The 72089-nt window shown below is 41.5% G+C and overlaps 1 protein-coding gene and 1 pseudogene across 3 annotated transcripts; both read left to right on the top strand.

The window, feature by feature from the left end:
- Positions 1-35339: 35339 nt before the first annotated feature.
- On the top strand, positions 35340-35458 carry LOC122903663 (annotated as a pseudogene).
- Positions 35459-40047: 4589 nt separating this feature from the next.
- Positions 40048-71593, top strand: ZSWIM2 (zinc finger SWIM-type containing 2). Of its 3 annotated transcripts, XM_044241118.1 has the most exons (9): positions 40048-40213; positions 41444-41520; positions 43462-43502; positions 48954-49164; positions 55531-55782; positions 58368-58452; positions 59135-59247; positions 69060-69213; positions 70155-71593. In XM_044241118.1, exons 1-9 carry the CDS (start codon positions 40055-40057, stop codon positions 70965-70967), a joined length of 1905 nt encoding a protein of 634 aa, XP_044097053.1. In that variant the 5' UTR covers positions 40048-40054; the 3' UTR covers positions 70968-71593. The 3 variants fall into 3 exon arrangements, with proteins under 3 accessions (XP_044097053.1, XP_044097055.1, XP_044097054.1); XM_044241120.1 differs by lacking the exon at positions 55531-55782; XM_044241119.1 differs by lacking the exons at positions 58368-58452; positions 59135-59247.
- Positions 71594-72089: the final 496 nt, after the last annotated feature.

Genomic DNA, 72089 nt, shown 5'->3' with positions numbered 1-72089 from the left:
ACATGAAATCTTATATAGCCATTAAAACTGAAGGTTATAAAAAATATAAGAATATATGAAAATGGATGATATAATACTGATTTTTAAGAAAAAAGTTATATTTATAATTATAAATACATATATACATTTCTGTGTGTATACACATTTGACTGCAGACTTGAAAATGCATTGAAAAATACACATGAACAGAAAATGAATCAAAATACTGATAGTGGCTATGTCAAAGTTTAAAACTATATATTATTATTTTTGTTTTATCTTCAGAAGTTTTATAATTCATTTTGTTTGTAAGCTTTTTTAAAAGAAGGGATTTAGAAATCACTTTGCAAAATGCTTGAGGTCATTTTCTTTTTTTTTTTCAAAGATTCCATTTATTGATTTGACAGACAGAGATCACAAGCAGGCAGAGAGACAGGCAGAGAGAGGAGGAAGCAGGCTCCCCGCTGAGCAGAGAGTCTGATGTGGGGCTCGATCCCAGGACCCCGGGATCACGACCTGAGCCAAAGGCAGAGGCTTTAACCCATGAGCCACCCAGAAGCCCCTTGAGATCATTTTCTTAACAAACCCAATATGGTACGTAAAACTACATTGGTAGATATTATGCAGACATACCCACCATTAGCAAATGCAGTATGATACACAGCACTACATTGGTAGATACAACTGGAATACATCCACCATGACTGCTTAAAACCAGACACACACCGCAATTAAAACCCACAACATAAAATCCCTGAATGAAACAAGCTCTTTAGTTTCCAAAAGGCAAGCATTCTTTATCTATGACAAAATTTTTGCCACAAAATGGAAATCCCCTTTTCTTTTGAAATAAGAAAATATAATTAGATTTTTTTATCACACAAAGCAGAGGGGAACAATTTTTAAATTATTAAGAAATTGTTTAATTGTATGTTTGAGAAATTGTGTCATTTCCTGACTTAACTTTTTTTAAATTAACTGTTATTTTTCTATCTTTACAAAATGGGGTCATAATTCCAAAGCGAGGAAAGTACAATGACTACTCTCAATCTGGTCTTACATGTTTAAGTATTTCTGAGTACTTTACACTGGAATCTAATATATATCTGCCTGAAATGATATTAGCATAATATTCTCTTAGCAGAGCTCTACCAGCTTTTAACCTGTCTGACACTTTTCCTGTATTTGTGCTCTGCTTAACACAAGCTAGTCCACAGCTTCCTGTGGGATGGTGATAACATATGCCTGACTTTGTTGTTGGCTGCTGGAGTGAAAGGGAAGACAATGCCCTTTAACCTGTGTAAAGTAGAATAAAGCTTATCAGATCCTCTCCAGATATCATTAAAGGAAATGGGCTGAGAAGCCTACCTCTGGTAGGAAACATATATTTTAGAAACTGTCACTGCTAATCTTTTTTGTTATGGCACTAGAATATCACTTCTACAAATTTCAGGCCTTCTAGACAATGAAACCCTACCAAGATAAACTGAAGAAAGTACCAAGAAAAGCATAACAGGCAATAAATTACCTTCTTGTACCACTATGACAAATGCTCTTTACCTAAAGAATTAACTTGCTGTCAGTATTGGAAATTGAGTCTGAAATCCATTAAATGTTTAAAAGGTTAAAACTAATGCAAAATTTTATTAATCTTGCTTATAAACTACAAATGTATGATATTACTTATATTTAAATTGCAACAGATTTATTCCCAACTAAGTTTATTCAGTCTCTCAGGAAGTTCTATCAGGCAGCATACTGATGGTTGTACATTCAAATCTCCTGGCTACCTCCCCATCTCCACATTCATATACATAAGAAAACTGTTAGACCTAATAAACAAATGCAATATAGTTGCAAGATACAAAATCAGTGTACAAAAATTACTTGTGTTTCTATAGCCTGATAATAAGCAATCTGAAAGAAAATTAAGAAAACAATTCTGTTTACAATAGTACCAAAAAGAATAATATATTTAAGAATAAACTTAACCAAGGAAGTGAAAGACTTGTATACTGAAAACTACAAAGCATTGATGAAGAAGTTAAAGGAGACATAAGTAAATAGAGATCCCATGTTCATGGATTGGAAGACATAACAATGTTAAAATGACTACACTACCCAAAGCAATATACAGAATCAGTGCAGTCCCTTTAAAAACTCCAATGACGTTTTTATAGAAATAGAAAAAACAATCCTAAAATCATATGGGACCCCAAAAGACTCCAAAAAACCAGAATCTTGAGAAAGAATAAAGTTGGAAGTCTCATACATCATTATTTCAAAACATACTACGAAGTTACAATAATCAAAACAGCATGGGACTAGTATAAAGATAGAGACCAACGAAACACAAAAAGAGCCTAGAAATAAATCCACGCATCAAGTGATCTTTAACAAGGGTGCCAAGAATACACAATGGGGACAGGGTAGAGTCTTCAACAAATGGTATTAGGAAAAGTGGATATCCACAGGCAAAAGAATGAAATTGGACTCTTCTCTTACTCCATACACAAAAATTGACTCCAAGTGGGTTAAAGACAAACATGAGACATGAAAGTGTAAAACCCAGGAAACAGAAAACAACATTTGTTGATAAGGATGTGGAGAGATTAGAACCCCTATGTACCTTTGCTGGGAGTGTAAAACGGTGCAGCCACAATGCAGGACAATATGGAAGTTCCTCAAAAAGTCAAAATGGGCTTCCTATATAACCCACAAACCCTACTTCTCAGTACTTATCCAAAAGAATTGAAACCAGGATCAGAAAGAGGCGTCTGCACTTCCATGTTCAGTGCCCCTTTGTTCACAATAGCTCAGAGGTAGAAGCAACCTAAATATCTACCGACAGATGAATGGATGAATAAGATGTGGTTTATACATGGCGTGGAACATTACTTACCCATAAAAAATTCCATCACGTGCTACAACATGGATTAACCTTGAGGCCATAATGAGAAGTGAAATAAATCAGTCACAGAAGAACAAATACTGCATCATTCTGCTCACATGAGGTCTCTCAAACGGGGGAACTCCTCAGAGCAGGGAGCAGAATGGCAGTTGTCGGCGCTGAGGGAAGGAGAAATGTGGATATCCAACGGGTCTGAAGTTGTCACATGAGGCGAAAGAGTTCTAGAGGCTTTTTGTACAACATTGTGCTTATAGTTAGCAAGACTGTACTGTACACTTAAAAATTTTAAGGAGTGAAAAGTGTATAATACTTGCATAGCACACAAATCACTTTGCCTAATGTGGCTGCGATCTAAGGAGGTGATTCAAAGAATAGTCAGTACAACAGCCCTTGTCTCCATGTGTCGTGTTCTTCAGAGTTACCCAGTAAAATGTAAGTCTGTGTTACGTGATGTCTACAACAAGGTTTGTCCATCTCACAAGTATCAAATTGTGCATCCCCTTTTTATTAAAAACCCCATACAACTGACATATCACTCCACTCCCGGCTCTTAGATTCCAGAATAGTTTAAAATTCTGAGCCATAATCTAGCACACATCCATTCTCAGAATTTCTAGATTTTCAACATGATCAGGTAGTTTAAGGATCCTCATTCTTTACTTCTCTGCATTGTTCTGTAATCTTTATTGCTCAAGTAGAGAGGGAAAGAGTATTCCAAGGAGAGATGGCTTTGTTAAACACCGACCGTGTCTGCTACGTTAACACTGTGTAAGTAGCTCCAGTACCTGTGGGCAAGCGTCTACGCAGTCCTTACTCTCAGCAACTAAGTTCTCAACAACTAGTAAAAGCTTTTTTGTTATTGTTTAAGGAGCACATGGCTCATGTAAAACATAGAGAAGGGGATATACAAAGAATCTCACAGGATCCCAAAGCATGAATAAAACCAGACCTAGAATCCAGAAGTTTATTAATATCAGGTCACTCTTCCCATCTTTGCTTCTCTCACTGCTTAGGAGTGTGTGTCCTGAGTCAGACTACCTAAGCCTAAAATCTTGTTCCACCATTTGCTATCTACACCACTATGAATAAACCATTTACTATATTTACATATTATTTTCTCTGTCTAAAAAATGGGAAGAAGTACCTCTGTCTAAAAAATGGGAAGAAGTAAAGATACAGGACCGTAGAGATACTAATATTTGTAGTGTGTAGTATGTAGTACATAGTACGTAGTATGTACTATGTAGTAAGCAATAAGTGCCCTATAGTTGTCAGATTTGGTCTGTGCTTCTTTGTCTACAGTGAATCACTTGGACTCAACCTGGTTGCTGCCCAGACCCTATAATCACCACCACTAGGTCCTTCTCCGCACCTAGTTCGTCATTCTAGTTGAGAGTGCAACATGGTGATATGGCTATTATTGGGTCAGCTCTCTTCTGTGGCTTAAATAATATTTGCCCATGCCAGGATTTTGAGACCCGAAGGGTAGCAGTGTCTGAGAGTTGTGAATACACTACGTCACACAGGCAATAGCTCTGTCTTGGCACCGTGTCCTGAATCTATAAATTGTGTACTCTTGGTAAGTTACTGCTTACGGTTACAGTCCTCTTTTTGCTGCTGTTTCCAACAAATTCGTGGCACATATAGGGCTAGACCAAAGAGGACTGCTTTCTACTTGAGGACTTTTCCTCTATCTTATGCCTCTAAGTAGCTGTTTTAAGCCACACAATTTATTTCACCTCTCCGATCACTGGTTTCCTCAACGGTGTAATCTACAGAGCAATGTTTCTCAAACTGTCCCCATGCAGCTGTGGCCAACGGCCACTCAGGCACAACACCTCTCTGTAGACTATATCACAAGTGAGATGGACAGTAGAGAATGAGAAATTCTTAGACCTTTCTTTGTAATTTCACTCCTTTTCATCCAACTCAAAAAACATATATATCTATCAGTGAGTAAATCAGGGCACTTGAAACAACATAAACAGATGATCTCTAAAGTGTTTTCTCTATAATTTATAACTTGAAGAAATCTCAAGACATGTTCAAAGAAGATCCTTTAGATAATCTAAAGTAACATAAATTTGCTACATTTCTCAAGTAATTCTATGGTCTTATATTAAATGAACAAAAACTATGGTCTTATATTAAATTGGGTAAACATTCTCAAGAAAATGTGTTCCATATGCATTGGGGAATAAAGAAAAGTGGTCGCACCTCAGACTCATTGAAAAGCTAATAAAATTACAAAATCATTCCTTATCTATTAACATTTGCAGAATTATTTTATGAAATATTGATGAAGGCATATGGAGTTTATTATTCAGTTCCAAGCACAGCCTACTTCCTTATTCTTAACACTAATTCAAGAAATAATTCATGAAATATCTTATATAAGAAGAATAATTCTAACATTGTTCGAGTTTATTTTGGGGCCCATAGATAAATACGGATACTTCCTTCAGTTGAAAACTTTGGCCATCTTTGCAAAAGTATTTGACATAAAATAGGCTTTAGTCCGAAATTTTCTTCAAATAATTAGGGTAAAAATGTTTTATTAGGGGTGCCTGGGTGGCTCAGTGGGTTAAAGCCTCTGCCTTCGGCTCAGGTCATGATCTCAGGGTCCTGGGATCGAGTCCTGCATCGGGCTCTCTGCTTAGCGGGGAGCCTGCTTCCTCCTCTCTCTCTGCCTACTTGTGATCTGTCTCTGTCAAATAAATAAATAAAATCTTATAAAATGTTTTATTAACAAAATATTTCCAAATTTTATATTACCTTATTCCAATATTTCTGCAGGACCCCTTGCCCTCTCGGGCTATTCCCAGTGAGCACATCCCTTCAGTAACAGCCGAGATAACAATTCTTTCAGGACAGGATTTCCTGTTAGTGACTGTAAAACTAAAACAATGTTAGTTTGGAATAACTTTGATATAAGTACTTAATAATAAGTAATAATAGCATATATTTGACAGACCCCAGATTAATATGTGGGCCTACACAGAGAAGTAATTTTCATTCATTTTCTGTTTTGTTTTAAAGATATCAACTTGTGTTCCTTTAATTCCCAAAAGTAATGGTATGTTCTGTTGTTTTGAAATTAACCTAATATAGTCAAACGTGCCCGTTGAGCAGCTCCACGTCTGCTGTTGTGAGCCTGCCATGACGGGGTCGTGAACAATACGCTCCTATCAAGACTCATTAGATTTTCTGGTTAATCCTCTTTTCTAGAGAATCATCTGAAATAATGCATACATTTCACTCTAGAAGAGAGTGGCAATAGCATAATCAGTGAACAATGTCCTTTTCACAGTTCTTCAGCCAGTCCAGAAAACACTGGAGCAAACCTAGTAAGTGAATTAAGGCAGATCATAATGGTATAAAATTATCATTGTTTAAGTGAACTGAAAGGTTGCAATTCTCCAGCAAAATGTTTAGGTGGCAACCCATTTCATGTACAAGGAGTTTATGATAGAAAGAGTAGTGAACATTTTCTGACCATAATAATCAGAATTACACTATCCTAAAACTGAGCCCCAAAGTCAACCCAAACTTCCTCTGGATGGCAGTTTCTCAGCGAGGAATGTCATTGACTGCAAATAACGTAGTAAAATGGCACAAATAACAAGCACAGTTAACCATCATACACACTAAGAAATCTGAAGTTGGGCAGTGTAAAGGTTTCTTGATAAGCTAAAAAGGACAAGGTTCTGGGATTTTTTGTCTACAGTTCTTTTGGCTTTTCCTTCAGGCTTGCGAACGGGTCCCCTAGTTTAGACATCATATGCCTAAAGGAATCTGGGAGGAGGGGAAGCAAGCAGTGGACTAGAGTATGATAAATTTTATTTTTATAAATGAGGGTTAAATATTTCCCAAATGTTCTCCAACAACTTTCTCCTTTCTTCTCAATTGGTTAAACAGTGTCATATGACCATCCCTGAGTGCACAGGATGATGGAAAAGGGACCACTTGGCTAAGGAAAATGTGAATGGCAGACCACAAATGATTGGTTCAGGCCACTTTCAAGTGATTCCATTAGCATTAAAAGGCTAATCTCAAAAGGGGGAAAAAAGGAATAAACTGATATGGGCAATATAATGTGGACATATCTGAAAAATGTTACGCTGAATGAAAGCATTACACCAGAATCAAAAGGCCACGGACTGTATGATTTGATTTATCACATTCTAAGAAAGATAGTACTATAGGGACAGAAATCAGACCAATGGCTTCCAGACGTAGGAAGGGGCGTTGCTCACAAAAACACCTGAAAAAAAATTTCAGATATGGAAATCTTTTCTATCTTGACTGTGATGTTAAACTACTATATAATTTTGTCAAAATCAATAGAACTGTATACCCAACAAGGATTGTTTTTTATTAAGTATAAATTATGTTTGAATAAACCACAAAAAAGAGATTTCTCATGCCAAGGCAGTTATCACTGTATATTACAACTCCATTATTACTTCTTCCCGAGATGCTCAGCCTATTCTGAAACTCCTCACAGAGCTAGAATTAAGTAATTCATTTTAAAACTGTACCCCAAATTAGCCAAGGCTAGAAAATAATTTCGGTAGAGACTGGGTAATTAAGAAAAAAGCTCTAGGTGTGCCAGAAAGTTCCTGGAATAATCTTAGCATTTATTTTGGCCAAAATCTGTTTCCCATGGTCAGCAACAACATGTGGAACCGGACTTTGCCAGAAAGTATTCCTCTGGCAGCTCTCTCTTTGCACAGCAGTCAGAACTTCGTGTGCCTTCAGAGGATGGCTAGTCAACATAAAAATGTGATCCATTACACGTAATAGTTATATTTTAGTGTGAAAACCTCTAGAAAATGTTACTCTTAAAAAATCTCTTTACATAGAAATTTCTTACATAGGAAACCTTATTTTAGCCTCTTTATACTTCTTTGAGTATAGCAATAATCTATGGAAGAAAGTAAAATATAAAACATTAAAGGTTTTTTTTAAAGATTTCTTTGTTTATTTGGGGGGAGGGGCAAGAGAGAGAAGGAGAGAGTCTTGAACAGTCTCTGCTGAGCGCAGAGCCCAGTGCAGGGCTCCACATCACCGGCCCGAGATCACAACCTGAGCGGAAACCAAGAGTTGGTGCTTAAACAACTGCACCCCCCCAGTTGCTCCCTGAATATTTTTTTGAGGTACTAAGCCTGTTTCTTAATGTTGTTAAAAGAGACACTTTAGCTTCCCATTTTTGGTTTAGATGATGCCTCTGAATTAACAACCAAAATAGAATTAGATAAATATATTTCTGAATGTGTATTACCCATTGGTCTAAGGCTTAAATGAAATAGTATTGGCACAATGAAAATTGAGCAGAACAGTCACTAAAATTAGGCAAGAGGCCTAAAATGCTTGCAAATGACTTTCCTACAACATTACCCCTTTTGGCCTTGTTCACATGGTAGTGGTTCTCTAAAAAGTTTTAACATATTAAATATACATAATAGTGGTTATGAATAAAATCCGAGAAATTCAATCTTTTCTATGATTTTAAAAATCTAGATGTTTAAAATCACATAGAGCAAGCATTTAAACATTTGACTATTCCTTCATTTTATCCAAATGTTTTTGACATTTTAGAGCAGAAAAATTAGGCGTAAGAAATACTGGGACTAAAATGAACCAACCAGGATTTTTATTTTGAGTAGATTTTGAGTAGATTTTGAGGAATAGCCTATAGGCGTTTGAATGAATATTGGTGCTTTTTAAAAGCAGTGGGCAGTCTCCAATATCTATTTTAAAATTCGTTCCTACAACCTTGCCTCCAATCTTCTAATGTGGTTAATCTTGAGAGGTCATTTAGAAATCAGGAGTATTGTTGGTTTAGCTGTGAAATGTACTGAAACTCCCACCAAATTTCCCAAGCTTGCCTTCAGTGGGCTCTGTGTTCCCTAGTTGCAGAATCAGACATAATACCCTTAGGAACACAGCAGTTCTGCTGAGTAACCAAACTTAACCTCTTAAAACAAAGCATTTCTATTAAAATAACTTGTTTGGCATATTAGTAGGGTTGTCCTATTATTAGTTCCAGGCAAACAGATGTCTTCCTGGATGAAATCCAAGCCTCCAAGCCAGGCATCTTTTTCTTTTTTTTTTTTTTTGGTTTGGCAAGTTGGTGATATGCTAAATTATACTTTTTCCAGCTCAGTAATGTTTTAGCTTTAGAAAGAGATACAATCTTGCAATTCCATTTAACTTGAAATTTTAATCTACTCTCTTATAGCACATATTACAATGATTTGATTCTTTACAAAAACAAGATAGTGAATTCCGTGTTTTCTAAAAATGTAGATATACTAGTCAACGACATAAAAGTTCAAAACCAAAATGTTTATGATTTTAAGACGATCAATATGCATAATTTTAAAGATTTTATTTATTTACTTGTCAGAGAAAGAGAGAGCACGCACAAGTAGGCAGAGCAGCAGGCAGAGAGAGGGAGAAACAGGCTCCCACCGAGCAAGGAGCCCGACATGGGGCCCGATCCCAGGACTCCGGGATCATGACCTGAGTGGAAAGCAGCCGCTCAACCAACTGAGCCACCCAGGCGTCCCTCCATTCTTTTGTAAATGAAAAACATGTGCTAATATTATCTCTAAAATATCCATAGTAATGTCAAAAATTAAAGCATCCTTCAATAGTACCACCATCTGTAAGAGACTTTAAAATATACTAAACGCTTATACTGAAACTTTCTCTTCTATTATAAAAGTAAAAATTCCCTTTACTCTTTTCCCATATAAATACATGTTTTTTAGCAATGGTTTCCATAGTGAAAGTAATTTAAAAAATTTTCCCGATTTAAGTTTGTAAAGGTTAAAAGAAGAACCATTGAAGAAATGATTACTTTTCCCATTATACATTTTTACCTTCTTCCTTTTAGTAACAGAGCCCCCGAACACGCTGGCACACAGCAGATGCTTCCCTTGCCATCACAAATGGTCATATGACCATGTTCTGACCAATGGGATATAACCAGAAGTCGTGTGTGCTACCTCTGGTTCATCTCCTTAAACAGAAGTTGCTTTCTCTTTCTTTGTCTCCTTCTATATCCCCTTTCCTCCTTCTTAGGGACTGCTGCCAATGAGCTAGCTTTGGCAGTAGGAAACAAGAAACAACAAAATAGAAGGAGCCTCAAATTTCGATTAATCTTGAAAACCACTGTATATATAATTCTTTGTTATAGCTCTGTAGTCTATTTGATGCATCAATTTTACGCTGTGGTTAATTAATATAATGTAATGTGCAAAAAAAGATTTTAGATGTCATATTATTTTGTCTGGTAACAATGTGTTTGTGGGGATTTTCAATCCATGTGGTTCAGGCAGGGAAGCCTCATCACCAATGTTTTCTTCAGGGGTCCAAAAAATCCAGATCTGACCACTCAGGAGTATTGCATTGTGCTGACCATCCTGAACATTTCATGTCCAGATACATGGCCTGTGTCAGGCACATAAAAACTCTCCCAGCTTTTTTTGTTAAAACTATCAGCAAAAAGATTAATCTTCTCCTTCAGGGTTTAAAAGCACTAAGTACTAAGGAAGTTTGGATTATTGATGCTCTCTTGGCCACCCAAGTGGGGAAAATCTGCTTAGAAATAAATGCAACACTAAGAAAGCCAAGAGAGGAAGAAAGAGGGGGAACTTGATGACATTATTTAAGCTCCTGCGTCCAGCTGTGCTAAAGCTACATGCATTCTGGGCTTCCCACAGTGTAGGCCAAAAAATTCCCACTTATCATTAAAACTAATTAAAGCTGGATTTTTATAAATTGCAATTAAATAACTCTAGTCATAGTTGTTAATTATAGTCATTTTAATCGACAGAAAATATCAAGTCTTTTAATCTAAAAACAGTTCTTATCTTCAAAGCCATCCCCATCTTCCCAAGAACATCAGTAGGAGATTGTTGCTAGTTGTTTTATTTTACACGATCATTCTGGCTTATGAAAAGCTAAAACTGTGACATTTTCAACCTGATGACACCAAGTCCAGTTTGCAGTTTTAGCCTATTCTCTGCTGTCATCCAGACAAACAAATACTCCTTCCCACACAATGCCATAAACAGTTCATTATGGCAGGCAGAGTATAATTTAATAATATTAGCACTTGACTTATCCTTCTTTTGGTAGTACGTAGCACCTCTAGCCCTCATTTTAGGTAATGAAAGATATGAGATGTATTTGGAAGAGAGTCTTCAAACTGAATTATACAAACATCAATGTATAATTGGAACCTGTTTTGTGACAATCTATGTGGAGTGAACAAGAAATATACAAATTCAAGTAGGATTTCTTACAAATTGGCAACACAACTTAGTTCCTTAAGTTAAGACTTGGGAATCTTGGCTACCTTCAGTCACTGACAGGTCGTTCAACAGAAAGTATCTGAGCCACAGCAGGCAGTGTTCCAAGCACTCAGAACGCCGCGTTGAAGAAAATACTCAAGTTCCTACTTCTTAAGTGATGAATTGAGTTTTCTTACGTGTGCTGAATCTCCTTACCCGCCTGGTGAGAGGGCTCCCTTCAGGACTCGTTCAGGCACAGTCAACATTGACTTGAATGCCTCCCTGAACCACAAGTCCTGAGGAAGAATGGGCGCTTGTTGGGGCAACACTTGTACTACAATTGGAACGGTCGTGAGGAGGTACTGGAGTGACAGGTAGTTGGCCTCTCTGGGCTGGTCATATCCCCTGAGCCGTCAGTCCCAGGGTCACTGTCCATCCAGTAGAGCATCACACGCACCGACCTCATTGACCTTCCTTTCGTCTTCAGCGTGTCTTCAGTTTAACTGCCAGTGCCTTGCCTTCCCCAGCACTTTCCTTTATGCACTCTGGAATTCTCCTTTATTGTTTTGTGTTTTAGTTTATGTGACAATGAATATTATTAAGGTAGAAGGCAGTGTTAAGCCGGGATTTAATTCTTTGTTGTTTTACTGAGCAAAATTGTACGCCTAACAATGTGGTATGGGACAGATGGCAATGGAAGTTTTGATATTAGCAATGTAACTCAACTATCCGCACTCCTTTCAAGGGTATGCCAAAATCACATGGTGATCTATTGTAAAAAAGTATGTTTTAATGATCTATTAGTTTCTTCAATTGTTTTGAAAGCAAAGAATTAGAAATGCCTTGACTTTCAGAAGGATTTGTTTTGAGTCATAAGAAACATTAATTTTCTTACTATCAATATAAATTTTCCTTTTGTTTGTTGTGCCAGGGATTTTCACACCCTGGGGTGATGAATACCAGACTGGATGTAAGGTGATTTTGTTTTCTAAAATGAGAGAAGTATGGTTACAAAAGGAAAGTGGGAAAAAAAGACCAGCATGATGTTTTAACTGAAGCTCTTAGAAAACAGTAAGTCTGGGAGTTGAGTATGTGGACATTGAATCTCTGAAAATTCAAGCCCATGAACTTCGTAAAGTCTTTGTGGGCTTTGAGACTGCATATATCAGCTTGAAGACTGCTGATCCACGGCCCCATAAAGCCCCACCTCTAAGTCAGCGGACTTCAGCAAACATTGAGTAACATGTTCTCTTGCTCCCTTTTTTAAAATATCCATAGTGCAAAAAAAAAAAAAAATCCATAGTGCACCCAGATGTAGTGTAGTCTGTATTCTCTATCTTCACTTTCTTACCTCCTACTAATTCCGCAATCATACAGTAAGCATAGGCAGTAATTCCTTGATGAAACTCCACTGAAGTAGCTCATGTAAGAGTCACAGAAAATTTCGTAGTTTACGGGTCCTTCCACTTCCGCGATTGCTCACACGGCTGGACTGACCTGCAGAGTTTGACTTTAATAACCGTTCTGTTTTTCTTGAAATTCTCTAGTCTCTGAGTCTGCAGCTTTATTCCTGCTTTCCCAGCCTGTCTTCCAAGACCCTGTTATACTCTTGGTCCTGAAATACTGTTCTGCAAGGTTTCTGCTTCTTTTCTCATGGAACAGGTCCACCTGGATGATCTAGTCTATCTTCCTGACCCCTCCTACATCATAACGTGTGTATCTCCAGCTCAAACTTTTCCACCAAATGCATCTGTTTTACACCCAAACCTTGTCAGACAGCTTCACTTTGCTGTCTGCTACACTGCCTCAAAATTGTAAAATCTGAGCTCATTATATTTCCTGCTAAATTTGTCCCTCTCCCTGGAGTCTCACATTTTACGGACTACCACCACCAAGCCTTCTAAAACCTTAGGAAACCCTGAGAGTCCTCCATTCTTCATGCTTCCATGAGTGACCAAGTTTTATTGATCAAATCTCTTACACATGTATCTTCTCTAGTCACACCTATTAACGTGTCCCTTTAACAAGCATTTATTACACACCTATTATGTTCCAGGTGCTATTCTAAAGATAATGAACAGAATGTAATGTACATTCATTCTGTAATGTACAGAATGTTCCTTGTATTTTTTTTTAATTTTATTGTTTTATTTGACAGGGAGCACATAGCAGGGAGAGTGGGAGAGGGAGAAGCAGGCTTCCCGCTGAGCAAGGAGCCTGATGCAGGACTCGATCCCAGGGCACTGGGATCATGACATGACCTAAAGGCAGACACTTAACCAACTGAGCCACCCAGGCGCCCCAAGGATGTTCCTTGTATTTTTAGTTGTGTGTGTGTGTGCATATCTGCATTCATATACATATGTATACTTGGTACATAGCCTCCACTTTAGATTTGTAACACATATAATTTCTTCAATCTAAATTTTTAAGATTATTTTGCCAAAAAATAAATAAATAAAACAGATCAGTGAAACCAGGAGCTGATACTTTGAAAGAATTAATAATGTTGATAAATCCATAGCTAGACTTATCAAAAAGAAAAGGGACCCAAATAAATAAAATCACAAGTGAGAGAGGAGAAATCACAACCAATACCACAGAAATACAAAAAAAATATAAAAGAGTGTAATGAAAATTATATGCCAACAAATTGTACAACCTGGAAGAAATACATAAATTCCTAGAAACATACAAAACTACCAAAACTGAACAGGAAGAAATAGAAAACTTAAATAGATTGGCAACCAGCAAAGAAATTGAATCAGTAACCAAAAATCTCCCAATAAACCAAAGTCCAGGACCACATAACTTCACAGGAGAATTCTACTGAACATTTAAAGAAGAGTTTCTACCTATTCTTCTCAAACTATTCCAAAAAATGGGAAAAACAAAGCTGGACATATCAAAATTCCAGACTTCAAACTGTAATACAAAGGTGTAGTGATCAAGACAGCATGGCACTGGCACAAAAACAGAGGACACATAGATCAAGGAACAGAATAGAAAACCCAGAAATGAACCTACAACTATATGAGCAATTAATCTTTGGCAAAGCAGGAAAATATACCCAATGGAAAAAGATAGTGTCTTCAACAAATGATATTGGGAAAACTGGAGAGAAACATGCAAAAGAATGAAACTAGACCACTTTCTTACCTAATGCATAAAAATAAATTCAAAATGGATGAAAGACCTAAATGTGAGACAGGAAACCATCCAAATCCTATATTAAAACCCAGGTAGTAACCTCTTTGACATCAGCCGTTAGCAACTTCTCACTTGGTGTGTCACTAGGCGAACGAAACAAAAGCCAAAATAAGCTATGGGGACTTCAAGATAAAAACCTTCTGCACAGTGAAGGAAACAGTCAACAAAACTAAAAGGCAACCTATGGAATGGGAGAAGATATTTGCAAATGACTCTGATAAAAAATTAAAATCCACAAAAGAACTTGTACAACTCAACACCCAAAAAGCAACCCAGTCAAAAAATGGGCAGAAGATGTGAATTGACATGTTCCCAAAGAAGATACCCAAATAGCAAACAAATCTATGAAAAGGTGCTCAACACCACTCGTCATCAGGGAGATGCAAATCAAAAGTACAATGAGATGTCCTCTCACACCTGTCAGAATGGCAAAGTTAACAACACAGGAGACAACAGCTGTTGTCGAGGATGCAGAGAAAAGAGAACGTCTAACACTGTTTTGAGAAGGCAAGCTGGTGCAGCCACTCTGGAAACCAGTGTAGAGTTTCCTCCAAAAGTTAAAAATAGAGCTACCCAGCAATCCAGCAATTGTACAATTGTATTTGGAAGGATACAGGCACTCCAAAGTTAATAGCAGCATTATCAACAATGGCCAAATTATAGAACGAGCCCAAATGTCCATCAGCTAATGGATGGATGAAGAAGTGGGGTGTGTATATATATACAATGGAACATTACTCGGCCATCAAAAGAAAGAAATCTTGCATTTGCAACAATGTGGATGGAGCCAGAGAATATTATGCTGAGTGAAACAAGTCAGTCAGAGAAAGACAAATACCATATGATCTCACTTATAAGTGGAACTTAAAAACTGAAGTGGGTGAACATCATGGGGAAAAAGAGGCAAACCATTAAATGGACTCTTAACTATAGAGAACAAACTGAAGGTTGCTGGAGAGGGGGAGGGCAGGGGATGGGTTAAATAGGTGTTAAGATGGCACTTGTGATGAGCACTGGGTGTTGTACGTAAGTCATGAATCACTAAATTCTATACCTGAAAATCAATGTTACATTGTCTGGTAACTAACTGAAATTTAAATAAATAAATAAATAAATAAATTTAAATATTTAAATAAATTTAAATAAATAAATTTAAGTAATTTAATTATTATTAATAATTTAATTAAATTAGATTAAATTAAATAAATACATTTAAATTTAAATAAATAACAAGAAGGAGTGGAATTTCCTGAGTTCTGAGGAAAATTTTTGAAGAATTTCAAGATTATAATTTAAAATTACTTAATTAGTGAAAGACTTACAAACTTCATTAAAGTCAGTATATATGGCCAATGAATATTTCCCTATTGCCTTTGGCTATAAACTTAATAAAATATTGACCACATTACAAACTACCCAAAATAGCACAATTTAATGCATTTTTATGTACTGTTATTTGAAAAATACTTCAACATGTCACTTCTTCCTTTAAAATGTTAACGTTTGTGGGGTGCCTGGATGGTGCAGTCAGTTAAGTGTGGGACTGTTGGCTTCAGCTCAGGGTCATGAATGGAGCCCCCCCCCCCCCCGGGCTGGGCTCTGCACTCAGTGACGAATCTGTGGGATTCGGTCTCCTGCCGCCCAGTCCCCCAAACTCTGGGGCTCTCTCTCTCTCTCTCTCTCTCATGCTCTCTCACATGGGCTCACTCTCACTCTCTACAAAATAAATAAATCTTTTTTTTTAATGTTAACAGTTGTGGGACACCTGGCTGGCTTAGTCACTAGACCATGAGACTCTTCATCTCAGTATGGAGCATATTGAAAAAAAGTAAAATGTCGTTTTATTAAGCAAAAAATATTTTGCATACTAAGGAAAATAGAACTCAAATGAAATAACTTTCATGAATATTCATGTTTGCCCTATTTAATAGAAGATGAAGCTTGCGTTCTAATGAATCAAGGTCAACACAAAGTCAAAGCCTCTATTGCTACAGTGGGTAGTCAGAGAGGGAGAAATACATTAATAGAATCTAACTTACGATTCACCCAACACGTTCCCTTAACGGAAAAGCTTATCAGTCAACACGGTACTAACCTAGCCAATTATTGCTCATATCCTTTAAAGTATATTTATGAACTAGAAAACACAAGGGGGACATGTTATACTTTTGATCTATCGGCCAAATGTGTTTCATAACTTATTGAAGAAAAAAGCCACTGACTGAAAACCCAAAACACAATGCAGGAAGCATACTCATTGCTGTCATTCCTGTGTGCGACTGATTGTTTTCTTTTTCCATTCTCTTGATGTCGATTAGCACCAAAGCTTAACTAATTTAAGCAGCTGACATTAATTTAGTAGGTACAATAAAAAAGAACATTTGGGTAGACAATAATTCTTATAATACAAAACAGATTACATTATTAAATCTGAGGGTCACATCGTCATCCTTGGAAAGAGAAATAAAAATACGTTTGAACAAGCAAGGATTTAATCCTTGTTGCCCAATAACATTCAAATTCACAGTGTTATGCTGACACCTGGTGGAGGGAAAACCCGATCCAAGATCTTCATTCTTAGTTTTTACACTTAAATTAACCTATAGAATGAATAATACAAATCGCATGATACACATATTCTAAATATGTGACAAAAGATGATAAAGCTTTGGGGCCAATTTGCTAAGAAGGTACTTGAAAGCAATTGGATGCTGTTAGATCTCAAGTAATAAAACTTCACCAAATTCGATGAAAACTAGATTATTTAAAAGTAGACAGGGAGTTTATTTTATTTTGATGCAAGTTTTTTTTTCTTTTTTTTTTCTTTTTACATACCAACCACATGTGAAACTTTTTATTTGCATATTTAAAATTTGTGCATTCCAATAATTAAAATCATTTGAAGAAAAACATGGCACTGGGATTGAACTGCATTGTGGTCGGCCTGACAGCTGGGACCGTTAGTTGTACGGGTCACCCGGCCCCCGACAGGCTCCCCCCTGGTCCCGCAGCCAGGCAGGCGGGAGAGGAGGCTCGTGCTCGTGGTCCGCGGGTCCGACCCCGGGATGGGAAGGGGCAGCCGTCCTGGAACCCGGCCGAGCTCTTCCCGCCCCGCCAGGTCCACAGCCCAGGCGCGAGCGAAGGTGCAGCGTCCGGCGGCCCCGGGGTCCTCGCGAGCTGTGCCCGGCAGCTCGGGCTCGGGCGCCTCCTCTGAAGCGTTTCTTCAGTTTCAATTTACTGAATTTCTCCGTCTCGGCCTCGTCCTGCTCGGGACTCGCCGCCGCGGAAGCGGGTCTGGTCGACGGCGCGGCCGCGCGGTGGTTCCCGGCTCGGACCGCGCTCAGCTCCCGAGTCCGCGCTTGTTCGGACAACAGTGGGCCTGGACCCTACGCTTGCTCTCCTGCCCCGACAGCAAATCGCTGAAAGTATTTGGGTTGACTTTATGTGTCTATTTCTTTAATTATTATTACTTTTAATTTTCCAACAGCGTCGTATTCTCCATTTACTTCCCGCCGCGGAAGGTCAGGGTCTTTCTCTCGCGCCCACACGCGCCCCCTCGTTCCCCGACCGGTGCCGTCGAGCCGTCGTTAGGTCGCTGTGCGGTGAGCGTGTCCCCCACCTGTGAGCCCGGCAGAGGAAAGCTCTGATTAAATCCCGAACTTCTGTTTAACGCTTTTATTCCTAGAAGTGACCGTTACTGAGGAGGCACCTGCTGGCCCCTGAGCCTGGTTCCCAGGAAACGGCCCGCGTCCTGCTTGGTGAACCGCTTAGGGCCACCCCGAGGGGAGGGGGAGGCGGTGCGGGCGGCGTCGGAGCTGCGGCGGCTCGTCCCGCGGGGCCGGCAGGTCAGGTCTCGGGAACGGGGCGCCGCAGCTCCGGCCCCCGCTGTCTCCCCAGGGCCGCGGCGTCCGGCGTCTCCGAGCCCGGCTGGTCTCGGGCTGCGCGTGGCTCCCCGGGGCCGGTCCCGAGAGCGCACCTGCCGGAGCCCGGCGCAGGGCTGGGGGCCGCACGCTCGACCCGCGAGGACCCGCACCCGACGGACCCGCTTCGGGCTGGAGCCGCACGAGGAGCCCCGGGCCCGCGGCCCCCGACGGCCGAGACCAGGGTGACCTGAGACGGTGTCGTGGACGGTCCGCTGCGGTTACTGCGGAACCTTCTGTCCCTCGGGATCCCGCACTCGAGTGAATCACGCAAATCACGGTAAAATCCCGTGAAGCCGAGGCTCGTCGCACACCCACCCCGCGGATCCCACGTTCCGGAAGGGGCGCAGCCGCCGGCGCTGTTGGAACTGCTCCGCCTGCCGGGTGTCGTCCCCTCGGGGCGCCGGCGAGGCCTCCCCCGTCCCATCCCGTGTCGGCTCTGGCGGAGCCCGGACGCCAGCAGCGGCCTGAGGACGGGCAGGTCGGGTGGAAGGAAACGCTCCGACCCGAACCTTGCCTGCCTGGGGATGTTCTGTCCCATCGGCACCAGCTGCGGCGAGGCCGGACCGGCTCGATCCTTCATCGTGTCGTCTGTCTGTCTCCCCCCCATACACACAGACACACACACACACACACACACACAGTATAGACACTAATGTCCCGCGATCGTGGAATTCCACGTGTGTGAGCCGTGGAGCGAGGCACTCAGGAACAGCACGTAAAGCACAGATGCGGTTTGCACATGTCCCCCTGTGCATACAGGGTGCCCCCTTGGAATGGCTCAAGGCCCAACCCTAAGTACCTCAGCAGATGGGTTACGTTTGATGAGCCCTTTCCAGCTGGTCAACTCATGCCTCTCAGTTCCACAGAATTTTTTTGGAATTATTTCTTTAATATTTTCTTCTCCTTTCTTTGATCTATTTCTGGAACTTCTATTAACTAGAATTTAGACCTCTTCTACTGTGTCATAAAGTATTACAATGTCACTTAAACTCAGCCTCTGTTTCTTGATAGTGGTGGTGGTGACTTGGGTTTGTTTTTTATTCTTGTTGTTCTTACCATGTTTGTTTCACTTGTAGAGATTTCTTCTTCTGTTACAATCCTCTCGAGTGTTCTTCTGTCTTATTTAAAATTACTAAAAGCTCTTTTTTCCCCTCTATTTCTTTATTGTAGGTTTTTTCTTTTTTTATTTTGATAGCCTTAATGCTCTCAAACGGTTGTGCAAAATGTTTCATGTTTTCTTCCCCTGCAGAGTCTGTTTCTCCCTCAAATTTTTTTGCTTTTGGCTATTTGATTTGTTTTTATGTTAAAGGCCTTCCTTAGGTTCCCTATTTTGTGTTCATATTTACCAGTTCATTAAGAGTGGGTGATGGAAAACCCTACTTCAAAACTCTGAGTATGCAGGTGGGTTCATTGACTCTGTCACTATAAGTGATCTTGCCAGGTCTTGTCATTGTCATGGGGAAGACCATATTGCACTGCATTGTACTGTATCTGTATCTGTATTGTACTGTATTGTATTGTATCTGTGTTGTATTGTATCTGTACTGTATCTGTATTGCATTGTATTATATCTGTATTGTATTGTATCTGTATCTGTATTGTATTGTATTGCACTGTATCTCTATTGTATTGTATCTATATTGCATTGCATTGTATCTGTATCTGTATTGTACTGTATTACATTGTATCTGTATTGTATTGCATTGCATTGCATTGCATGGTATTTAGATCTTTCATCTAGGGCTGAGCAGATTCCCTAGAGAAGATTCATTCTTTTTTCCTTCTTCAAAAGTAAATGCTTGACAACCAGTGATCTAGTTGTGGATAAAGCACAGGGATTCAGTTTCTAATATGCATATGTTCACTTAATACCTGTTTTCAGTATGATGTAAACATCCTTGAGTATCCACAAGGTTCCCCAGTGTAGAGCCCTCTGTGTCACCTCCTCCAGAGACTAAATTTCTGCTGGTTTACCTGGATGGAGGCAGTTATCTGAATGTTCAAAAAGAGGAAGTGGAACTGGGGCTGTAACTCCCTTCTTGGCAGGTTCATCACCCCATTGCACCTTCCAACTCCAGAAGTAGTTGAGCCCATAAATCCTCAGTCTCTTTTGCAATTCTTCAAGGTAAATTGGACTAATTCTCACCTTTTATAACCCAAGCTCAGTATACAGCTTTTACCAGTGTGCTACAATGTCTGCCACTCGCTGGTCATTTCATTTTCAAAATTATGTTGTTGTCTCCACTTTCTTTCTTTTTTTTTTTAAAGATTTTATTTATTTATTTGAGAGAGAGACAGTGAGAGAGAACATGAGTGAGGAGAAGGTCAGAGGGAGAAGCAGACTCCCCGTGGAGCTGGGAGCCCGATGTGGGACTCGATCCCGGGACTCCGGGATCATGACCTGAGCCGAAAGCAGTCGTCCAACCAACTGAGCCACCCAGGCGTCCCTTGTCTCCACTTTCATCTTTTGTATTTGTGAATTCATGCCTTTTAAAATGTTCCCTTACTATATAGCCCAGTGGAGTTTGGGAAGGTAATTCTATTTGTATCTTTAATTCACCAAGCAGTGTCGCTCTCACCATCAAGAACGACCCGGGGGCACACAGGGTGGCAAGCTTCTTTATTGCACTCTCCTGCGCCTCGATCTGGGGGCAGCCCTGTCCCTGGGACACCCCCCCCCAACCCGTGCTGGTCCACCGCTCCGGCGGCCCCGCGCTCCTCCCCTACACGGAAGTTCACGCACATATATACAGTTTGCAACAGCCAATGAGCAGCCCTTACATGCAGCGCGCATGATCATTCCCTTCCGCCACCTAAGGGTCCCGCAGTGTTCATGCACCTCTTACATAAGCTGTCAGCCAATCACATCTCGTTCCTCAAAAGCGCATGCGCCATCTTGTTCTTGTTCTGCCAGCGTGGCTCCCGACAAAGCAGCAAACTTGTATCTCTATACAATTAAGAGCTTTTCTTTACCACTGAGGTCACTAAGAAGAAAAGCCCAAATATAATACAAATGCGGGTTTATAAGTATTTTAATGCAACAGAACCAAAAATGATATTTAGAGTCCAACTGTCCACCTCCATCACCAAATTATCATGGAGATGTTATAAGTTTATATTTGATTCCTCAAGTTTGTGCCTCCAGAAACACAATTTTATTGCTAGCTCATAATTTCTCAGCCTTTTAACAACTAGCTCATACTAAATTTAAAAAATGCACAAAAGACTGCTGCATTAAAAAAAGCACCATACTTTATTAACTTAAAGTAAACATACTATCAATTGAATGAAATATTCAAATTGTATGAATTGCAATTCTATGATCAAAGTGCAAAAGGCAAAAATAACAATAATGAAGTCATTTTAAAAGACTTAAACATTAATTATTAATAGTATGATGCTATATTAGTTTGATGTTTCTTAGTATGTCAACTTTCCAGTTAAACCATTATCAAAATTCTTAATTATAAATAATTCAATATAAAGGAAATTTCATAGCAAGTAAGGCTATGAAAGGGGGGGGGCATTGCATTAGGACAAGTCCAGACCAATATATCCTGCTAATAACTATGTATCTCTATTAAAAGTCCAACAGGCATCACAGTCTTAACACAGTTAAACCTAGACTCAAAATATTCTTGCCCAACCTAGTCTTTCTTCTGTGTTACCAGCAAGTTGACACTTGTTTTTGGGTCTTCCCATTATCCAAATCCCACTGATTTCTAAGACATTTTGAGTCCATAAGTGAGACCCATCATTTTTTTTTATATCTCCTCAAAAATAAAGTTAATACAGAACCTCCTTTTAGTTACTCATCTGGTCACAAAAAAAAAAAAAAAAAAAAAAAAAAAAGGCATAGACTCACTGAGGCTAATTCAAGCAAGAGGATTTATTGTAGTGAGCTTTATAAAGTAAAGTGAGGCACATCAAAATTTTCAAGAGTTTATTCGAGCATACATTGATTTGAATCAGGCAGCACCAAACCAGAGGTGTTTAGGAGTGCTCTGCCTATGGGAGCTGGGAGAAAAGATTTTACAGAGAAGACACAGAAAAGCAAGGAAATTATTTGATTGGTTATAGCTTAAGTAATTACCTTATTTGTGAAAGCTTTGTTAGCAGTGGTTGGTTGTTCTAGAGTTTGTTTGTTTGTTTGTTTGCTTTTCTCAGACTTGAGTGCATTGACTCCGCCTTACGTTTTGATTTGGCTAATGGCCTCCTTGTTGAACTACTTTGACATGAGTGAGTGGGAAATGACAATAATTTGGAAGGAGGGACCATAATAGGGATGGTCTTCTGTGAGGTTAGGGCTGTAAAGTAGTTTAGATTCATAGTAGCTCCCCAGACTGTGGCATCAGGAGTCCACAGAGCTCTCTGCTATCAGTGTGACTATGCAGCATCCTGCTATCAGTGTGACTATGCAGCATCCTACAGATCTGCTTATCACAATCAGCTCCACAAGCTTCCCCCTGAGTATTAGCTCAGTTTCAAAAGAGGAAAGCCTAGGTCGTCTTCATGAGCCAGGCCACTAAGTCAGACTTGTCTATGCACCCTTGCTGAATGCACTGTCCACTTCTGTCCAGATAGCTCCAAACAGGGGTGCAGTGATGTGTGCTGCCCTCCATTCACTGGATACTCCAAACAGGAGAATCACTGGGGGCCAGACATGGAGGCACACTAAACCCTTCCCTTTTTTTTGCCTTACTTACCTATGCCAATATTGCCTAAAGATATCTAAAACTATACAGTGACGTTCAGGAAACTACTTTTGGGCATCAAAAGAGGGGACAGTATTCACAGGACTGTTTGCTGCAGGGCACCACCAAAAACCCATGAGATTTTCCACATGGGTTAGGTCAAAGTACCTTTTTTTTTTTCCTGACTATGAAAACACACACACACATACCACATTTTCATTCATTCTGCTTAGAAATGTAATATTTTTCTATTTATAATATTCTTATGGCTTTACTTTAAGAATGTTAGTTATTTTCATTTGTTACAAAGGCAATTTCCAATAATATATTCAAATTATAGATCAGTTGAATTCACTTCCTGTTATACAGTTAAGAATAGTGTCAAAATGACATCACAAAAAGTACCATCTGGAGGGTAAAGAAAAGATACAGACTGAATGCATTTTCCAAGTCAAGAATGAAACAAGACAAAAAAGATACTCTTAAAATATTAATTTTCTTTTTTACATAGACCCTAGTGTCAAATATTTAACCTGGTAATATTACAGCCCATGAGGTTCCCAAAAATAGTATGTTGTTTTTTTTTTTTAGTATGACAACTAAGGTAATATTTCCATTCTCATGGAAATATTCCACTGAAAATTATATAATAAATCTTAAGTTAGACATGGTTTCTACAAGCAAGTAAACAGTGAGAGGAAACTAGTTCAAATAAGCTTTAAGACAACATTCATCTGATAATTATAGACTCTAAGAAAGCAAAAATGTCCCTTAGAGGATCTTTAGGATAATCTTTCACTTCTGCAAGAAAACCTTCTGCAGTATTCCCGGAATATGCCAATTCAGTATGCCTTTAATTATTTTCTGTGATGGGAATCTTCAAACATGATCAAAGCCCAACTTCATTTTTGGACAGTTGGAATTGCCCAATGTTCCTTCTTATAAGGAACCACTCTGCCTCTCTAATGCATCAAGCCCTCCAGAATGACACAGATCAAAGTGACACCTCTCTACATGTGTGCCTTTAAAAAGTATTCCTTCTTAGTGTTCTAAGAACCTCTCCTTAGATTCACTGCCCCATGCAGTTAGCAACTAAAACAAAGGTATCTGACACTTTTTGACTCCTTTATAACTAAAGATTAAATAAATGCAAAACAGTAAAAGAAAGTCTGGAACACTGATCTGCACTATTTGCAGAGAACTGTACTAGAGGAACCAAGGAGATACACCATGGAGACTCTACTGCTAACCACAGAACTGGTCTATGAAAATCAGTGGCTCTAACCCTCACTTTGTGAGCTGTCGCAACAGCAGGGACAACAAAATGATTTCAAGACCAGCTGTTTCAGGAGACCAGAAACAAAGACAGCTCAGAAAATGAGTTCCTAATGGCATTAAAAAGGAGTTTCTTCCTTCAATATCAAGGTTCTTTGATGCCAAGGGGAACAAACTAAGAAAGAAGCTTGGGCCATACTATGTAACACTTCTACAAATTGTTTCAGGAAAAACAAGGGGAAAAAAACAAAAAACAAAAAACACTCACAGAGAGAAGTGCCCAGTGGTACTGACCACAGTCTTAGCTGCTTCCTTAGCAATTCCTGGATCAATGCACCACAGGCCGTCCCACTGGCCCAAAATGTTAACAGGAGGATCCTAACAAATCCAAGTAGATATTGAAGCAAAACAAGACTGCATCTGTGTCCCCTGCTCTATGCCAATACTAAGACTATAAGAAATTATCTCTATCAAGGATGAATAAAAAGAAGTCAACTTAGAAAAGATTCCATAAGAACAATAAAAAAGGCACACCTTTCAAGAGGTAGGCAGAAAACATGCTTTTAACAAAAAGTATAGTGGCATCTGGGTGGCTCAGTGAATTAAGCCTCTGCGTTCAGCTCAGTCATGATCTCCGGGTCCTGGGATCGAGCCCCGCATGGGGCTTTCTGTGCAGCGGGGAACCTGCTTCCACTGACTCTCTGCCTACTTGTGATCTCTCTCTGTGTGTGTCAAATAAATAAAATCTTTTTAAAAAATAAATAAATAAAATAAAAAAGAAAGTATAAATAGCAGTATCTGTTTGAATGCTTGGTAAAATTCACTAAAGCATGCTCTCATGGTTTTATTAAAAAAATTAAAAGGGTGATGTCTGCAATCAAAGGAGACGTGGCAGAGACAAAATTTTATGAAAAATTGGCAGAAATAACAAAATAACTAGAATTTTAAAGCATTGTGAAATAAATATCCAATGACATAAATTTTAAGTCCAGTAGGATGAGGAGGGAAAATATGAAAAGCTCTCACAGACCAAGATGGTCACTAGGTCGTTCCTGACCTCACGCCCTCTCCTAAGAAACAAAGCTCACAGCTCTTCAAAAACAAGACTCCGCTGAGAGAATCTGGAACACGGGGGTGAAGCCGAAGCTGCCCTGCCCGCGGAGCCCAACGTGCATTACTTCAGAGCCATCCGAGAGCGGCGACAGGCCGGTCACGGCTCCTGCCTCTGGCCGGCACCACAGGGAGCTCCACGTCGGCCTCGGGCCCTGCAGGGAAGAGGGAACCCAGGGACCCCGGGCATCGGGGGCTGTCCTGGGGCTGTCCTGGGAGCGCTTCTCGGATTTCACACCGCGGGGATCGCAGGCGACGCGCGGGACGCACGGGAACCCGCCTGTGACCGAGGAAGGGGGTCGGGCGCGCCGCAACCCGTCCGCCGTCCGGGCTCACTGAGCTCCTGCCTGCATCGCCCGGCGCGGTCCCAGCCGGCGGGATCCTCCTCCACAGGACCAGGCCTGGGCACACTCGTCTGTCGGGTTCGGAGGCCGTTTGCCGACTCCAGAGCCCCGTCTGCCCGCCGCCGCCCGGGCAAGAAGCAGAATCACAGCCCGACCCGACGTGGGGGTGTCTCCCAGCCCGACGCACCCAGGACGGCTGGTGACAGCTCCGGGAAGCAGCGGAGCCCGGCAGGGCTTGAGCCAAGATGCAGGGATGTGGGCGGACGGGCAGACAGACAGACGGACGGGCAGACGGGCAGACAGACAGATGGACAGGTGGACGGGCAGACAGACAGACGGACGGGCGGGCAGACAGACTGACGGACGGGCGGGCAGACAGACGGACGGGCGGATGGGCAGACAGACAGACGGACGGGCGGGCAGACGGGCAGACAGATGGGCGGGCGGACGGGCAGACAGACAGTCAGACGGACGGGCCGAAGGGCAGACAGACAGATGGACGGGCGGGCGGACGGGCAGACAGACAGACAGACGGACGGGCAGACAGACGGACGGGCTGAAGAGCAGACAGACGGACGGGCAGACGGGCCGACAGATGGGCGGGCAGACGGGCAGACAGACAGACGGGCGGGCGGACGGGCAGACGGGCGGGCGGGCCGACAGATGGGCGGGCAGACGGGCAGACAGACAGACGGGCGGGCGGGCCGACGGGCAGACAGACGGGCGGGCAGACGGACAGACAGACGGACGGGCGGGCAGACAGACGGGCGGGCGGACAGACGGGCGGGCGGACGGGCAGACAGACGGGCGGGCGGACAGACAGACAGACGGACGGGCAGACAGACAGACAGACAGACAGACGGGCGGACAGACGGGCGGGCGGACGGGCGGAGTTGATCGCCCAGTACCGCGCGTAGCAGGGGCTGACCCACGGCCGAGGCGGAGGGAGGCTCTTCCCTCCCGCCCACCCGCAGAGGCCGTCGGAGACGTTACGGAGCCGCCGCTCCCGCTCCCGTCCAAGGAGGGAACCGCGGCAGCTCGGCCGCCCTGGAACCCGTGTTGCGGCCCCGGTGACCGGAGAGGCCGGAGCAAGTCCCGGAGCTGAGCCCGAGGCGGAGCGAGGAGGCTGCGCAGTCGCAGAACCTGCGGCGCGGGGAAGACACCGACAAACAGCCGCAGTGGCTGCGCGACCGCTTCTCCTTGGGGCGCTGCGGGCTGGCCGGGTGGAGCCGCAGCCCCGGGCTCAGGTCGTGACCGCGGCGTCCTGGGACCCAGCCCGGAAGAGCCCGCCCCTCCCAGGGGAACTTGCTTGGGGACCCCAGTGTAGGGGCGGGGCAGGCCGGGAGGAGACGTCCAATCGCTGGGTCGCGCCTATATCCCCTGGGGTGTACTGCGATCTGATTGGCCACCTGTGCAGGGGCGGGGCTCAACCACCCCCATAAGGGCTGCTGGAGGGTCAGGTAGAAGCAGCAGGAGAGCCCGGGGAGGCGAAGCAGTTCTTGGAAGAGCCATAACCGCACTGCCCGCGGTCCCTCCCCCTGCAGCCTCCAGCCACCTGCGGCCCCGCTCCGGCAGCCCCAAGCTGCAGCCTCCGGCAGCTGTGCCACCAGCAGGCCCGCGCCAACAGCGGTCCCGAGACACCAGCGGTCAGTGGTCCCAATGCCTGCAGCCCCTGGATGCAGCCCCTAGCCTCCGGCAGCCTCGCTGCAAAATGCCTCGCCACCCCGAGCCACAGCGGCCTTGTCCGTGTCAGAGTGGCACCGTGGGGAGCAGAGTCTGTGTCATCCGGGTTGTCCTCCTTGTCATCGTCGCTGTCACTGTTGCCTCTTCATCGTCGGGAACGGCCTCATCCGGGAAGCGACCTCATCGAGCAGCGGCCTCGTCCTGGGAGTGGCCTTGTCCAGGGGGGCCTCTTCTTGGGAGCGGCTCTGACCATGGAGTGGCCTCATATTCGGAGCAGCCTCATCTAGAGCAGCCTCGTCCTGAGCGGCCTTCTTGGGAGTGACCTTGGCGGGATCATGTCGTCACCTTTTCCTAAGAGACAGCCCTGACCGGTCAGTTTGATTCTTGATGCTTGGCGCGAAATAAAGTTTTGCTTGACCTTCACTTTGTATCAGTCTCATTCCTTTGATCACGGACCCTAATGGTCCCACATCAGGCTCTCTGCTCAGTGGGGAGCCTGCTTCCTCCTCTTTCTCTCTCTACCTGCCTCTCTGATCTGTCTGTCAGATAAATAAATAAAATCTTAAAAAAAATAAAAGAACTGCTTCTCCCACATGAAATCTAATTAATAGCCCCACTCATTGCGGAACACAGCCTTCAGCCTGTCTGACCACAGACCCCAGCACACAGGAAGCATGAACAGTGTACAGCCCCTGGGCTCCCCTATGTGCAGAGAAGAACTAGTGGCCTTACCTGACCAGGGAACTTAGTGCATACTTTGGCCTAATTCAGACCCACAATGATCTATATAGGCCTTGGGTCCTGTCCTACTGCCCTGCCAGGCAGAGAGGGTAATTCATAGCCCTATCTACCACTGAATATAGTACTCAGTCTGGTCGTCTAGTAACCCTGACCAGAGAATCCAGGCAACCAGAGCCCCTTCTTCAGCCGCACTTAGGAAGGCAAACAAGCCGGCATTCCTTCCCAACTGCAGAACCAGTGGCACATGTAACCATCCATGTTCTCAGAATGCAAACAGTTGCCTCGTCCCAAAACATTCCATACTAGCAGGCCTCAAGGAGGTTATCAATAAACATACCTGGAAAAACTGAGCCGACTGGTGAAGAACTATCTCTGTCAAAACCTGTAAAGTTTGGGAGAAGAGCCTGATTACTCAAATTCAGACACTAACATAATGAAACAAGGATCACAAGTAAATCAGGTAAATGTGGCACCAAAGGAAAGTAATAAAGCTCCAACAACTGACCTTAAAAAAAATGGAAATCTATTAACTGTCAGAAGAAAAATTTAGAATAAGGCTACTAAAGAAGTTTAGTGTATATATACATATAAACAGACAACTAAATGAATTTAGGAAAACAGTGCATGAACAAAAAGAGAAATGCAAGGAAGTAAAACACACACACACACACACACACACAAAAACCTAAATCCTATAATTGAAAAATAGTTAAAAAAATAATGGAACAGAAGAATTCAATAGAGAATTTAAAAAATGGGGGCACCTGGGTGGCTCAGTGTGTTAAAGCCTCTACCTTCAGCTCAGGTTATGATCTCAGGGTCCTGGGATGGAGCCCCGCATGGGGCTCTCTGCTCCGCAGGGAACCTGCTTCCCCACCCCTCTCTCTGCCTGCCTCTCTGCCTGCTTGTGATCTCTGTCAAACATATAAATAAAATCTTTTTAAAAAAAATAAATAAATAAAAATAGATTCGACATAAAGAAAGAATCAACTATCTGGAGGACAGGACATTGGAAATTACATAGAGAAGCAAAAAAGGATTAAAAAGAGGAAAGAAACCCTGTGAAAATTACGGGACACAGTGAAAGGAAACAATATTTGCATTATTGGAATTCCAGGAGAAGTGGGAAAGGGACAGAAATGATATATTTAAAGCATTAATGGCTGAAAACTTTTTGAACCTAGAGAGAGAAATGGACATCCACAGCCCTGAGGCCCAAAAGACCTCAAATAGGTTGAATCAGATAGGGCTAATTTTGGACACATTGTAATCACATTGCCAAAATTCAAAGAAAGAATTTTAAGAGCAGCAAGAGAAAAGAGAAAAGCTCTGTACAAGAAAAACCCTCATAAGACTAGTGGATTTCTCAACAGAACATTTGCAGGGCAGGAGAGAATAGGATAACATATTCAAAATACTGGAAGAAAATAACTTGTCAACCAAGAATTCTAACTCTAGGAAAGCTGTCCTTCAGAAATGAGAGATAAATACTTGCTTGAACAAGTACTGAGAGAGTTCATTACCACCAGACTCTGCCTTATAAGAAATGCTGAAGATAGTTCTTTGAGTGGTAAGTAAAAGAATTCTAATTAACATCATAAAAACTCAAAAAGGTAGCATAAATCTATAACCTATTAGCAAATATATATTCATAGTTAGATTCTGCCATATGGTAATTCTGGTGCATAATTCATTTACAATTCTTAACAAGAAAACAAACCATAACTACAAAAATCTGTTATTAGTTACACAATAAAAACGTATAAATTGTAACAGCAATAACCTAAAATGTGAGGGGGAGGAGAAGTAAAAATACATAATTCACAAATTCCATTGAAGTTATCAGTTTAAAAATAGGCAGCTATAAGTTTAAGATATGCTCTGCAGGCCTTATTAACCACAAGAAAAAAAATCATGTAGTTATTACACAAAAGAACACCATAAGGAAATCAAAGTATACTAATAACAAAAGAAATCAAAACACACACAAAGACAGGAGGATAAGAAACAGAGAAAAACAGATCTACAAAACAACCAGAAATGGGCGCCTGGGTGGCTTAGTGGGTTGGGCCACTGCCTTCCGCTCGGGTTATGATCTCAGGGTCGTGGGATCGAGTCCCGCATCGGGCTCTCTGCTCAGCGGGGAGCCTGCTTCCTCCTCTCTCTCTGCCTGCCTCTCTGCCTACCTGTGATCTCTGTCTGTCAAATAAATAAATAAAATCTTCAAAAAAAAAAAACCAGAAAACAATTAACAAAATGGCAATAGTAAGTTCTTACGTATCAATGATTAAAGACAAATCAGATTCTCCAAATAAAAGATACAGAATTGCTGAATGGATAAAAAGAAAATCCAACAATATGCTGTCTTTATGAAACTCATTTTAGGGGTGGATGGCTCTCAGTTTAGCATCTGATTCTTGATCTCAGCTCAGGTCTTGATGTCACGGTCATGAGCTCAAGCCCTGTGTTTACTAAAACAAATAAAAAATAAAAATAAAAGAGAAACTCACATTAGACTTAAAGATGTATAAACTGAGAGTGAAAGATGGAAAAATACACTTCAGGCAAATAGTAATTAAACAAAAGTCAGGGGTAACTGTTTATATCAGATAAAATGGACTTCAGTCAATTACGGAAAAGTCTTTATATAATGATAAGTGGGTGAATACATCAAAGAGGTGTAACAACTGTAAATATTTATGCCCCCAACATCAGAACACCTAAATGAATAATAAGTCAAAATTAACAGAGCTAAAAGGAGAAAGAACTAATAATACAATAATAGTCGGGTGTAAGGGTCTGCCCCTCCCAGAGGAACTTGCTCGTGGACCCTGAATGTAAGGGTGGGGCAGACTGAGTGGAGACATCCAATCAGTGAGGCATATGTATAGCCACTGGGGAAATTGGAATTCAATTGGCCGCCTGTGTGGGGCGGGGCTCAGCCACCCCCATAAAGGTTGCTCTGCCAGGCTGTCAAGGGGGGCTGCTGCAGGAGAGCGGTGGAGTCAGCGGAGAGCGGTACGGATAGCGGTGAAGTCGGCGAAGAGCGGTGGAGTCAGCGGAGAGCGGTGAAGCCGGCGGAGAGCGGTGAAGCTGGCGGAGAGCAGTGAAGCGGTGTGGAGAGTGGTGGAAGTTGGCGGAGAGCAGGGGAGTCAACGGTGAATAGAAGAGCTGTAACAGCTCTTGTAAGAGCTACAACCGTGTTTGCAGTCTCCAGCCTCCCGCGACCCCGAGCCGCCGCCTGCAGCTTCCAGCCTCCGGCAGCCCCAAGCGGCCGCCTACAGTCTCCAGCCACCTGCAGCTTCCAGCTTCTGGTGGTCCTGCCTCCCGCGGCCCCAACCCGCCGCCTGCAGCTTCCAGCCTCCGGCAGCCCTGAGCCGCCGCCTGCAGCCTGTAGCCTCCGGCGGCCCTGCCTTCAGCAGCCCGGCGAGCTGCCGAGACCCCAGCGGTCCAGCGGTCCTGATGCCTACAGCCCCTGGATGCCAGCGGTCTCAAGGCGCAAGCAGCCCTGAGATGCCAACGGCCCCTAGACACCAGCAGCCTCGCCGCAAAATGCCTCGCCACCACCGAACCACAAGTGGCCTTGTCCGCAGTGGTGGCTTCCTCCGGGTGGAAGCCTGGTCAGAGTAGCATCGTGGGGAGCAGAATCTGTGTCATCCGGGTTGTCCTCCTTGTCATTGTTGCTTCTTCGTCATTGGGAGTGGCCTCATCCAGGAAGTGGTCTTGTCCAGAACAGCCTCTTCTTGGGAGCGGCCTTGTCCGGGGAGCAACTTCATTGAGCAGTTGCCTTGTCTTGGGAGTGGCCTCTTCTTGGGAACAGCTCCAATCATGGAGCGGCCTCATCTGCGGAGCAGCAGCGTCATCTAGAGTGGCCTTGTCCAGAGTGGCCTTCTTGGAAGTGACCTTGTTGGGATCATCGTCACCGCCTTTTCGTAAGAGGTAGCTCTGACCGGTTGTTTGATTCCTGATGCTTGGCGCGAAATAAAGTTTTGCTTGACCTTCGCTTTGTATCAGTCTCATTCCTTTGGTCACGGACCCTAACATTTGGGGGCTCATCCGGGATCAAACGACGAGAACTGAGCCAGCATCAGAATTTTTAGGAAAAGCCTCCGGAGGTATTGGGTTTCGAGGTATTGGGTTTCGAGGTATTGGGTTTCGAGGTATTGGGATCCTATCCGTCTGTCTGGTTGGAGCTCCAGGGTATAGCCCACCGGGGAGAAGCCGGACGCAGCCATGCTCCCCAGGGCTGGAGTGGATGCGGGGACGCCCCATCCATCTGCTGATAGATCGACAGGGGGTTCGAGTCCCCCTGGGCGGTCGGGGGGGTTCGAGTCTCCCTGCGCGGTCAGGGGTTCGAGTCCCCTGGGCGGTCGGGGGGTTCGAGTCCCCCTGCACTGTCGGGGGGTTCGAGTCCCCCTGCGCGGTCGGGGGGTTCGAGTCCCCCTGGGAGGTCCCGGGGGGTTCGAGTCCCCTGCCTTCCCTTTGACAGTTGAGGGGTTCAAGTCCCCTTAGACGGTTGGGGATAAAGATAGCCCCCACCAGTGGCAAGCTCTGGGTAAATTAGAAAGTGCATAGAAATTAATGCACTCCATAAATTTGGTCAGGAGGACAAAGAGAAAAATCCGATTAGGAAATCCATTGAGCTATACAAAAAGAAAAACAACACACCAAAGCTTATGGAATGCCACTAAAACAGTACTTAAAGGGAAATTATAGCAGTAAGCACCTGTTTTAAAGGATGAAGTTAAACTTCTACCTCATACAATATATAAAATTTTAAAAGGATCAGAGACCTATATTGTACTCTATAAGGTAACTGATATATGCTATAATATCGATGACCCTTGAAAACATTAGGCCCAGTTAAAGAAGCCAGTGATAAAAGACTACATGTATGATCCTGCTTATATGTGAAATGTCCAGAAAACTCAGATCTATAGGAACAGAAAGTAAATTCATAGTTACTTAAGATAGGTTGCCAAAAGATGGGAGTGACCGATGTTTGAATGGGGTTTCATTTAGGAGGGTGAAAATGTCCAGAACTTGATTGGACACAATTCATCCTTTTAAAATATACATTTCAATAAACCATTTAAAGGTTATAGAAACTCTAAAGGAACAACAAATAGAAAGGTAAATAACAAGATAAGAGGAGAATATGAAAAATCTCATGGAGCTCAGGAAAGGAAGTCCCCCCGCCCCCCAGCAGCAGGCTCTGGACCACTGGGGTTGTGGTTATTTGTTTGTTTTTGGTTTTTTTTGTTGTTGTTGTTGTCTATTGTGTTTTGTTATGGTTGAAGGAATGTGGCAAGCAGAGAGTAAGGGGACGCTAGCTTTCATCTCTCTGTTCCTCATAATAGATGTGGGGCTTCTCCCTCACTCATTTTGTGTGTTAAGGGCTATAACGAGCCACCTGGAGTTAGTCAAATGCCGGGTTAAGGTGTCCAATGCTGATGCTCATTAGAGCCGGGCATGGAAAATAAGTGCCTAGTGGGCCACTTTTGGTAAGCAGAACTGGCACTGTGGGATGAACCAGCCTCGAGACAGAGACTTTAAGGAATATTCCCAAGCAGCTGCCGAAACTTCCTTTGTTTCGGGGAATTCCTTGCCTTCTCTGGCCCGACGTGGACTGCCTGGCCCCTCCCCCTTGCTGGCAGGGAAAGCATGGCATCTGAAGTGGAACGGGCCCAGGTGGAACATGAGGTCTGTTGGCGAAGGGATGGCTGGGCTGATGGTTAACTGTCTGTTTCAAGGGTTTAATGAGTAATTGTTAAAGTGGCTTCCGAAGTCTTTGATAACCTGAAACTGTGAAGGGTTGCTTGAATGACAAATGGAGTTAAATTTGTTGGACATCTAGATCCTAACCAAATGGGATGAAATGCTAGGGCGCTGTTTGCTGGAACTGGGTTTGTACTTTTGAAATCTGCTGGTGAACACATTCTGTGCTTAACTGATTGATAAATTTGCCATCTAAAGAATTCTGTTGTAACAACTCACCATTGGTTTATATTTAGTCTTAAGTAGAGGTTAAGGTATTTCTAAGAGTACAAAATTCTGTTAAGTGTAATTAAGACTGATGGAAATGAGAAAAGCAACTCTGTATGTAAAAAGTAGGAGATATGTAAAAGAGAGATAAACAGCCCTAAGGCCACTGTCAGAGCTAAATCCATTCGTAAAAGAATGGAAGGGGAGACTGATCACCTCCCATTAGCCAGGGATACCCAAAGGGGAGGATGTCCAACCTGTTTGAATCTGGAGAGTGCCTGACTGTGTGAATGTATCTCTATGGCTCCACCGCTTCCACTATGGAGTCTGAATGGACTGCACCCTGAATCTTGCAGGGCTTCATATGGCGTAACAGTCATCTACTCCATGGAGTAGCCCGGTCCAGGGTTTATACGGACAGACCTTAGATAAGACGCTCCTAAGTTCCCACGAGGGGCACAAGCAGGACAGCATCCAGGGACAGCCCTGCTCCAATGGCAGAGCAGACCACAGCTGTTCTCTCTGGGCTCCTCCACCCAGAATCTGGGAGATGGAACAGGGGAAATTCTGTGCAATGAATTTGGACTCTGCTTAGCACCTCTGTGTTGGTTCTCAGACCTAGAAAAACGAGAGCCTGAGGGTCCACTTTGAGTCTAGGAAGCCATCTTCCAAGAGGAAGAAAACTCTCTGAAGCTCCATGAGCTGCTTGTCCCTCTTCTCTGATGTCTGGACTCGATGGGTCACACAAGGGCCTATGCGAGGAGCTCGGGAGTCAAGGCTTCAAATCTTGGCCATCAGAGGCTGCCAGGGACCTGACCCGATTGATACACGTGCAGCTGCTGGCACGTTTCTGAATATGCTGGCTCTCTGCAGCCTCTGCATCTTTGAACATGTCCATCTGTCTGAAACATCATTCTGTTCCAAGCACTTAGAAACCCTCCACTACCTCTTCCTTTGTACAGAATGGGTATGACTACAAGGCATCAGTAGCCCAAGAAGGCCGGGGGCCAATGTAACTATGAACGAGAGAGATATGGCAGCTAACCAAGCCTGGACAAATTCAGGTAACAGTAGGGTATGAGAAAGTTCAGCTTCCTCCAGCAAGGGGAGGACGGTTCCATGTTATATAGGATGTCGCGTACACTCATCTGAGAATATCGGGTAAGAACCTTATGATTGTCTACGGCCATACCACCCTGAAGGCGCCAGATCTCGTCTGATCTTGGAAGCTAAGAAGGGTCGGGCCTGGTTAGTACTTGGATGGAAGACTGCCAGGGAATACCGGTTGCTTTTGCTTTGATCTCCAAGAGGAAATTTCTTGGGACGGTGGGCTACTGCAGGCTGTGGATGCTACCTTCATGGAGATGGCACAACCTCTCTATGAACTGGCTAAGGGAGGACTCACTATGGTAGAGTGTGGACAGCTGAGGCAGAAGGAGCATTTCGGGAATTACAAAGAGCCTTACTGTGTGCCCCAGCATTGGTCATCCCAGATGTTACCAAGCCCTTCCACTTGTATGTGGATGAAAAGGCAGGGCTGACTAAAGAAGTTTTGACTCAGACTCTAGGGCATGGTGAAGGCCAGTGGTCTATCTTAGAAAGAAACTAGATCCAGTAGCAGCTGGGTTCCCCCTTTGCTTCTGCATAATTGCTGCCATGGCCCTCCTGGTCAAGGATGCATGCAAATTGACTCTGGGTCAAAATCTCATATTGACCACCACCCACGTTATCAAGGGCCTTCTCCAGACTCCACCAGACTGGTGGGTGACAAATGCCCGAGTGATGAGGTATCAGGCCCTCCTCCTGAATGGAAAAAACAAAAAAAGTGATCTTCTAGCCCCCGGCAGTGCTAAATCCAGCCATGTTGCTACCAGAGGTGCTGGCTGACCTCCCACACAACTGCAGGAAGGTCCTAATCCAAGTCACGGGAATAAGGCCGGATCTCAGAGACACTCCCCTCCCGGATGCGGAAATGACTCTGTTCACAGAAGGGAGTAGTTACATGGTCAGTGGAAAAGAGGTATGCGGGGGCTGCAATGGTTTCTCCTGGGCAGAGACTCTGGATGACAGCCTTGCCACATAGGATCTCGGTGGAAAAGCAAAGCTGATTGCATTCACCAAGGCACTACAGATGGCCGAGGCCACAGGCACTAACTGGAAACTACAGTGTGCCTACTGGCCCCAGAGCTCTGAGCAAGGAGAATGAACCAGACTCTCGAAAAGACCTTGACAAAGTTAATTTTGGAGGCTGGCGGTGGATAGAAAATCTCCTTCCTTTTACTCTCAGGGCACGATGTAATAAACAAGGTGACCCCATTTAAAATAATGTTTGGGAGCTCTGTCCTAGGCTACAGGAGGTTGCCCTAGCAGAAATGACTGATCAGTCTATACCCCAGTCACTGCAGGCATTACAGTCTGTCTTAAAAAGAAGGGATCCGGGGCGCCTGGGTGGCTCAGTGGGTTGAGCCGCTGCCTTCGGCTCAGGTCATGATCTCGGGGTCCTGGGATCGAGTCCCATATCGGGCTCTCTGCTCGGCGGGGAGCCTGCTTCCTCCTCTCTCTCTCTCTGCCTGCCTCTCTGCCTGCTTGTGGTCTCTGTCTGTCAAATAAATAAATAAAATATTAAAAAAAAAAAAAAGAAGGGATCCAAACTGCCCACACTGGGACAGAGACAGTGGTGGAACCACATCCCAGGGACTTGCTTTGGATACGTAACTATCAAGTGGGGAACTTGAAGCCTCGCTGGAAGGGACAACTTACTGTTATCCTAACCACCCCCACGGCAGTAAAAGTAGAAGGCATTAGGGCCTGGGTTCATATAGGTCACGTCAAACGAACCGAGAATAAGGATGCCCCCCAGATGGGAGCGGAAGCCGACAGACCCAGCTGACCATGGACTAAAAAAAAAAAATTCTAAGTTTATTGTTGCTATACTAAAGAAAATTGGGGCGATAAAATGTTAGTCTTATATGTTCAATATAAGATAGAACCATCTGAAAAGTCAAGGATTTGACTAATCTCCAAAGAAAAGGGGGGAATGTAAGGGTCTACCCCTCCCAGAGGAACTTGCTTGTGGACCCTGAATGTAAGGGTGGGGCAGACTGAGTGGAGACATCCAATCAGTGAGGCATATGTATAGCCACTGGGGAAATTGGAATTCAATTGGCCGCCTGTGTGGGGCGGGGCTCAACCACCCCCATAAAGGTTGCTCTGCCAGGCTGTCAAGGGGGGCTGCTGCAGGAGAGCGGTGAAGTCGGCGGAGAGCGGTGAAGCGGTGCGGAGAGCGGTGGAAGTCGGCGGAGAGCAGGGGAGTCAACGGTGAATAGAAGAGCTGTAACAGCTCTTGTAAGAGCTACAACCGTGTTTGCAGTCTCCAGCCTCCCGCGGCCCCGAGCCGCCGCCTGCAGCTTCCAGCCTCCGGCAGCCCCAAGCGGCCGCCTACAGTCTCCAGCCGCCTGCAGCTTCCAGCTTCCGGTGGTCCTGCCTCCCGCGGCCCCAACCCGCCGCCTGCAGCTTCCAGCCTCCGGCGGCCCTGAGCCGCCGCCTGCAGCCTGTAGCCTCCGGCGGCCCTGCCTTCAGCAGCCCGGCGAGCTGCCGAGACCCCAGCGGTCCAGCGGTCCTGATGCCTACAGCCCCTGGATGCCAGCGGTCTCAAGGCGCAAGCAGCCCTGAGATGCCAACGGCCCCTAGACACCAGCAGCCTCGCCGCAAAATGCCTCGCCACCCCCGAACCACAAGTGGCCTTGTCCGCAGTGGTGGCTTCCTCCGGGTGGAAGCCTGGTCAGAGTAGCATCGTGGGGAGCAGAATCTGTGTCATCTGGGTTGTCCTTCTTGTCTTTGTTGCTTCTTCGTCATTGGGAGTGGCCTCATCCAGGAAGTGGTCTTGTCCAGAACAGCCTCTTCTTGGGAGCGGCCTTGTCCGGGGAGCAACTTCATTGGGCAGTTGCCTTGTCTTGGGAGTGGCCTCTTCTTGGGAACAGCTCCAATCATGGAGCGGCCTCATCTGCGGAGCAGCAGCGTCATCTAGAGTGGCCTTGTCCAGAGTGGCCTTCTTGGAAGTGACCTTGTTGGGATCATCGTCACCGCCTTTTCGTCGCGGTCGTCGCCCGGCGCTGGCCTCGGCCCGGGCCCGAGAGGCCGGCGTGGGGCCCCGCAGCCGCCACGGTGAGGCCCCCGGGTGACCGCACAGCAGCGGAGGCGTCGCCGTCGCGTCCCCGCGTCCCGCGAACGCCTCACAGCGCGGAAGGGCGGAAGCTCGATGCCCCGCACCCAGAGCGCGTCGGGACCCGCGACGGCCGCTCGGCCCTTCCGTCCCCTGCGGGCCCGCGCGCTGCCACCCGAGCCCCGACGGAGACGCTTCCGGCCGCAATCGGGACTGAATTACGTCCGTCGGGCTGCGGAGACCGGCAGGCGCCTGGGGTCACCCGCGGGCCAGGGTTTCAAGCCTCGCCGGCCCCGCCCCCGGCCGCAGCCCCGCCCCCGGCCGCAGCCCCACCCCCGGCCGCAGCCCCGCCCCCGGCCGCAGCCCCGTCCCCGCACTCCCCGACCTGCCGGAAGTCCGAATATTCCCGCTTCCGTCGCCACCCGCAGGACAGCTCGCGAACCCGCACGTCCTCCCGTGGAGCCTTCCACGTCCCCAACGTGGGGACTCCCGAAAATGACGTTTCCCGCCCGCACCCGGAACCGGCGTCACCACATGACATTGGGCAAAACGCGACGTTTTCAAGAGTATGCGCTGCTGTTCACGAGCTCTTCGTCCGGGTGACCCTTAACTCCCCGCGTCACGTCATCGTCACGTCATCGCCACGTCACCACCACGTCACGGGGATTCCGCGAGACGCGCATTCTGCATGCGCGACACGACGGCGGGGACGGTGCGCGGGACCAACCGCCCGTCTGCAGCTGGCACGTCCCGTCGAGCCGCGCGGGCGGATGCGGCGGTGCGGGAGCGCCGGGACTCAGCGGTCCGTCTACGCGGACTTCCCCGGCGCAGCGCCTTCCACTTCGGCTCGAAGTCCGCAGCTGTTGGGGCCGGGAACGTGGTCCTGAAACGGCCCAAGGTCGGACAGGGATGCAGGGCCGAGCGTGTGTCCGTGTGTCCTTCGGTGTCACACGCACCGGAGGCCCTTCGTCGCCCCCGCCCCGCTCTCGCCGCAGCCCCGTCGCGGCTCCCACCGGCGACCTGCACACCGGGCCCCCCCGCCCGTCCTCGCCCTGCGGGGCCACGGCCTGTCCGCGTCCCGGTACCGGTGTCCCCGAGCCGGCGCAGCGACAGTCGCACCGGCGGAGCCCAGTGGCGCGTCTCCGAGGGTCCCGTCCGCACGGCGGGTGCGAACTCGGGGAAACGCGTCAGCGAACCCCGCGGGCCACCCGGTCCCCACCCCTACCCGGGACGCAGCTCAGAGAGGCGCCCCTGCACGCGGCCCGTTTCGGGTCCAACGCGGGGCTCCGGATGCCGTCGGGGACTTCCTCCGGCCTCCCCCGGGGCGCGCCGGAGCGACGCGGGGGGCCCAACACGTGCCTGCGGGCTCCCGGGTGGACACCACGGGCCCCCAAGATCCCGGCAGCGCGCGGAGCCCGGACGGCGCCCGCGGGAACGCGGCGGCCCAGCCCGCGCGGAGAGCGGAAGGGCCGCGAAGCAAGGGCGCGGCGTGGCTTCTGGTCCCTCGTCAGGCCTGTCTGGCAGGAGGGGCCTGTGCGCCGCGGCGGGTGGGGCGGGGCCGTGGGCGGGGCCGTGGGCGGGGCCAGCGAGGGGTCGCCAACCCGGGCTTGGCGCAAGGCGCGCTGGGAAACCGGGGACCGTCGCCGCCGTCACTGGGGCGACCGGCGCGCGCGGTTGCTATGGAGACCGCGGGCGCCGCGGAGAGGGGCCGCTGGGCCGCGGCCGGGCGGGATGCCGCGCCCCGGAGCCCCCGGAAGGCGGAGACACGTGAGCGAGCGCTTGCGCGGGCGGCAGGAGCAGGCGCTGAGCAGCCGCATGTACCTGCTGCGGGAGACCGGCCCCACCGGCTTCCTGCTGCGGGAGGACGCGCCGCACGGCGGCGACTTCCGAGTGAGCGCGCCCCGCCCGCCCCGCCCGCCCCGCGCCCCGCCCCGCTCCCGCGTCCCCCTGCGCCCCCCTGGCCGCCCCTGCAGTCCCCGGGCCGCCCGCACGCCCCGCACAAGCTCCGGCCCGGACGCGGCGCCCGCAGGTGAAGCTCCGTCCTGCGCGTCGGGACCCGGCCGGGCCGGTCTCCAGCTCGAGAGCAGGGGGCCGAGTCGCGGGGTCCGCCGGCTGGCGACGGTCCCGGGGGTCCCGGGGGTCCCGGCGCCGTGACTCCGAGACCCACGACCTGCCCGCACCCCTGACGCGGCCCGGAGTGACCCGGGCGGTGCGCACTCGGCGGCCGCTCGGCTCGGGAAGACCCGCTGGTGCGCGCTCGCAGGGCCGCGCCCGGAACGCTCGGTTTGCGGTGGAGACGGCGTGTCCGTGTCCGTGTCCTTGACCGTGTCCGTGACCGTGACCGTGTCGTGTCCATGTCCTTGACCGTGTCCGTGACCGTGTCGTGTCGTGTCCATGTCCGTGTCCTGACCGTGTCCGTGACCGTGTTGTGTCCGCGTCCGTGTCCGTGACCATGTCCGTGTCGTGTCCGTGTACATGACCGTGTCCCCGTCCGCAATCGTGTCTGTGACGGTGTCCCCGTCCTTGCCCGTGTCCCCGTCTTTGTCCCCGTCCGTGTCCGTGTCGTGTCCGTGACACTAACTGTGACCGTGTCCCTGTCCGTGTCCACGTCCTCCACTGGGGCCACTCGCAGCGCCGCTGCCCCAGCCTCAGGGCCAAGTCGGGAAACGCACGTTGTGTGACCTGCGCTTTCCGGACCGAGGGCGAGTCACCGGCCCCTTTCAGACACCATCTGTCCCCTCTGTCCCTCCTGTCCCTTCCTCGCTTCCTCTCTAACAACGCTGTCATGCGTCTGTGCCCGTCCGGGGCAGACTCGGTGAACCCGTCTTCTCCATAAGATGTGACGCGGGTGTAGACGCACCAAACAGCAGAAACCCAGCGTGGGCCGGTCCGCGGCAGGACACGGCGGCCTTTTCCGGGAGAAATTTCCCGTCGGCGACCCGGGTGTGGATCCGCGAGTCCCGACCCGCAACGCGGACCGTCGAGACCAAGAGCGCGCGGAGGCCTGGGCTTGAGCAGCTCCCGAAATCCCACTCGCGCCTGTGACCCGTTAGATTAATTTTATTCTGGCTCCAAAAATTAACCGAGGGTTTCTCCTAAAGGATGCATTTTCCTTTAAAGGTGTTTTTAGGGAATCCTCACGTCTGCAGCTGCGCCACGTTTCTGGAGGGCGGGGAGCTCTGCAGGCACATCTGCTGGTGAGTGACCGCGAGGCGCACCTGTTCTCTCCGCGGTGCCAGGACAGGGAGTCGGTCCTGGGAGGGAGCGACAGTCACATGGCTACAGTGTTGCATTTCATTCTGGAAATGAAGTGAGGGGTAACTTGAGAAACACCCTACCACCGCCGCAAGTTTTAAATGTTAAATGTTTCGGGTAAGAAAAAAGTCACTTCCTAGGGTCTCCTTGTGTACAGATGTGAAATCTAACTATGAAGAAAAAGAAAAACCTCCCTGATTCCCATCACTGATGGTAATTATGTTCTCACTACAGAATTCCTATTTGCCGTCAGTTAAAAATAAACCTCCAAATGCATTTTATTTTTATTCTTTCTAATGATGCATTGTTTTCTTTGTAAATGCAGTAGAAATTATTTAATAACAAATTCATTATAATTTTCTTCATTATGATATACTTTTAATCTGTTATTTTTCTTTTCAATACGCATGTTACTATGAATCTTTGAAGATAGTAGGACTCCACTGAGGATTACTTCCAACAACTCTGAAATTTTTCCTCTAATGTCAGAATCTGTTTGTAGGGGAATCCCAGAAATGGAAATTAAAAAAAGCTCTTTCCATTGTGGTTAGAAATAGTTTGGAATTCTTTCCATTATTTCGATTTTTTTTTCATTCTTTCAACTCATTTTGTTTTACTCATCTATATACAAACAAATCATAAATTATACTATTATAGAAAGTTTGATATTTGAGAGTAAAAAAATTTGAGAGTAAAATAAAAATTTAAGCAAAGAGTTTATATCTTACATTTTGAATGCTTTTCTTTATAAGATAAAAAAATAAAAACAATGCATATCTGTCATTTCCAATGCTTTTACTTACCAAGTTTTTGTTGTTTCCTTTTGATCAGTTTTTATTCAGCATTGCTAACACAATTTGCTGTAGTTAGCATGGAAGATATAAAATATGGTCAGTTCAAAACTTGTAGTTTGGTTTTATTAAAAAATAATAAATTACATTCATTAAAATAGGTTTTTTTCATTTTTTGTTTGTGCTAGCTTCCTCAGGGCAAGGGCTTTCTGTTCTCATTTTTATGTAATGTAACTCATTTTTAAAAATATATATACCAGGGGCACCTGGGTGGCTCAGTGGGTTGAGATCTCTGCCTTTGGCTCAGGTCATGATCTCAGGGTCCTGGGATCAAGCCCCACAACGGACTCTCTGCTCGGTGAGGAGCCTGCTTCCCCCTCTCTCTCTGCCTGCCTCTCTGCCTGCTTGTGATCTCTGTCAAATAAATAAATAAAATCTTTAAAAATAAATTAAATAAAAATATATAAATATATATATATAATATAAATATACCAAACTAAATGGAAATATGATTCAAGTATTTAATATACAGAGTGTGTTTAATATATTTATGTAAGAATTTCATATGTTTTTCTCACTTTTTAAAAAAGCCATATTCCATTTTAATTGGTGATATATGAAGTATTTTTATTATTGTACATTAAAGTCATATATGGAGGAAAACATCATGCGGTATGCTTCAGAAAATTATTCCATTTTCAGGAGTAAGCAACCTGTAGAGCAGCTTAAAGGAAGTACTATGAATACCTCCGTTCCCTCACTGACTGTCTCTGTGAGCAGCCATATGTCCTAAAGAAATGCGTGGACTCCCTCTGACAGATCTCTTTTATAAATGTCTTTTATTTTCATTTATCATACTTCTTTCACATATGATGACTGTAAAACATGTATTTACTATCTTTTGCATGAGTTTTTTTTAATCTCAGTATAGTTAACATATTTAACTACTATTATAACAGAAAACTGATGAGTATTAAGTTTATTTATAAATTTTATAATGCTATTCCTGTCTTAAGATTAAAACAAAATATTTATTTTTCAGTTGTGTCAGAAATAAATGTTTTATTTTGGTTTTCTTTCTGTGAATATTAGGGTCTTGTTGAAAAAATTCAAACTTCCAAGAACTCATGAATGTAAGTTGTGTTTTTTTCTTTTATTTTTTGAAGTTAATAATTTTGGTGATTTTTTTGTTTGGACATAGTCTAAATTTAAAAAATTATTTTTCTAGACAGTCTGACAACTAGCTATAGCTCCATTTGTTACATTTAAGACAGTTGAACATTTTTCTTCCTTAATTAAAAAATGTAACTTTATATGTCATATCAAATTCAGTGGCATTTTATTTAAAAAGGGGTGAAACAATGACCAGTTATTCTGAAGCCAATATTCCCCTTGTGTGTTCTAAGCAAAGATTCACATAAAATTATTATAATTACAGGAAAAATAAGAAATGTAATTTTTAGATCCCATCAATAGACAATTAACATGGTACATGATTTCATTAAAAAGGTCTCCTGACTGAAATTTGTATGCAAATATATATAGAGATATATTTAAAAATCTATAAATACATATTTTTAAGAATAAAATAGTTTTATGTCAGTACTGAAATTGAGTTTAGAGTCTAGCATATAGTTGTGTAACTTTAATTCTGGAGTCCTCAGAATTAAAAGAGAAGGAAAAATAATTTTGTTACAGGTCATTTGGATTTGTAGATTTTATAAAAAAAGATATTGTTGTTAGGGACTTGCTCCTGTAGCTGTGTGGTTATTGGCCTATTATAGACCCACCTAAGAATTGCAATACATTTTAAAATTTATTAGTGAATGTATATAATGATAATAAAGTAATAATCAGTTTTCAGTTTTTTAGTTCTAAGAGTACTGGTTTCACTAGCCAGGTTTAATTCCTCCCAACTATCATATAAGCACAATTTAATAAACATTTAAAGGTCGCACTAGATAAATTCATATTACTCTTTCATGTGCATTTTCTCTCGTACTCTTCCCCCACTTGGCACGTTCTTTCAGAAATGTCCCCATTCTCTGTGGCTGCTGTCACCTCTACTAGTGACCTCGGCATCTTCTCAACAGAGCAGCTTCTCCACCTGACTTCGGGGCACCCAGTTTTGCGGGACCCACAGGCATTTTAAATACTAAATTTCTCCCCGTCTGTGCTCCCGTCTTTATGCCCTACCTCATATGTTAGCTTTCTTTAGTCTCCAAAACGAGAAACCATGGGTTCTCCTGGTTTTCCTCTCTTAATTTCTTCCTCATCTCTCTGTCACTTGACATCCTGCTTCCGTGCCACCGTCCCTTCGTCCCAGCGGTGTTCTTGTCTCTCCGTCTGCACGTTTGTCCGTCTGCACCAGCCCCTTTCCTTGCCCGCACTTCACTGCCTCCTTCACATCGGAGACTCGGTTCTCTGCATTGTCTTCTCTCCAGTCCCTTCGTACGCATTTATTGGGTTAGTTTCTGTGATGCATATTGTTTTCTGTAGTAGTTCTTCGAAGTCAGATGTTCGCGTCCCTCCCATTTCCTCTCCCCACCGTTTGACATCATTTTCATGAGCTTCTGTGCCAGTGCTGTCAACAGAAGTGCAATGTGAACCACATGTGTACTTTTCTAGGAGCTGTACTACAAAAGATAATAAGAAATAGGGAAAATTAATTTTAATATGTTAATCCAATGCATCAGAATATAGTCATATCAACATGTTATCAGTGTAAGAATTATGCGACTTTTTATACTGCCCTCAAGTCTAGTGTGCATGTTATGCATACAGAGCATCTCATCTCAGATACTGTTTTCATCCGAAATAACTTACCCGCATTTAGATTTCAAAAAGTAGTCAGTTGGAAAAAAGATTCATGTGATACCCGCATTGTTACAAACATACTTACAAATTTTTTAGTAACTATCAATTATCAGTTTTCAACTTAAATTTAAATGAAACAAAATTAAAAATTTAGTTTTTCAGTCACATGAGCCACATTTCCAGTGCTCAGTGGCCACATGTGGCTAATAGCTACTCTATTAGTGCGGCTTTACACCACTGAACTTGGCATGTAGTTACCATACTGTGTATTAGCCAGGAGCCTGTGCTAGGTACTTTTTATAAATCAAAACATATGAATACTAACATTTATGGATTTTTTCATTTACAAAAATAGTGATTTCATATGGACCAGTGTAATACTTATATTGTGTTATCCTTTGTATGTCTTGAAGACAGAAACCATGTTTTGTTCTTTTTATAAATATTGGTCTACAATAGGGAATTCTTTAAATGTTTAACCCTATACATTAATTTTGAAAAATGGATACTTCTACTAAAAGATCTTGCATATCTTTTATATTTAAAAGGAGTTTTAATCAACATTGAGAAAATCCTATTTGCACATCAATAAAACTTATAATTTAAATGAAACCTACAGTAAACATACATAAAAATTAAAGTAACTTAAAGGAGGCTATAAATATTTATTATGTAAAATATGTACATAATGGAGGAGATGGTTAGGAGTAATGGGGTGAGTGTTTGAATATCATTCCTAGATTCTTCTAGAACATATCAGGAAACTACTATTTGTATGCTCGCCCTGCATATCAAAAACATGAGGCTTTTTTTTGAAGACTTACAAAGATGATTACCCAGGAATTTTATAATAAAGATACCAGTTTTTTATATCAGGCCAAATCTGCATTTGTCACCTAATAGTTCTGTTTTTTCCTTTGATAGTTTATTTTTTTATAGGGAGCTGAGGGACAAATAACTAAGAGTCAAAATTTATCCTTCTCTTCATTTTGTAAATGTTGGCATTAGAGAAACTTAGTTTATTCAACCCCCCTCTTCTTCTATAATGGAGATTCTGAAGGTTCCAGTGCTAACAGCGGACAGATGCGAAGCGTAAACCGACTTCTTGAGCTCTGCTCTCCTACCTTTTCTTTCGTCTAGTAAATGCCATCTGTTCCTTTTTTAATTAAATATGTACGAAAAAATAAGAACCACATTTAAGGAATTTTTTTGTAATTCTCATTACAAAGATAAAACCCTTTTATACTTTCTTACTTCCTTTTTCAGTTTGTATTTATGTCTGCCTAATACTCCATGGGAATTCTGTCTTCTGCCTTCATCACACACTGTTACTTTATAAACATTTTCAATGCTGTGTCATCTCTGTAATTAAAGTCATCGATGGCTAACATTATTTCACTGAATGTGGTGGATCAGAACTTAGTTAACATTCTTCTATTGTTAGTCATTTAATTTATTTCTAACTACTTGTTATATTCTTTGTACATGACGTTTTCTCTTCTTCCAATTGTATCTTTGGCCTAAAGTCTTAGTAATTGGATTTTAGATTAAAAGTATTAATATTTTTATGTCTACCACTCACATGTATTACAAAATTGGTCTTGAAAATACCTTTGCTGGGGCTCCTGGGGGGCTCAGTCATTTAAGCATCTGCCTTCAGCTCAGGTCATGATCCCAGGGTCCTGGGACGAAGCCCTATATCACGCTTCTGCTTCTCCCTCTGTCTGCCCTTCCCACGGCTTTTGCTATCTCTCTCTCTTTGACAAATAAAGAAGTAAATCATTAAAAAATAAATAAATAAAATACTTTTGTTGATTGCAATTTCCGCAATTTTTCAATTTTCTGCTAGTTTTGCTTTGGGATTCATATTTAGGTCATATTATTACTTAACCATATAATGAAAGACATGAACAAAATACTTAAGTCCCCAAATAAAATAATTTAAAAATACGAAGAAATACTTTGAAATGTTAATAATATTTCTATAGTTTTAGAAAAAAAGGCTATCATACAAAACATGCAACAGTGCCAAATGCAAGGTTCATTATAGTCTATTTATTCGGGTGCCTGGGTGGCTCAGTTGGTTGATCAACTGCCTTCAGCTCAGGTCACGGTCCTGGAGTCCCGGGATTGAGTCCCGCATCAGGCTCCCAGCTCCATGGGGAGTCTGCTTCTCCCTCTGACCTTCTCGCCTCTCATGCTCTCTCTCACGGTCTCTCTCTCAAATAAATAAATAAAATCTTTAAAAAAATAATAATAATCTATTTATTCTACTAAGCTTAAATAAGAGAACAGTTTCATTCTCCCATACATCTAACATATCCTTAGAAGATCTAAAATGCCTTCATATAACTTTTGTAAATACAAAAAGAAATAACATAAGGGAAACAACATTTCACATATTTGTCACTGCCTATTCAGTAACTATATTTATTCTGTCTGTGCCTCCTTGTATTTCACTTCGCTTTTCTTTGATGTTAATGAAACAGAACATCTCCCATCGCCTTCTGATAAGGTTAGCTCTCTCGCTCTTCTTTGTAACAGAATACTCTTTCATGGTCTCCTAGGTTAATTTTTCCAAATTATCTCAGAAGAGCCTGTTTCTCCCTTACATTCTCCAGTTCATGTGACCAGCTCCTCTTACGAGCTTTTACGTTTCAGTAATTCTGCTGCTTTAGAAAACATTTATTCCCAAAAGCACAATTTTTGGTCTTCGTTTTCCTCCCCATTTTTTTAGAGTGCAGATGTCACTCTGTCTCTGTGACAAATAGCCTTCATCCTGCAAAGTAATGGGAAATCAGAGTATGTTACCCTGCTAATTCCACCTCCACCCACCTCATACCCGGAGCAGAGATTTCTGTATTGAAATGTGCCTGTGATGTTTTCAGTATTTTTAGTGTTTAATTGGGAGACTTCCCAGAGAAATTAAGCTTTTCATTATCTTGCAAATATTTTTAAAATGTATTTGTGTAAAATGAATAGATGTATAAAATGAATAGAATTCAGGGGCACGGATAACAGATGTCATTTGAATTATGACATGTTAAGGAGCGAGAAAAGGAAGAGCGCCTAAAATAGGCCAGAGAATATAGAATCTGGGATCGAAGCTGTATGTATTAGAAAATAATTTCTTAGAAAGACAGCAGGATAGAGAAAACTCATAATTCAAAGAATGCGCATCCCAAGGTTATAAGCTGCATAGCTCATAATAGATTGTCCTGAGGAATACTCACCAAATCTGTGACAGACGTGGCTACCAAGACACTCTGGTACAAACAAAACCAAGACAGGAGAGTAGACACAGTTAATTGAGTCTTGCTCTCTTGTTATCCATTCCTTCATTATTCACGTAACCAACTACTCAAATATCCCTGCTTCCCTTTTATGTTTTTATGCCCATTTCTTCCGATTATATGTTGATAAAATATTTTTATGGACAAGTTGAACAGATCAAAGTGTAGGACATGATTATAACACCAATCCAAGGATGAGTGCTATCATATAATTAATGCAAAACTTTTATAAAGTGCAGTATTTGCACTGACTCCTCAGTTACGAGAAAAAAAGATAACTTCCGTTCTTTTTATAAATGACTCTTTCCTGTCCTTTTGGTTCTGAAAAATACAAAAAGTGGTAAATGCAGGTATAATGATTCAATCAAAACTATCTGATATTTGAAAGAAAATTCTAATTTTTAGCATAAATTATTACTTTTCTGCATCTCTAATTTTGCCATTGAATTTTAATACTTTGGAATTTTTCACTAGCTGCTTTGCAGTTAGGTCTCGTGGAAGGAGAAATCAGTGACTTGCTTCGAGGGATACATCGAGTTCAAACTCCCCAGCAAGAAACTACTGATGAAACTGTGCGTATTGAAGAAGATGGCTACATTAAACAGAAGGAAATTGATTCAGAAGATATCTGCCCAATTTGTCAAGAAGGACTTTTAGAGAAAAAGCTTCCGGTCACATTTTGCAGGTGACATGATTTTTTCTTTTCTATTGAAGTATAACTAAAACAGCATTGTGTTAGCTTCAGGTGTACCCTATAATGATCCAGCAGTTCTGTGCATGACTTAGCCCTCGTCACGATAAGGGGATTCTTAATCCTCTTTGTCTGTTTCACCCATGCCCCCACTCACCTCCCCACAGACAACCTCCCTCTCTCTCTGTATTTAGGAGTCTGGTATTTGGGGCACCTGGATGACTCAGTCGCTTGAGCATCTGCCTTTGGCTCAGGTCATGATCCCAGGGTTCTGAGATCAAGTCCCATGTTGGGGGGTGGTGCTCAGCAGGGAGTCTGTTTCTCCCTCCCCACTCATATTCTCTCCCTCTCTCAAAAATAAATATCTTTTTAGGAAAAAGGAGTCTGGTATTTTGCTTGTCTTCTTTTTTCTTGGTTCATTTGTTTTGTTTCTTAAATTCCACATATGAGTGAAACCGTGCGGTATTTGTCCTTCTCTGACTGACTTCACCCAGGAACCTGCCCTCTCGTTCAGTCCACATTGTCGCAAATGGCAAGTCTCACTCCTTCCTGTGTCGAGTCGTGTTCGTGTGTGTGTGTGTGTGTGTGTGTGTGCCACAGCTTCGTTACCCTCTCGTCTACGGACGGATGCTTGAGTCGCTCTCATAACTGGGGTATTGTAAATACGCCGCAGTAAGCCTAGAGGTACCTTATCTTCTCGAATTCATGTTTTTGTTTCCCTTCAGTAGATTACCCTCAGTGGAATTACAAAGTCAAGGTAATTCTATATTTAATTGTTTTGAAGAATCTCCGTACTGCTTTCCAGGATGGCTACACAGATTTGCATTTCCGACGTGCAGGCAGGTTCCTTTTTCTCCACACCCTCGCCAGCACCTGTTATTTCCTGCGTGTGTGTGTGTGTTTCCGACGTTCGGACAGGTGTCCGCTGCGTCCCGTTGTGGTTTTGATGTGCATTTCCCTGGTGGTTGGTGGTCTGGACCGTCTCTTTGTGTGTCTGTCAACCATCTCTATTACTGCTTGGAGAAATGTCTATCCAGATCCTCTGCCCACTTTTAATCAGATTATTTGGGGGAGTTGGTGTTGACTTGTGTAAGTTTCTTTATATATTTTGGATATTAACCCTTGTCTGATACACCATTGCAAACATCTTCCCCCATTCGGTTAGTTGCCTTTTGGTTTTGTTGATGGTTTCCTTTGCTCTGCAAAAAGCATTTGATTTTTATGTAGTCCCAATAGTTTAATTTTGCATTTGATTCCATTGCCTGAGGAGACATGTGTAGAAAAATGATTTTATAATGTCAAAGAAATTACTGTCTATGTTTTCTTTGGGGATTTTTATGGTTTCAGATTTCACATTTAGGTCTTTAACGCATGGGTCCAGTTTTATTCTTTTGCCTATAGCTGTCTGGATTTCCCAGCACCGTTTATTGAAAAAACTGTTTTTTTCCTCATTGTATATTCTTGCCCCCTTTGTTTTAGATTAATTAACCATATAAGTGTAGGTTTATTTTTGGGCTCTCTCTTCTGTTCTGTTGATCTGTATGACTGTTTTTGTGCCAGAATTCTACCGTTTTGAGTACTTTAGCTTTGTTTATATCTTCACATTTGGAATTATAATACCTCCAGACTTTTTTTACCTTCTCAAGTTTGCTTTGGCAATTTGAGGTCTTTTGTGATTTCATACAAATTTTAGGATTATTTTTTCTGGTTCTGTGAAAAATGCTGTTTTTATTCCGTTAGAAATTACATTGACGGGACGCCTGGGTGGCTCAGTTGGTTAAGAAATTACATTGACTCTGTAGACTGCTTTGAGAAGTGTGGACATTTTAATAGTATTAATTCTTTTGATCCTAGAATGTGGAGTATCTTTCCATTTGTTGTGTCATCTTGAATTTCTTTCATCAGTATTTTATAGTTTCCAGAGTACAGGTCTTTAACTCCTTGGTTAAATTTATTCCTAAGTATTTTGTTCCTTTTAATGCAATTATAAGTGGGATTGTCTTCTTATTTTCACTTCCTGTGACTTCATCATTCGTACAGAGAAATGCAACTGATTTCTCTATATTGATTTTGTATCCTGTGACCTTACTGAATTTACTTATTCTAGTATTTTTTGGTGGAGTGTGTAAGATTCTCTCTACATAATATTATGTCATCTGCAAATGCTAAATGTTTTACCTCTTTACGAATTTGGATGTCATATATTTATTTTTAGGCTGATTGCTGCGGCTGGGGCTCTGAGCTGTGCTGAATCAAAGTAGTGACAGTGGATATCCATGTCTTGCTCTTGATCATAGAGGAAGAGCTCTTAGTATCTCACTATTGAGTGTGATTTTAGTGTGGGTTTTTCATATATGGCCTTTATTATGTTGAGAAATGTTACCTCCAAACCTATTTTTTTGAGTTTTTATCATGAATGTATGTTGTACTTTGTCAAATCTTTTTCTGCATCTATTGAGATGATTTTTTTTTTGTCCTAACTCTTGTTAATGTGATATATCATGTTGATTGATGTATGAACATCAAACCACACTTTTATCCCTGGAATAAACCCCACTTGGTTGTGATGAATCATTTTTAATGTATTGTTTGATTTGGTTTGTCAATATTTCAGTGAGAATTTTTGCATCTATGTTCATCAGAGAGATTGGCCTGTACGTCTCTCTTTTTATATTATCTTTACCTGATGTCAGGGTGATGCTCACCTTGTAGAATGAATTTGGAAGTTTTCTTTTTCTCTTCCATTTTTTGGAATAGTTTGAGAAGAATAGGTATTTCCTCCTCTTTAAATGTTTGGTAGAATTCAACCTGTGAAGCCACCTGGTCCTGGACTTTTCTTGGGAGTTTTTTGATTACTGATTGAATTTCCTTGCTAGTAATTGATCTGTTCAAATTTTCTATTTCTTACTGGAAGTAAATTCAGTTTTGGAAGGTGTTATGTTTCTAGGAATGTTTCCATTCCTTCAACATTGCCCAATTTGTTGCATACAATTTTTTATAACATGCTTTTATAATTCTTTGTATTTCTGTGCCATTGGTTGGTTTTTTTTTTCCTTCTTCATATCTGGTTTTATTTATTTCAGTCCTCTCTCTTTTTCTTGATGAGTCTGGTGAAAAGTTTATCAATTTTATTGATCTTTTCAAAGAACCAGCTCCTGGTTTCATTGATCTATTCTATTGTTTAAGGAGGGTTTTGTTGTTATTATTTTGATTTTTTTTGGTCTCTATTTCATTTCTTTCTACTTTAATCTTTATTTCCTTTCTTCTGCTGGCTTTGGGATTTGTTCTTTTTCTAGCTCCTTTAACTGTAAAGTTTGTTTGAGATCTTTCTTGCTTTTTGAGGTATGTCTGTATTGTTATAAATTTATCTCTTTGATCAGCTTTTGCTTTATCTGAAAGATTTTGGAGCATTGTGTTTTCATTTTCATTTGTCTCCATGCATTTTTTTTAATTTCTTTTATATTTTGGTTAACCCACTCAATGTTTACTAACATGTTATTTCACCTCCATTTATTTGTGTTCTCTCCAGACTTTTTCTTCTGTTTCATTTCTAATTTAATACTGTTATGGTCAGAAAACATGCATGATATGATTTCAATATTTTTTAATTTATTGAGACTTGTTTGTGGCCTAACATGCAACCTATTCTGGACATTGTTCCATGTGTACTTGAAAAGACTGTATATTCTATTGTTTTTGGATAGAATGTTCTTAATATCTGTTAGGTCCATCGGGCCCAATGTGTCACTGAAATCCACTATTTCCTTGTTGATTTTCCATCATTGATGTAAGCAGGTTATTAATGGCCCTTACTATTACTGTGTCACTGTCAGCTTCTTCCTTGAAGTCTGTTCATAGTTCCTTTATTTACTGCTTCCACGTTGAGAGCAAAAATAGTTACAGTTGTTCTATCCGTTTGTTGGCTTGTTCCCTTTATCATTACATAATGTCCTTTTTTCTTGGTACAGTCTTTGTTTTAAAGTCTGTTTTTTCCAATGTAAGTATTGTTACTCTGGCTTTCTTTTCACTTTCATTTCCATGGTAAGTGGTTTTCCATCCCTTCATTTTCAGTCTGCAAGTATCTTTAGGTCTGAAGTGAGTCTCTTGAACTTATCATGTAGATGAGTCTTTTTTTTAATCCATTTACTCACCATCTTTTTTTTTTTTTCATTTACTCACCATCTTTTGATTGGAACATTTATTTCATTTACATTTAAAGTAATTATTGGTGTGTATATACTTATTGCCATTTTGTTACTTGTTTTATGGTTGTTTTCCTAGTTCTCTGTTCCTTTCTTCTTCTCTTGCTCTCTTCCATTGTGGTTTGATGGCTTCCTTTTGTGTTATGCTTGGATTTCTCTCTTCATTTTTCTTTTTCTTTTTTTAAAATTTTTATTATTATTATTTTTATAAACATATAATATATTTTTATCCCCAGGGGTATAGGTCTGTGAATCGCCAGGTTTACACACTTCACAGCACTCACCATAGCACAGACCCTCCCCAATGTCCATAACCCCACCCCCCTCAGTTTGTTTTGTGAGATTAAGAGTCACTTATGGTTTGTCTCCCTCCCGATCCCATCTTGTTTTATTTATTCTTCTCCTACCCTCTTCATGTTTTCTATATCATGTGTAGTTTCTTTTTAATGCATGGTTGTCATTAGGTTCGTATATAACATCTTATGCATATAAAAGTCTACATAAATGTATATCTAAGTTGGTCGCTGAAGTTTGAATTCAGTTGGGCTGTATTAGTGGCCACACTGGATGCTTGTCCTCATCCTGTCTGTTGGGGCTGCGGGCACACTGAACCGCAGGGCGCGCTCCTGTGTTGTCTCCTGAGAGGGTCATTGGTACATGGAGCCAGACACCAGAACACATGCCTACTTCCAGCCCCTGTTGTGACTGTCGTCACACTGATCTGTATGCAGCCTGCTCTCCCTGCCTTATCCCCTGAGAGGCTTTCATGGGTGGATGAGGCCAGAAGTTAGATCTCATGCCTTCCCCCAGTCTGTGGCAGTGCTGCAACTGCACTGATGGGCCGGGCAGTCTCTGAGCTGCCAGTCATAAGAGTTGGCTACAGGGACTGTGTGCACTGTGTGTATAGTTACTTTCCCTCTCCCCAGGGTGGGAATTACTTTGGAGTGGTGCTGGTCCCTGCCAGGACTGCTTGCAGAGTGTGTTAGGCCAACAGCCACTTTTTCGGGACACTTGCTAAGTGGGGCAAGTTGGTTGGCGTGGCTCCACAGGATAATGTGGAGGCAGGAAACATTCTGATAGCAAAATAGGTGGGGAGAGTTTGTGCTGGCTCCAAAAATCATCCAGCTGTCTAGCCTATGGGATGGGGGAGGTTAGAAATGGCGCCCATTAGCTCTTTAGTTCTTGGAGAAGTTTCCTAATGATTCTTGTCCCTCTGGGGCATGTTCTGAAATTAGTAAATAAATTTCCATGATACCCCAGGTGCTTTACAAACTACTGCTTTTACGCTGTGTCCCAGCTTGGTTATATGTTATGCTGGCTCATTAAGGGTAGAGACTCAGTTTCCTTTTGCCCTCTGGCTCTCCTGGAGCTAAGCCCCAGTGATTATAAAAACTGGTGATGTTAAGTCTACTGGTTTTCAATATGTATTTGCCAGGTACAACCACATATTGTGTGATTTTTAGATAAATGAGGTGGTACCCCTGCTCTCAATGATGCTTTTTATTTAAAAAACAATACTTACTGTTACAATTTTTCCTTTTGTTAAGATTACATTTATTCTTACTTTTTTTTTTTAAGATTTTTTATTTATTTATTTGAGAGAGAGACAGTGAGAGAGAACATGAGCGAGGAGAAGGTCAGAGAGAGAAGCAGACTCCCCATGGAGCTGGGAGCCCGATGTGGGACTCGATCCCGGGACTCCAGGATCACGCCCTGAGCCGAAGGCAGTCGTCCAACCAACTGAGCCACCCAGGCGTCCCTTATTCTTACTTTTTAAATCAATAACATTGGGGCCCCTGGCTGGCTCAGTCAATGCCATGTGCAACTCTTGATCTCAGGGTCGTGGTTCAAGCCCCACACTGGGTGTAGAGATCAGTTAAAAATAAAATATTAAAAAAATGAAAAAATATTTTAATGATACAAAATTGTTTAAACCACCATTTCATTGGAATGAGAGAAAATTTGTTAGGAATTCTAATGTATTAATTAAAGAATAGATTAAGTAGGTAGGTAAGATAGTCTTGATGTGTATAATCAAGCTGTATCTGGAAAATCAGTTCAGAATCTGTTTTTATGGGAAATAAAGGTGGTAGCGCAGAAAGTTATATTTATGTATATAACTTTGATGTATACAAATGTCAAATTTTATTTCAAACAGGTTTGGCTGTGGCAATAGCATTCATATAAAATGCATGATGATCCTAGCTAATCATCAGGATAGGATTTCAGACACTTCTGTGTTGAAATGTCCTCTGTGTAGGAAAGAGTTTGCACCATTAAAACTTATTTTAGAAGAATTCAAAAACTCTAGCAAACTTGTGACTGCAGCGGAAAAAGAGCGACTGGACAAACACCTTGGAATTCCCTGTAATAACTGCAGACAGTTTCCAGTGGAAGGGACCTGTTATAAGTAAGTGTCATCAGTAAGATTATCAACATGTATTCTAACTTTTTTTTTTTTTAACTTCCGGAAACTTGGAGCATTAGGGCACTGATCTCTTAGACCACCTCCTTCTGCAGAAGTGTGTTCGCCTTAAGTGATGGCTGCTTATGTAGGCTTTCCAGGCTGGTGGTTCATGCCAGCCCAGGACCTCGAAAATTCTGACTGTTTTATTTTCTTCACTTACACAGAGATCCTGGCTTTGTTCTCCAGTGTTAGAGAGTCTAAGGTAGCACCCTGTCTCGGAAGCTCTGGACATAGACCTAAATGGGTTTCCCAATTCAGAGCCCTCAGCTTCTCTTTCCTTGAACCATCAGTGAGGTCATTACCAAACGCTGCTAGGACTGGGCTAGGGGCACTGACTAGATTGACAGAATAGTTACTCGAGTTTCCCAAATTTGAAATTGCAATGAGTATAAGTTGTTTTTTTCTTTAATCCTCTACCTCAACAACAATAAGATAAATATTGAGAAAACAATTTTTATTACTTTGTAAGTAATCCCCAAACTTTCCCACAATTGCCACACTAAAACATCAATTAACTGCTATGCTTGGGACATTTGTGTTTTAATTAAAATTTTTGCTTAACTGTATGTTAAGAAAATATATTCTTTTTTTCAGTCTTCCTAGAAATACATTATGATGAGCCCAATTAATATATTTGCAGAACCCTCTTCTAAAACCATAAAACTTTTTTTGTCACTCCTATCAAAAAATGGTAACTTTTCTGTTTTGAAGTGTTCTTTGTTTCCTCTATGTGTCACATAGAATAAAATCAACTGATCATTATTAAAAGTCTTTACTGGAAAATGACTGGCCTGAGAAGTCTCCAAAGGAGCCTTCTAAATTGCGGAAGAGGGGAGAACTTTTGTAGAGGCTTGGTGAGTGTTCAGCTAGTGTCGGAACGTTGATTAAATAGAATTCCAGAAGGGGGAAGGACTGGATCTTTGGTTTTAGCAGCCGCTGTTCTCAAGAGGCGTGGATCCAAACAGGTGCTAACGTGAAAGGTAGGACTGGCACGAGGCAGGAAGCGGCCACAGGGTAAAATTCTCAGTCTTCATTCTGGCCCGTTCTTCAGATGATTAGTATGTGGCTTTAGTGGACTATTTCGAATCTTCCTTGCTTGTATTTCGTTACTGATTGCGCTCCCTTGTTATTCTGAGCTTTCTGACTGTGCTTTCTTCTTTGTGGATGATTCTTCTCGCTCCATCTTGCACAGGAGGAAAAGCTTATCTATCCTTTCCAGGGGCTTCTAGTTGGCCTATTAATTTAACTGGCATGAGATAGATTAATAGCAGAAAAATAATTTTAAATCTGTTCATGTGGAAGCCTCACATTGGCATGAAAGTTTCAGAGACAAGCAGTTGAGGCTTTTAAGCCTGAGCTGAGAAGAGGGAGTGAGGGTCCGGGGCTTCAGAGGGCAAGGGGACAACCCGTGGGAAGACAAGCAAACGTGTGGCGGCCACGCAGAAACAGTGGGACACGCAGAGTCTGAGGAAGCAGGCCCTGCGAGCTCTGTCCGTGTCACCGGACACAGCCCACACTCTTGTAGCTCTCTCGGTGGGAGCTTGCTTTCCGGACCAGGCCTCTATCTAAATTCCTTTAGGCAGTTGAGCGGGTGGCTGGGGTTGGGGGCGTAAAAAACTCTCCCTGAGTCCTTCAGGCCGTGATCCGCTTCAGCTCTCAGGATGCTCTGGAGGCACTAGCTTTGCCCCAAACACGGGCTTTCTGCACTGTTGTGGGAAGAGAGGGAATAGATTCCCGTTTTGAAGAAGTACTCTAAGTACAGTTCTTTATGAAACAGTTGAAAACACTGGATAATCAAATGATAGAATACCTAACAGGCTGTAAATCCTGTAGGAATTTAGAGAGAGAAAGAAAAGAAAGCTAAGGTAGTGGGAGAAATCAAACGGACGCGCATAGACAAAATAATGCCTCTCAGGTGTGTCTGTGTCCTCAGGCTCGGAACAGGCCTCTTAAGTTACGTGTCGTAGAGAAATTCAAGCTGCAGATGTAATTCAGAGTGCTGCATGCCTGCCCTTGAAATGAGAATATTCTTGATGGTCTGGACCCAGTGTCCTCACTCAGGTGGTTAAAAGTGGACGGGGTGGGGAGTTAGTTAGTCAGAGGGAAATGCGACTATGGAAGAAAGGCCCAGAGAGACAGAGCGTTGCCTGCCTTGAAGACGGAGTAAGAGGCCACAAGCTGAGCCCAGGAAGGTGGAGACACTCTGGGAAATGGAAAGGCAAGGAGACACATCCCTTGTGGAACCTCCGGGAACAAATGCGATCCTGCTGACCCCTGGATTTTAGTCCCTTGAGACCCTTGTCAGACTTCTATCCCACAAAATTATGAAATAATAAACTTGTGATGATTAAGCTGCTAAATTTGTTGTAATTTGTTACAGTAGTAGTGGGAAGCTAATAGGGGTGAGATAATTTGGGCTTTTATCCAATTTGCCTAGTTCCCAGGGAATTTTGGCAGGAATTGTTCACCAAAACCATCAAAATAATTGGATTTATTTTCTTGTATGTCTTGTTCTTTTGTATTTTTAGGTGTACCAAATGTACAGAATACCACTTATGCCAGGAATGTTTTCACAGCTGCTGCCATCTTCCTCACCCATTTACATTCCGTGAGGTGCTGCATCCACCTTGAATTTTATATTGTATTTCTATTTGTCCGGTTGTAAATCTAAATAAAATAAATCTAAGAATAATAAGAATAGATAATACTTTTTAACAGAGCTGATTTTTTAAAAATAAAAACCTAAGACCAAATTTTTATGAGAACGTTTTTTCATAGGAATGTACAAGGGAAACAGTTATCACGTTGACAGTTTATAAAACTAAGACAATAACAAACATCTGATGACAGTATGCATAAATATCTTAAATACAGGAATTACAGCTACTGAGTTTGAATATTAACTTTTTAAAAAAATCTCGGTGCTTCAAATTGATATAACTTATTGACAACCACTTATAGTTTAAAACTTCTTACATCAAAAATAATAAAATGTTATTACAATCATTTGAACTGTGCACTTAGAAGAGTCTCCTATTGCTTAATACTAATGCTAACTTCTACCTATCACACAAGATAAAAATCCACAATTATCATTACTAATATTTTGCCTTAAAAATGGTAGCTGTGCAGTAGTATGTTAGACTCACTAATAATTTGTAAATTCTTAATGTTAAAAAAGGTGTATTTTTAAATAAGTCTTTGTTATTTACATTATGTTGATACATAACTAATTTTAATCCACAAAATCAAAATTTCCATGATTTGCAAAGTAACTTATTTTTACCTATTACAGAAGAGAAATCAAAGATGGAAATCACTAGAAAAAGGATCAGATGAAATTGTAAAATATGTAGACATTAGAAATGAGATAGAAGAAAAAATGCCACATTTTCAAGAAAAGCAAGGGTGAGATTTTCAGTGAAACTTACATTTCTTTTATGACTTGGGCCATTTAAATAATCTTTCAATTTGGGTAAGTTTTATTCATTCCTTTGTTCAGGAAATACAAATCATATGTTTACAGTATTATACAAGCAAAGAGGAAGGTTCTAGAGTCAGACTGCCTGAGTCCAGCCCTTGCACAACTAACCACAGGCTGGCTGTGTGACTTTTGGGCTGGTTACTTCACTTTCCTCTGCCGCATATATTCCGTCTTTAAATGTTAATAATCATAAAACCAGACTCATAAGAATTTTGAGTTTAATACATAAATCAAATATTAATACTTATTAATAAATAATATTAAATGAGTTAATACACAGAGAAAATATTCAAATAATGTTGTCAAGTATTACGAATCTCACCAGATTCTACTAGCTATTAGGCATATAGTAGTTTCCTCAGTAAATAAATGATTGTTTAAATAAATGTAAAATTAAAACTGACAATAAGGAAAAAAAAATGCAGAGGGATTTGAGATCTGCTTTGAGGTGACTGACCCCCGGAGGAAGAGCATCTTTTCTTCCTCACCCCCCACTTTCCCCTCATGGAGGGGGATTACTTAACTCTGACTGGGCTGTTTATCAGTGGATAGACCTCTAGGTTTCCTGTCATATTCTTCATTAAAGAGAATTACATATGCTGGGTATTACTGACCTATTAGCTACATCATAAAACTATACAAAAGAGGTCAATTTGAAAGGATGAGATAAAATTAATTTTTAAAAAATAATTTTAGTGAATTATCCAAATAACAATTGTGCTTGTTCTCATTAACACAAACACACACACGTTTCTGTCGAACCCAGTGCATGTTTACTCACGTACTATGGGCACTCCACACACTTGAAGACCACAGTCTTGAAGAGCATAAAATACCTCGCAGGTGTAGAATAAGCCTATGTAAATGGTCTCCATCTCCACTTCCTCTGGCTCTGTCTAGTTATCACACATTAGAGTGACAAATTGTGTAACTAAAGGTTTTGAGTATATTATAGGTAGCAGCAAAAGAACATTAGGGTAGAAAAGCACTCTAGGTAGAGAAAGTGGAATAAATAAAAGGAGATAATTTCAAGGTAAAGTATGGTTATTGCCTTAAATAATGAAAATACACTTTTTTTTAAGTTGACAATAGATGACCTTGGTAAAAGCAATTGCTGTAGTATGATGGAAGTGTACCTGTAGAGTGATAAGATATGTAAACTTTTCTGGGAAATATAGGCTTTTTTTGTTGCACTTGTCTTAATGATACTTTATAGATACTGCATGTTTTACAAACTGGAGTTTTGTGATAACCCACATCAAGCAAGTATATCGGTGCCATTTTTCCAACAGCATTTGCTCACTTCCTGTCTCTCTATCATATTTTGGTAATTCTTGCAATATTTCAGACTTTTTCAGATTGTTATTATGTTTGTTACGGTGATCTGTGGTCTTTCACATCACTCCTGCAATGTTGTTTTCATGCCTGCTAATACAACATCTGCAACCCATGAATTAATGAATACTTTTGACTTTCAAATCTTATTATTTAAGAAATAAATTCTTAAAATTTTAATTCCAGGAGTTAAACACAGTGTTATGCTAGTGTCAGGTACACAATATAGTGATTCAGCAATTATATACATTACTTGGTGCTCATCATGGTACGCTCTTAATCCCCACCACCTACTTCCACCCAGGAACTACCATTTTGTTCCCTAGAGTTAAGAGTTTTTTAGTTTGTCTTTTTTCCTTTGTTCTTTGCTTTTCCTTGGTTTGTTTCTTAAATTCCACGTATGAGTGAAATTATATTTATTTTTCTCTGACTTATTTCACTTAACATTATAACCTCTACATCCCATATTGTTGTAAATGATGAATATTTCATTCTTTCTTATAGATGAGTAATATTCCACTGTGTGTGTGTGTGTGTGTGTGTGTACGTGCACATGCATGTGTGTGTGCTTTTTCTTTGTCCACTAATCTATCAATGGACATTTGGGTTGTTTCCATACTTTGGCTACTGTAAATAGTGCTGCAGTAAATAGGGGCACATGTATTCTCTCAAATTAATGTTTTCATATTCATTGGGTCTGTATCCAGTAGTGTGATTACTGGATCATAGGGTATTTCTATTTTTAATTTTTTGAGGAACCTCCGTACTATCTTCCACAGTGGGACTGCACCAGTTTGCATGGCCACAAACAGTACAAGATGGTTCCTTTTTCTCCACATCCTTCGCAACATTGGTTGTTTCTTGTATTTTTCATTCTAGCCATTCGGACAGGTGTGAGGTGATAGCCCATTCTGATTTTGGTTTGTGTTTCCCTGATGAGTGTTAGCATCTTTTCATGTATCCATTGGCCATCTATAAGTCTTCTTTGGAGAAATGTCTGTTCATGTCTTCTTCTGCCCATTTTAAAATTTTTCTATTTTATTATTTTTTAAAGATTTTATTTATATAGAGAGTAGGGGGAGGGATGGAAGGAGAGGGAGAGAATCCCAAGCAGGCTCTGCACTGAGCCTGGAGCCTGATGCAGGGCTGGATCTCACAACCCAGAGATCATCACTTGAGCAGAAAGCCAAGAGCTGGAGGCTTAACCAGTGCCCCTACCCAGTTTTTAGTTAGACTATTTGATTTGTGTTGAGTTTTGTAAGTTCTTTACATATTTTGGATACTAACTATCAATCAGATATGTGATTTGCAAATATTTTCTTCCATTCAGTATGTTGTCTTTACTTTTGTTAGTTGTTTATTTTGCCATGCAGAAGATTTTTATTTTGATGTAATCCTAATAGTTTATTTTTTATTTTGTTCCTTTTGCCTCAAAGAAACATACCTGTAGGGGCACCTGGTTGGTCAGTTGGTTAAGCATCGGACTCTTGATTTTGGCTCAGATCATGATCTCAGGATCATGAAATTGAGCCCCACATTGGGCTCCTTGCTCAGCATGGAGTCCACTGCAGGTTCTCTCTTCTGTCCCCCTTCTGTTCCTTCTGTCCCCTACCCCACATACTCTCTCTCTCTCCAAAATAAGTATTTTAGAAAAAGAGAGAGAGAGAAGACATATCTAGAAAGATGTTGTTATAGCCAATGTCTGAGAAATTACTGCCTGTGCTCTCCTCTAGGATTTTTATGGTTTCAGGTCTCACATTTAGGCCTTTAATCTACTTCGAGTTGACTTTAGTGTATGGTATAAGAGTTTGGTCCAGTTTCATTCTGTCCATGTGGTTACCAGACACCATTTATCAAAGAGACCTTTTCCCAGTGCATGTTCTTCTTTCTTCTTGAAGATTCTTTGGCCATATAATCGTGGGTTTATTTCCAGATTTTCTATTCTGTTCCATTGTCTATTTTTCTGCCAGTACCATGCTGTTTTGATTACTACATCTTTGAAATACAATTTGAAATCTGGAATTGTGATAGCTTTAGCTTCTTTTTCAAAATTGCTTTGGCTATTCAGTGTCTTTTTTTGATCCATTCAAATTTTGGGATTGTTCTAATTCTGTTTATATCCCTATAAAAATCTAGAAAAATGCATTAAGTCTGTAGATTGCTTTAGGTAGCATGGACATTTTTTTTTCAAGAACCAACAATATGTGCTTATTTTTTTTCCTATATTCTTTTTTTCCAATTTATTTATTTTCAGAAAAACATTATTCATTATTTTTTCACCACACCCAGTGCTCCATGCAAGCCGTGCTCTCTATAATACCCACCACCTGGTACCCCAACCTCCCACCCCCCCGCCACTTCAAACCCCTCAGACTGTTTTTCAGAGTCCATAGTCTCTAACATTTGTTCTTCCATGAACATGGAATGTCTTTCCATTTGTTGTGTCGTCTTCAATTTCTTTCTTCAATGTTTTACAGTTTTCACCTCCTGATTAAGTTTATTCCTAGGTATTTTGTTCTTTTTGGTGCACTTTTAAATAGAATTTTTCTTAAATTTTCTTTCTGTTGCTTCATTATTAGTGTATAGAAATGCACGAAATTGCTACATGATTGTGTATCCGGTGAACTTACTGAATCCTTTACTGGTTCTAGTAGTTTTTGTTGTTTTCTATATATTATATCTTGTCATCTGCAAATGGGGTTTTCTATATATTATATCTTGTCATCTGCAAATAGTGGAAGTTTTGCTTCTTCCTTACCTATTTGGATGTCTTTTATTTGTTTTTCTTCTCTGACTGCTATAGCTATTACTTTGTTGAATAAAAGTGGTGAGAGTGAACATCTTTTTTTATTATTATTCATTTGAGAGAGAGAAAGAGAGCATGAGAGGGGGAGAAGCAAATGGAGAGGCAGAAGCAGACTTCCCTGCTGAACAGGGAGCCCAAGATGACTCAATCCCAGGACCCAGCAATCATGATCTGAGCTGAAGGCAGATGCTTAACCATCTGAACAACTCAGGCATCCCAAGAGTGAACATCCTTGTCTTGTCCTGAGGAAAATCTCACAGCTTTTCACTATTCAGTTTGATGTTAGGTGTGAGTTTTTATATATGACCTTTATTATGTTGAGATATGTTTCTTCTAAACCAACTTTGAGAATTTTTATTATAAATGGATGTTGTACTTTGTCAAATGCTTTTTCTGTATATTGAAATGATTATATGATTTTAATCCTTCATTGTGTTGATATGATGTATGAGTTGATTGATTTGCATATATAAAACAATTTTTGCATCCCAAGAATAAATCCCACCAGAGCATGGTGAATAATCTTTGTAATGTATTGTTGCATGTCATTTGCTAATATTTTGTTGAGAATTTTTGCATCTATGTTTATCAGGGATATTGGCCTGCAGTGTTTTTTTTATAGTGATACTGCCTGGTTTTGGTATTATGGTAATCTTGGACTTGCAGAATGAATTTGGGAACTTTCCTTCCTCTTCTATTTTTTGGAATAGTTTGAGGAGAATAGATATTACCTCTTCATTAAATGTTTGGTTAAACTCACCTGTGACACCACACTCTCCTGGACTTTGTTTTTTGGGGAGTTTTTATTTGTTTTGTTTTGTTTTTATTACTATCCAATTTCATTGCTAGAGATTGGTCTGTTCAAATTTTCTATTTCTTCCTAATTTAGTTATGGGATGTTACGTTTCTACTAATTTATCCACTTCTTAGGTTGTCCAATTTGTTGGCATACAACTATTCATAATAATCTCTTCTAATTTTTTGTATTTCTGTAGTGTTGGTTTTTAATTCTCCTCTATCATTTCTGATTTAGAGTCCTCTTTCTTTTAATGAGCCTGGCTAGGTTTATTAATTTTTTTGATCTTTTCAAAGAACCAACTGCTGGTTCATTGATCTGTTCTGCTGTTTCCTTAACTTCTATTTTGCTTATGTCTGTTCTGATATTTATTATTTACTTCCTTCTACAGGTTTGGGTTCTGGTCTTCTTTTTCTAGATTATTTAAATGTAATGTTAAGTTGTTTATTTGAGATGTTTCTTGTTTCTTGAGGTAGGTCTGTATTGCTATAACCTTCCCTCTTGGAACAGCTTTTGCTGCATCTCAAAGATTTCCCACCATTCTGTTTTCCTTTCTCTCCATGTATTTTTTTTTAATTTCCTCTTTGATTTCTTGGGTAAACCATTCCTTATTTAATAGCATGTTATTCAACCACCATGTATTTGTGCTTTTTTCCTGATTTTTTTCCTGTGGTTGATTTCTAGTTCCATAGTGTTCTGGTCAGAAAAGATGCATGATAGAATTCAATCTTTTTTAATTTACTAAGACCTGTTTTGTGGTCCTATTATGTGATCTGTTCTGGAGAATGTTCCATATGTACTTGGAAAGAATGTGTATTCTGCTGTTTTAGGATGAAATATTCTGATTATATCTTTTAGATCCATCTGGCCCAATGTGTTATTCAAAACTACTGCTTCCTTTTTGATTTTCTGTTTGTATGATCTATCCATTGATGTAAGTGAGGTGTTAAAGTCCCCTAATAATACTGCGTTACTACCAATTATTTACTTTATGTTTGTTATTGACTGCTCTATCTATTTGGTTGCTCCCAAATGTTGGGTGCAAAAATATTTGTAATTGTTATATATTCTTGTTGGATTATTCCCATTATGATTATATAGTGTCCTTTGTCTATTATCACAGTCTTTGTTTTAAAGTCGATTTTGTATGGTGTAAGTGTTGCTACTCTGGCTTTATTTTCACTTACATTTACATGATAAATGTTTTTCCATCCCTTCATTTTCAGTCTGCATGTGTATTCAGGTCTGAAATGAATCTCTTGTACACAGCATATAGTTCTTGATTTATTATCCATTCCATCACCCCATGTCTTTCTATTGCAGCATTGTGTCCAAAGTAATTATTGAAGGTATGTATTGCCATTTTTCAACTTGTTTTATGTTTGTTTTGTAGTTCTTCTCTGTTCCTTTGTAATCTTGCTCTCTTCTTTCATGGTTTGCTGGCTTTCTTTAGTCACATACGTGAATTCAATTCTCTTTATTATTTGCATAGCTATAACTAATTTTTGATTTGCGGTTACCATTAGGTTTATATATAATATCTTATGCATATAGTAGTCTATATTAAATTGGAGTCACTTCAGTTTCAACCCATTCTCAATGCACTAAATTTTTCTTCTCTCCCTTCTACATTTTAGGGATATGGTGTCATAATTTACATCCTTTTTTGTGAATTTCTTGACTGATATTTACAGATATACTTAATTTTACTGCTTTTTTGCTTCCTTCTTTTCTTACACCTGCTTATGGCCTTTTCTTTTGATTCAAGGAGTCCCCTTTAACATTGCATATAGATCTAGGTTAGTGGTGATGAATTCTTTGAACTTTTGTTTATCTGGGAAACTTTTTATCTCTCCTTCTATTCTGAATGATACCTTGCTGGAAAGAGTATTCTTGGCTGCAGGTTTTTTTTTTCTTTTACACTTTGCACATATTATGCCACTCACATCTGGCCTGCAAAGTTTCTGTTGAAAAATCAGCTCATAGCCTTATGGGGATTCCCTTATATTAACTTATTAACTTCTTTATTTTCTCTTGCTGCTTTTGAAATTATCTCTATATCACTACTTTTTGCTATTTTAATTACTATGTGTCTTGATGTGGACCTCCTTCAGTTGATTTTGTTGGGGATTCTCTGTGCCTCCTGGATCTGGTTTTCTGTTTCCTTCCCCAGATTCAGGAAGTTTTCAGCTCTTATTTCTTCAAATAAATTTTCTCCCCTCTTTTCTCTCTCTTCTTTCTCCTGTTAAGGTTGATTGCTTTCTATTACTCTGTCCTCTGGGTCACTGACCTATTTTCTGCTTCCTCCAGTCTATTTATTCTCTCTCATGTGTTTTTAATTTCAGTTATTGAATTCTTCATCTCTGTTTATGCTTTATATCTCTTTGTTGGCAGTTCTCACTCAAGTCGTTCACTCTTTTCTCAAGTCCAGTGGTATATTTATTACTTTAAATTATCAGGCATATTGCTTATCTCCATTTCATTTAGTTCTCTTGCTATGATTTTCTGTTCTTTCACTTGGGGCATATTCCTTTATCTTCTCATTTTTCTAACTCTATGTGTCTGTTTCTAAGTATTATAAAAGTCAACTGTGTCTCCTATGTTAAAAAGAAGTTATGTGGTTCCCTGTAGTGCAATGTCCCCTGGTCACCAAAATGTGGCACTTCAGGGATATCTCCTATGTGATTATGTGTGCCCTATGTTGTGGCTGAGTTGAATTTGTTTTCAGTCCAGTCACCTGCAATGGTTTGTCTGTTATGGGCAGGGTTTGTCCCTGTGTTATTAGTGGGATAGTCTGGGGCTCTCTTGGGCTTGAGTTGAGTGAGACCAAACTTTTGCCATAATTGCATAACAATAAACTGCAAAGAATTTTCCATGTATTACCTCCTGGGAGGCTTTTGTTGTTGGGCACAGCTTTGCCCCAACCCACTGCTGGGGCCTAGTAAAATTGGTGTGTATAGTTATCTTCCCCTCTCACTGGGGCAGGAATCACTTTGGAGTTGTGCCATCCCCTCTCAGGGGTGCTTGTACCCTGCCAGGCTTGTGGCACCTCTTTGGACAAACTCTTGCCAAGGGCAAAGAGCTTGTTGGAGGAGGTGCATCCCCAGAGAACACAGGGGCAGGGTGCTGCCTTTAGCAGTGTAGATGGAGCGTGTTAATACTGCACGGGTTCCAACACACATCTATGTGTTTAGCTGGGAGGGAGGGGAGGGAAATGCTGCCCACCAGCTATTTGGTTCTTGGAGTAGTCTCCCAGAGATCCCTGCCTCTCCAGCACTTACTCTGAGATTAGTGAATACATCTTCTTCCTGTATATCCCAGTTTTTGAAATTGTCATTTCTATGCTGAGTTTAATGGTACTGTTGGTTTTGCTCTCTCTTTTAGGGTGGGGACTCAGTTTCTTATCCCCTCTGTCTCTCCCAAAACCAAGCCTGCTGATTTTAAAGTTCCAGTTGATGGAACATTCGACTCTTGATGTTGGCTAAGGTCATGACCTCAGGGTCCTGAGATCAAGCCCTGTGTTGGGTTCCATGCTCAGTATGGTCTGCTTGAGATTCTCTCTCTATTCCTTCTTCTCTCCTTCTGCTCCTCCCCCTACTCATTTTCTCTTTCTCTGGAAAAGGTAAATAAATCTTTAAGAAAAAGACTATTGACAAATTTTGAAGGAAGATCTTCTGTGAGTAAAATGAAATCAAACAGCATCACATGTTACAGAAAAGAAGCTTTATTTGATGAGGTAGACTTCATTGTTATCTTACTTCAAGAAATTGCCACTGCCATCCCAACCTTCAATAACCAGTACCCTGATCAGTCTGCAGTCATTAACATTGAGGCAAGATCAACAAAATACTATAACTCACTTAAAACTCAAATAATACTAGCATTTTTAACAGTAAATCATCTTTAGTTTAAGTATGTACCTTGCTTTTTCAGACATAATGTTATTGCACACTTAATAGACTATAGTATAATGTAAATATAACTTTTATTCACACTGGGAAACCAAAAAATTCGTTTGACTTACTTTCTGGTGATGGTCTGGAACCAAGCCCACAATATCTCTGAGGTATTTCTGTACTTGAACTTTGTTCTGAATGACTTTTAAATAATAGGAATATGTCAAAATAAGTTTTGTTTTTAAATACTTGTTTCATCTGTTTTGTGAGTCATTAATAGCATAAAATACCTTTAATTTACATTAATCTTAGTTTTGTTGGTTGGTACGTCTGGTACAAAAATGAAATTGGTACATTCAGAATCAAAACGTGGTCTAAGAATACTGAAGTAGTAAGCATATACCCCAAGGGAAAGTAAGTTTCCTCTTAGATTCTCATCTAGCAATTTATCACAGTAACCTGGAATATTTAATGTGGCTTACCATGCACCTTACTCCCTACCAGATGGCATCATAAATTGGGCTGTATTTTTCTAAACACAAAGAGTAAGTGTTGGCACAGACTGAAATAATTTGAGTATATGGTTCTCATTAAAATTTTGTTCTTATTTCATAGACATTAAAAATGCAAATCAAAAAACTTTAGGTCAGTGTTTTTATTTGAAATGACTAAATTTTGTTATTTATGAAGTTGATGTTGAAATTGGGGCCATCTTGTTCAGCATTAATATATAAATACAGATTTATTTGACTTCATAATGTATAACATTTCTTACCTTTAGTTCAAGAAAATATTGGATTCATTCACATTATTTATATGGAGTTTATTTACCTGTGTCATTGATTACTTCCTGATCTATAATCACATATAAATATTCATGTCTTTCTGCTAATTCTCATTCAGCCAAGTTTATACACCAAAACAAGTGGTGAAGTCACTGCCTCTCTTACTGATTACAAAGAACAGTAAGCTGCTTGCTCCGGGCTATCAATGTCGACTTTGTCTGAAGGCATTTCATCTGGGTCAACATACAAGATTGCTACCATGTACTCATAAGGTAGATGTTGCATCATTTTGGTTTGACTTTCCTCATAAGGCCAGTGTTCACATATGAATTGACAATTTAAGTCTGTCCTTTCACTTGTTAGTTGTATTATGTGCAGAAATGTTCATATTGAACAGTATGTGTGAAAGAGCCGCAGTGGAGACTATAAAGGCGGCTCTGTCCCTTGTGGATGGATTTCTACTGATTAGGACTCATTTCTGGTGTATGGTATTTAGATAATATAAAATAACTCTTCAAGTTAGATTATTTTATCTACTTTATCTACTTTCATTACCCATATAAAGAAAAATCTTATAGAATAAAGTGTTTTTGTGATTCTTTGGATGAAACAGAAATGTTTAAGTTGACATAGTTAATTATTTCAAATGAATTCACTGAAATTGAAGTCTAACGTTCTATCATATATATAGTTGGTAACCAGTTTTCTCTGAAATAGCTACTTTAAATAAATATTTATACCTTTAGAGTCGCCTTTACTTAACATGTCTGATAGTTTGTTTTCTTCCTAAGAATGTGATTTGTTATTTTATATTTTATACCTTACCATCATTAGATCCGTTTCCAACTCTAGTTGTTTATGACCTATTTATTATTTATTAGCTTAATTATTTAATACATTTTGTAAATTTCATTCATTCTAAAGCAACAGTAAAATTAATGGCCTAATAAGTAGTGGGATTTAACAATATTACAGAAATGTTATCCATAGAAACCTTTCCATTTTAATGTTGAAAATGGAGATCAGTCCCATAACCCATTCATTTTCTTCTTTAAAATAGTTCCATAAAACTTGATAAATTATAATTATCTTCCATTCTTGCTAAATAGTTTTTAATAGTAACACAATAATGAAACTGGGAAAAACTTAGGTAGTATACATTATAAACAAGATAATTATATCTCTAATTTTGTCTCTCACCTTTTTTTTTAAGTTTCATAGGAAATGTATTGACAGTTGGTTATTCTACAAGTGCAATTCATGCCCTATTGATGGACAAGTTATATATAATCCTTTAATCTGGAAAGATAAAGCAGTAAGTGGACACATGCATCCGCCGATTTCAAATACAAACATCACTCATCTGTCAAGACAGGAAGAACTGGAACTTTTTGTTCCTGGTACTGGATTAGTACTTAGACAAAATAGACTTGGAATTTTACCTAGCATAACTCAACATAATTCTGAAAAGTTGAATACACCTGAAAGTCCAACAGATACCCATCAGGATATAGCAATAGATAATCTATTCTCTATCAAGTTAGATGATTCAAACTCAAGAAAATTAATCTATGAATATAAAATTAGCCAACATTTCCCCAGGTATCTTCAAGATTTACCAACTGGACCCTTTGGAAAAATGTCATCTCAAACATTTCTTCCTGCTATTGCTCACAAGAATAATATGTGTCCCACTGGAATGGAAACCCCACATATCAATGAAAAATACCACACTTGTCAAAGCCAGAAGATGGCAAAAGACAGTAAACATATTAACCACAATCCAAAGAAGATTTCTGGAGCTAGAATAAGAGAAGACAAGAAGAGATCAGATACTTTACTTCCAGAAGATTTAAATCTTATTACCAATTGGGGTACAACTAAAATGAGTTTATCTAAAAGATATAATAATTGTATGGGGAAAATTAGACAAAAATATAGTAATCCGTCAAGAAGGCCTGAATCTCATCCTTTAAATATAAAAAGTCCTGAGCTATCTTTTGTATTAGAAGGAGTTCAGTTATGATGATGTATTTTTTTATTAACATCAGAAAATATTTGGATACTGAACACAAAAATGTTTTATTTGTAGAACATAAACACTATACTCTTGACAAATTTTTATAGAATTGTCATCATTTTGCCTGCTTGTCTATGAATGACTGACTACTCTTAAAAGAAATGACCCCATTCTTTATAAGACTTAAAGCATTTGATAAATGTGTTCAGAATGTTATTATGAATAACTTTTAGAAATTTTATTTCATACTGATTAAAATAATTATTTTTACTTAAATTAAGGAAATAGATTTTCCTTGCTTTAAGCCACTGTTTTTAAACATTCCATTTATAATATGTAACATGGGAGGATTCTTTCCAGGACCTTGGATATTTTTTGCATTTTCTTGCATTAATATTTATCACAAACCTATGGGAAAATCCAGATGGTGGTTATCTTGTTCACTTCATTTCTTTAAAGTTATTTCTTATACATGAAATGAAAAGTAAATATCCTTACAATGCTATAAGTTATGCCACATTTAGAATGATTTCACTGATGTCAAGAAACTTATAAGTACTATCAAATTCTACTATTTCTACTATTTTTGAAGACTGTATAAAATTACTTAATCCTCCCATTAAAATATAAGATATTTCAGGGAAAGAACCGTGTTGTCTTATTCACTGCTGTACACTTAACATACAGTGCTTGACAAACATGGGTGTTCTATAATGTTTGCTGAACTACCGAATTATGAAGACATGTGGCCAGATAGGAGGCAAACAAAACAAACAAACAAATGTGGTATTAGAAAACCAAAGAAAGAAAATGTAGTCAATTTTTAGCACTTGATCAGGTAAGATCAAAACTGAAGAATGCAATTTTGCTTTAGCAATAAGGAAAATATTAGTGGCCGTAGCTAGGAGAGTTAGTGGAGTGGTAGGAGCCAAGTCTAGGTTGGACTGGGCTGAAGAGAAAATGGCAGGTGAGGACATGGAAACAGGACTACATACAACTCAGGACAAGAGATTATGAATGAAAAAAGAGACAAAAGTAACTGGAAGATGTAGGTTTAGGGTTTTGTTTTGTTTTTAAGCTGAGACTTGAACCTATTTAAATGCCATTAAAAATATAGCTGGTGTGTGT

Source organism: Neovison vison, chromosome 3 (assembly GCF_020171115.1).
Source record: "Neovison vison isolate M4711 chromosome 3, ASM_NN_V1, whole genome shotgun sequence".
NCBI lineage: Eukaryota > Metazoa > Chordata > Mammalia > Carnivora > Mustelidae > Neogale > Neogale vison.
Note: the sequence above shows the minus strand (reverse complement) of the source record. Positions and strands in the feature narration are given on the sequence as shown.

Bases quoted from the DNA above. Each gene is read 5' to 3' on its own strand.
- ZSWIM2 (XM_044241118.1), top strand. From the start codon at position 40,055: ATGCCGCGCCCCGGAGCCCCCGGAAGGCGGAGACACGTGAGCGAGCGC. The intron at 40,214-41,443 runs GTGAGCGCGCCC...TTTCCTTTAAAG, and splicing joins CGCACGGCGGCGACTTCCGA to GTGTTTTTAGGGAATCCTCA. The intron at 49,165-55,530 runs GTGACATGATTT...TATTTCAAACAG, and splicing joins CTTCCGGTCACATTTTGCAG to GTTTGGCTGTGGCAATAGCA.